The following is a 60,948-nucleotide window of genomic DNA, read 5'->3' as shown; positions in this document are numbered from 1 at the left end:
TGTGTCACTCTCTTCTTTAACACATCACACTGCTGTACACAAGATTGATACCAAAAAGGACAAATCTAGCTTCACAGTTAAGATCAAAGCTTTCATACCAAATGATGAGAACTTATTATCCTTATGGTTCTGGTGTAGGTCTCCCCAATAAATCAGGACATGTTTACTGGAAAAGAGGTGATTGTTGGAGCACGTTTGGCATAGGCTTCAGTGACAGAGACTTTTCAACTTGTTGATGTTTCACGAAGAACAGTGGCTAAGGTGATTTGTTGGCATAGAAGTCTGAGGGAAGGACATCATCAACAAGGGATAACTGTGGTCAAAGTTAAGTTGCCCTTAAATGCTGGACAGGCTGTTTAGTTTATAATGATTAAAATAATTCTTGTATTGTACAGTGAAATACATATGCCATAGGGTGGCGCTATCATCAACCTTTTTAAGTAGGCTAAATTAGATTATGTTTTGTAGTACTTTTTCCACAATATTAAGAATTTATGAAGCTGTTAGGACAATTAGGATATTCCAATGAATCTTGTCTCTGATAATACAAGAATTTTACTGGTTGATGAAAACAAGATTTCTTAAAGAGCCTCAACTATGTATCAATCACATCACAAATATCTTATAAAAATACCTGTGCTAACAAAAACATTTTCATGGGTGCAGCAGTTTGTTATATAGATTTCTATAAGATGTTACCAAAATTATGCATTTGTTGTATGAAGTTGAACCATTTGGGTATGAGAGCAATATAAATTTATACCATTTTGTGCTTAGATTATTGTAAAATTGTACAGTTTTGGATAAGCGTGTACAATGGTACTGTTTTGCAATCAAAATGTGATAATATTGTACATTTTCATGGTCAGAGTGCTGTCCAGTTATGAAGTTGTGTGATGAAGCTGTTGTAAAATTGTACAGTTACATGGCAGCATTATTAAGAAGTAGTGCAGATTTGTGTTTGTTGTACAATGTATAGTTACAATACAGGCCTGTTGTAAAGTTGTGGTGACATTGTAAAGTTGAATAGTTTTGTTGTAAAGTTGGATTTTCCTTCAATTTAATGAAAAAGGGTGTCAGCGTTTTTAAGTGAGCACAGTTAGCATACTCCTCAGCACATGAGACAGGACAGGCTGGTGTTAGTTATCTGGTCAATGTCTTTTGGATGCTCATAAAGAGTAAACAACTCTTGCCCCTTGTCTGTATTGATTACACTCTATCCTCGCTGAAACTCAGACAACTCTGAAACTTTTGCCAATGGATTATTTCAAACATTCAGTCTGTATGTAAGGCATCACTTACGACGTATAAACACACTCTAACGTTTAAACAGTTCCGTTCTTTTCCATTCATAACATCTCCAGGTTACTTCCTACAGTAGATCTTTGACTAATAGATTTTCTTGAATGGACCTGCCACCCCTTGCATTTTGAGCCTACTTTATAATAACAGATGGGTCGTGCATGTTTAACTTGTTCGCTATTCCATACAGGTCTGTCTTTCTGCGTGTCTTGACTGCCTGACTGCAGAGCTTTTTCTCTGCCTGGCAGCACAGAAGCTCTCATAAGATATTTGGAGCGTCAGCAAAACGGCTCAGTTGTAAAACCGGCTAATGTTAACGCCTGCTGACTGAATTTTAAAACGGCACATCCAAATAAACCTACACAGATGATGGTATTATAATCTAACTACATTTGAGCAGACCTCTTGCCTCTCTTTCGTAGAGATGCCTTATTGTCTATGTGATATTGAGTTTACTTGTAAATGTTATTTTGTAAGATGCTATGACCCCCACTTACTGATTATGTTCTGTCTGCGTCCCCATATTTCACGGCACGAAGAGAACACATTGTGTACATTAATGCCGGTACTGTAGCCACCCATACCAAACAGGCGGGCGTCTATTCAGCGCTGGGCACGCCCAGCCTCTGCCGCTTTCTGGATTGGCTGGCTTTCTCTTCCCCGCCGCGTGGTGTTGTCATTGTGCAGACCTTGTCTGGTCTGTGATTTACTGTCATTACCAGCCAACTAACATTACCTGTCCTTGATTGCTGATTGATCCGTGCGCCGGATTCGTATTCAGATTACATTTTTTTAGTTCACAAGACACGCTAGAAAGACAATTATTCCGCTCTACAAGACATGTCTACGAGAGGTGAGTTTCACTCTGATAATGCTGCAGTATGTGTCGCTCTGATAAAAGCGGCTCGTTTGCAGTGTTCTGTACTGCGCTGTCTGAGACCACAGAGTTCTTGTCGTGACCTCTTGTTAGATTAGCATCGTTCAGACTGACCAAGTTGGATTTTTGTCGCAACGTGAAGGCCTTTATTTCTTTGTAGTTTCGTGGTGACATACCTGCCCTTTTCTTGTGGCTTAGCCTTAGTCGCTCACATCACACTAACCGCATTTTATTTCGTCTGTTGTGCACCCCTCTAAAGGACGAACTTATCTTTGAGACCGTTCATGGTTTTGAGGTCCGAATGACAGCCTGGATGTCTTTACGCACACAGGTTATTACAGCTATGACCTATTAGTGCGGGTTATTCTTGTTGGTACTTATTATTTATGGGCTCAGCTGTGGGAAAAATGCGGCTAGGATTTGTGATAGCTGGTGTAGTTCGGCACAGTGCAGTGTTACTAGGAAAGTTTTACTGGATAGCTTTTATAGTGTACTTCACTGTACTCCATGTATCATTTAATATGTCATGATTGCATGAGCTGTATATCTCATATACAGTTAGCAATGGACACATCTGGTAAATTATCATAGATTAATATCCACTGTCGTTAATTTTGGTTGTATTTATTGCGCTCCGTAGTGACAGTTGAGGGGAAACATTCGGAAAACATAATCAGATGGAAGACAAGCAACTGGCAACTGGTGTACAGCGTTAACACAGACATTTTTCCAATTGTATCATAGTTGCTGAAATGATAGCATTTGTTTTAAAAGCACGCCATATTTAGTGAAAAGGAGCGAGTAATCTGTTGTGTTCAGCCATTGACGCTTGTTAAATAAGTAAGGGGGAGTCAGTCACTGTTATTACAAGGTGGTGTGTTGTGTCATTGTTCTGCAGAACTTTATTATGTCCACAAATTTAAATCATGTAAGGCAAGGTGCGGTTCGAAAGAGTGGCTCAGCACTGTGTGAATCCTTAATTAGACAGTATCGCTCACTACTGCTAAATGAGGCTCTGCTGGTCAGTTAGTGTAACTGCAGTGACACTGAAAGTTGCGTGATCTCCGCAGGAGTGTGGGCTCTGGTCGGTCCCATTTTAGTGACTGGTGGTATTTCAAATTTTAATATACAGGTAATCAGTGATGCTGACCTGATCATTACTAGTGATTGTGCCAAGTATGCACAGTTAATACACACGTTTGTTTGATGTGTCAACACTTCATTTTCACAAGCAGACTTTTAAGTTGATAGTTTACTCAATAAAAACATGTAAAGGAAACTTCTTGCATTTTTTTTTTTTTGGGGGGGGGGGGGTTCAAATGACCTTGTGACTGACTTTTGTAAGTGGAAAATGTAACTGAATGAGAAATTAAAGTAAATTAATGTTGTGGCAGTGTGTGTAGATTAATGTTATTAAATGCAGATATGGATGGACTGTGAGTTATGCAGGTGCATATCTCAAGTCAGAATGTCTTTAAATATGAAGTGCGTAAGGGGCATATAACTGAATATGCAGAGAAGACATAAGACAGAGAATGAGAGAGAGAGAGAGAGAGAGAGAGAGAGAGAGAGAGAGAGAGATTTGAGGATTGAAGAAAACATGCTGTCATATTAAAGGAGAAAGGGAAGGGTGGGCAGTCCCAGAGAACTCTGACTCAATGTTCTGAAGACTAGATCTCACACTCCCCTGTCCCCTGAACAGATGGAATATACATTTCTGCAGACAGTTTTAAAAATCTCATGAGTGTGCTTTTGTCTACTGTTTGGCCATCACAAGTGTTAGAAGGGGATGGCACGACTGTTCATATTACCAGCAGGTGATGAAGGCCCTGTAAAGCCCCTTCATTTGGGTATCTCAATCGCAGATGGTCACAGATATTTTAGCTATGGGACTATGTCATTAGAGAGATTACATGTACACTGTGATCAAAAACACACCTGGGATAGAAAACTATTTACATACGTGAAGCATCAGACATCAATACACATTTTCTCCAGTGTTACTAATAATGCTGCTTGTCTGCGGCTGGGATTAATGTTTAATATCTGTTTTCTAGAATTCATCCCAAAATGTGTGAAACTCCCAAAGTATGATACTATCCTGTTCTGCTCTGTCCTTTTATTGAGGAAACCCAAGTTGTCTTTTTTCTTTTCCAAGTTGCACTGTTTCTTCAGCCAGTGATTCAGAATTCACAGTCAGCTGGACATTTCATCTTCACATCTGTCAAAAGGCAGAGAACCAAACTTGATGACTTCCGTGCAAGTTTGTAAAAGTCTATAATTACTGTATGAAAATCCCTGTGGTAGTCATTGCTGGAAAGTGAGTTAAATGTAGACTGAAGGGGAGGAGAAAGGTAGCTACATGTCATTTTTTACACAACTCATGAAGAAGCCTCACTGCTTGGCTGCCAAGGCCTCCACTCCCGATTCCCCATTCAACATTTGGATGAGGACTTAATTGAAGTTCCTGGAGTTTCCTGTCTCTGAATGCAAGTGCAATTACATGAATTATATCCTCAGAGCTGAATGGTCTCCCACATACGTGTGCACCCCTAATAAGATAGGACAGATCTGTGCCAGCCCCCAGCTCCAGGGATATGCTTTTGGCTTGCTGTGTGTGCAGTTTTGGTTGTGTAGATTGTTTACTAAACTCGGCTCAAAGGCAGAGGGTAACCTGGAAGCTGATTTTCTGATGTGTTTTCCCACATACTTAAATTTAAATGTCATCTCGAATTAAGTGGGATGTGACAAATGCATTTATTCTGTCTCATTTTTAAACTGTATGCTTTTCTGGTGAATTTTTCAGAGCCTGAGTATTGCATTGAAGTATAGTACACTGCCAGGTGCAACTTTCTTTACTAAAACTTCATGTGAATTGCATACCAACTGATGAGAGACTTTTACTTGTGAAACTGTTACTTGACCAGTGCCATTGCTCTATTCCTGTTGTATGAAAGAAACGATGAGAGGTGGAAAGAAGAATTGATACGGTTTATATCAGACTTCCTGTGAAGTCGGTTATAGTACCGGACACCAGGTCCTAGATGCTATATTTAGCTGAAAGGCCGCATTGCTTGAGTGGAACTCTGGCCCATGGCCAGTATTATTTTTGGCCTCACATGACAGTGACATTCACACAGGTACTCCATCATGAGGGAGCAGACTGAGAGGGGGCCTTTTCTGGATGGCGTGCCTAAAGAGATGAGACAGCTCTGCCTGTTGTGGGGTTCAAACACAGTGGGCTCACAGTTATTGTCGGCTGATGGCATGCCTGGAATCAAATCCAGGCTGAAGGAGCTCAGCCTTTACTTGGACCTTGTGAAAAGGGTCAGAATTAGAGGATGTAAGCATGGAAGCATAACCAAAGTCCCCAAACCATTGCTTTGATTGGCTCAGTATTAAAAGATGGACTGCTGCTGTTGGCAGTGATTCAGCAACAAACCTGTGAGACCCTCCCTACAGCAGACTGTCCCAGGAGTGTGTTCTGCTTTTGAGTGTGCACACACGCACACAAAGACATACACACGCACGCACGCAGGCACGCACCACACACACACATATACACACACATTCACTCACACATGCAAACAAGGGTTTATGTCATCTTTCTGTGTCCAGGTTGTAGTAACAAGTCTTGAATGATAGTTTCCCTAGGTAAGCAGAGGGACTTTTTTAAAGGGTATTTGGCTCCAGGACAACTTTAATTAAACTGTCATCAGCAGCTTGAGATGAAATCACACACCTCTGTCTGCTCATTCACTCTAATTTATAATGCATTGCCATGTTTTTGAGGATAGAAATCCTCTATTCAGGAGAGAAGGCTTCATCTGAACATTTAAGGGGATGCTGCTGTTACCATTCACATAAATGCTGCATTATATTTTAGTTAGTTTTCCTCTAAACCTATGCCCATGCCTCTGTCTAATGCAGAGGACTGCATTTGCCACACCCACTCTCCTCTATCACTGCTGGTTTATGCAATACTGAGTCTCCAGTGGATGCTGAAATCTTCATTCTAATGTAGAGCAGGTTTATCTAATGTATAAACGGAGCTTACAAGTTGCTTAGCAACCAGAGTCACGTTAGCATTGGCTGAGGTGGAAGCCTTACCTGGGGGAGCAGGTGATTTGGTGTTAACTGTTAACTGTATTTGCTCTGTGTTAACTTAAAGTTTTACTCTATTCACAGGAAGCAGCAGACACCTTGTGTCTGGTTTATTTTCTCAGAGGGACCCGGTCACTACATTTTTTTGATGGGCAACTGCACCTCACCCCCAACACATGCCCTCAAAACCCTGTCACCCCCTTGCTTATCAATCTAGCAAGCTGACCAGCAAGCTAGTAAGTGAACTGCTAGTTGTTCTGTAGCTACCTACCTTATTACTTGGCTAACTACCTAAATCAGAGTGCTTCACATCTTTGTCCCAGAGACATTTTGTTTTATGCTCTGCACTTGTATGGGTGGCTGCTACATAAAGGTATGTACTGAAGAAATTCTTTTAATGATGATACATGTGGCATACACAGTTAGTGTTGGCCCAACAGATATATCTGTTCTCTAAAATAGTTTTGGTCCTAAAACAAAGAGATTATTGTATGTTTAGTTGTCAGTTTAGTGCACTGTTTAACTGTAAATCAGTCTGTAGACTTGTGTGGATACTCCCAAACAACAAATGTTAACATTTAACATTTATAAGAATTAAACGAAGATACTTGAAGGAATTGTTCTATAATTTCCCTTTTTGATGTTCATCAGAGGCAGGAGAAATTAATCTCATCAGGTAGACTTTGTTTTATCTTAACTGGGTTCCTGTGGTATGTCTGCACATTTTATGTAAACAATAACAGCTGTTGACGTAGGTCAGTTTGGGGACACAGCAGATGTTCAATAGGTCTGCTCACCTCTCTGTTTTAGACCCTTGCTTGAAATTGAGTTGTGCTGGAGGAGATGGTATTGTAGGAATGTCTTTGCTGTCTGCAGTGCTCCGATTCTGCTTGGAAATGAACTGAGACCAGATGTTTGATCTCATTGTGTTGTATCATGCAGGAATACTGGATGTTGGCTATACCACACTGTAGAGTCAAGAATGTCGTGTCAGAGAATCAACTAAAAGCACGTGATTGGAGTAAATACTACCAGATGATGTTATCTACAGTAGTAAAATGAAACACAGGTTTAGCTACAAATAAACTAGTCTGATGGCTAATGACTGGTTACTGGTCAGTGTGTCAGCACTTAAGTCTCATATCCTATTAGGATATGATATTCCTCAATAAATTGTTGTGGGTTTGTGAAAATAAACATCACTAGATGAGAGGTTTTTAGATTTAGCTTTTTTTTTAAAAAAAAAAATCATTTTTGCTGTTGCTATCTGCAGTGTTGCACCAAAGAATGCATATGACCACCATAAAGTCTTCCTCAGCTGTCTGCCTTAGGGGATATATGGTGAGTATATGGTTTACTGGTTCTGTTGTCCTCTGCACAGCAGGTATGTTTGAGGATGTAACGAATGGGCTACAGACAGTATTGATCAAGGACCTATGAACCACTTAATATGGACAGAGGTCTTCAGTAATACATGCACGTCAGCACTGCGTTTAATTCCCTGTGTGTGGAAAAACCCTGAATGTTAATGCCTCCTCTGCCTTCAGTCTCTCTGTTCATACAGCATGATCACTCTCCATCCCCAGCTGCAGCTCCTTAAAGCCCACTTACTGAGGCTGCTGTAGAGGTTACTCAGCATAAACATCACAGAAAACCTGCATTCAGGTCTGTGGGAACATTAAAACTGAGATGCATTATAAAAGCTTATCATTTCTGATGAACACCATGATTGTCACAGAACTCACTGTTCATTACATATTTTTCAACATTGCATATATTATAATTCCTGTTGAATCATGTCTCTCTCCCCTCTGCAGTTAGCCTTTTGCATGGTTGTGTGGATTATGTCCAATAGGTGGTGCTCTTGAGTCCTGCAGTGATGACTTAATATCTGCATTGACAGTGTATATACAGTATGTTGACCCCTGTCTATAATACTCACTTAAACCCAAGGCTGATGGCAGACGTGGAGACCAGTAAGATATACAGTAGTAGGATGTTTATGGTATTCACACTGAGTTACATCAGTCTCTGATACTGCATTGCAGCAGTGGAAAGTCAAACTATATAAATGCCACAAATTCAAGAATGATTTTTTTTCGCAGTTTAAAAGGGGTTAGTTTAAAATGTATTATCATTTATTGTCTGCATTCTGGAGAGAAAGCTGCTGAACTGTTGCGCTGTGGTTTGAAACTGGTCCTTGAACTGAAAAGACAAGTTATCATCCATGAGAGAAAGATAAATCATTTTGGGGTTTCCTCCAAAAATAACCACAATGTACCAAAAGTATCCTAAAAAATGTTTACATCTGTACCATGTAACCTCACTTGATTATACAGAATTCATGTGGTTACACATCACACACACTTTTTTCCATATGTTGTTTTTCTGTGTCTTCTTCTTTTCAGAAAGACAACATTGACCTCATCCTCCAAATATTTCCACTAAAGATGCTTCCAATAAGGATGCACATGTAATGTTTTTGATGTAGTAGGATGCATTAAAAATAAAATCAACAACCATCATTACTGTGAATGAGTGCTACTTACAGAGTAGGTAGTCAATAACAGATCTAATAATATTGCTTAAAGTAATAGGAATATAATTGTACTCTAATCATAGCAAGAACAAAAATAAAATTATGTAAAACCTTCCTTATAATTTTAATAGCTTTGTGTTGCATATTAACTTAAAGTAAGCAAGGTTAGTGGACATTGTCTTCGTCAAACCCCTGACCTAGGTTTCTTATTTACAGCTAGTTACAGGTGTACAAATGTATCATCTCAATGACAAGAATGACAAGCTTAGAAGATAGACTGAGCTTCCAGCTAGGTGGTTATCTTGCTAATTTTGTTTTTCAGGCAGCTAAAGATGTTATCCAGATAACTGGCTAATAAGGCTACTAGCAAAGAGCATAATAAAGGTGAAAAATTACAGTGCTTGTGATATAGCTAGTAAGGTTGCCAGTAATGTTGAAAATCCACAGAACTTGCCAGCTACCTGGAGTAATTATCTAGTAAAGTAAAAATAGATAGCTGCCCTGGTAGCTAACTGGCACTTGATTAGGATTGTTTGTTTGCTAGCTTACTGTCTTCTGTCCTGCATTCCTGTATTCAGAGATTCCCCAGTTATAGATAATAAAGGTACCATGACAATGCCCTCATTGACAATCATAGCTATGGTTCTACTCCATTACACTACATGAAATTATATGGATAGCATCATTTTAGCCCATAACTGACAGTAAAAAAAAAGAAACAATATCTCCAAAAAATGGTAAGTTACTCACAAGTCCAAAGCAGATTTTCTAAATAGGTCTGTAGTGAGTAAAACAAGTCAGTAAGTAACAAGTCAATAAGTAAGTAAAGCAATTGAGAAAATAAGGATGTCATTAAAATTACTGATGCCAAATGAAGCCATTTTATCTACATTATCTCACACAAACTTAAAAAAGCGCTACTCCAAAGCCATACTCAGGCGCAGCGCCAGGAGAAAATACCGAGGGGTGTAATTGCAATCTATGGGGTGCACAAAAAGTCATAAATGCTATGTAGATATCAGGACATAAGGTGACAACTGGGGGTGCACTGAGGTCCGTCTGGGGGTGCAATGCACCTCTAAGCACACCCATAGCGCCAGTCCTGACCATACCTCCCAGTGTATACCTAAATTATTTTCTGTAACTTGACCCTTTCCCTCTGCCCATCTGAAGAGAATGTACTCTTTCCAATTTATCTTGCATATCTATGTTACAAATGATGAAAAATTTCTGGATGTAAGACCATGCGACTCTCAAAGAATTAATTAATACAGAAAAAAGTACATTTCACATATGCTTTCAATATGCTTACCTGTAAGCTGATTGTACATTAATGTTACCAACTCTACAACTCATAACATAATACAACCTTAAAGATTTGCTTTTAGAACAATATTTCAGCAGGATTAGGTCACACAAACATATCTGAGCATCTAGGACCACAGTTGTTTCTTACTCATAACAATTATAACATCTTCAATAAATACTTTAGTACACTAATTTGAGCATAATGCAGTATGTGTGTTTTGTAAATGCAGCTTCAAAGCTTTAGGCGGTATATTGATTTACTTTTTCTTCGATTCTATAAACATAACCAGAAGTAATCTCGACAGAAAACAATAGTCTTGCATTATTAAACATGCAGTCTAATGATGCCCTACATTTATTCACAAATTTGTGTCATAAAGGTTCTAAAGAGGTATTTTCATTAAAGGGGCTGGGTTTTTAGGGGGTACCTTATGCGTGAATAGGGGAAAAAACATCCTGTAAACAAGATCTCAGTGCATGATGGGAGGGGATGGTGGGATGGTGCGTGGAATCACACCACTCTCACAGAAGCCACACCCTTCTGCACCAGTGTCTGTGTCTACCTGTTAGATTGCAGCACAATCATTCAGAGCCAACCCAACCTGCAGCATCCCCAGCTCATAACCTGACGCTTGTCTGGTATACCCTATTCAGCACTTTCTGAGTGTGTGTGTGTGCGTGCGTGCGTGTATGTCTGTGCGTATGTGTGTGTCACCGGCTGAATTATTGATGGGGTAGAAGAAAAAGTGTTCTGCTTCAGAGCGTCCAGGCTGGCTCTTTGGAGCATCAGTCGGGATGGGAGAGAGAAATGTGCGGCAGCAGGAGCAGCAGAATGGGGGGATCTGTCAGTACACCCAGAAAATCACCTCTTGCTTTGGGCTGCATGGTAAGAGAGCTGCTGAAACTGCAGTAGTGCATGAAGTGTATCTGCTGTGTTCAAGGCAACATGTCTGATGTGTGTATGTATGTGTGTCTGTATTTGTGTGTATTTTTGTGCCTAAGAGGTTACACCGATACTTGTGTGTCTTTCAGTTAGTACAGAAGTGCATACACGTGTGTGTATGTGTGTGAGTGCGTGTATTTGTGTAGGTATGCCTTGCTGGTGTTGGTTTGGGAGCAGCTAGTTAAAGGGAATAATAGAGAATGAGAGCTGTGCACGAATGGTAGCACTCCATCTTTCCTGTGACTTTTACCACGAGGACAGAGGACAGGGTGACTGGTAGTTCTCACACTGCAGGCTGAATGAGGACAATTCAGTAGGAGACAGAAGCAGAGGAGTAATTGAGAGGGCATGTGAGCTGAGACATGCTGCAGTGCTGTCTGTGGAGAGCACGCCTTTTCATACCTCCCTCTGTGGATAGACGGGAACTCCTCCAATGTTTTCTGCAGAGGGAATATGAGGGCTGTGTGTGTACTTGCTTCTTTATTTGTGTTTTTGTTTGGTGATGATTAGGCAATAAACCATCTCTTTACATGTCTGTAATATGCCTGTAAGGGTGTGGCCGGCGGGAGAGGGAAGCTTTTACATGGACAGGAAATCTGGCTTTCTGGAGACCGAGGGAGGGCATGACTTAAAGGGACAAACACACCTGACGGGGTTGTTGTGCAGTCTGGGGAGATACTGTTTTCCTGTGACAGCACCAAGGGGGCTGGGATGAAGTATGATTCTGCAGGCCTGGTTGTACTCCTGTAGGTCCATATCTACACAAGTAAGGCCTGTTCTGATTCTGCAGGACCCCGTTCTGTTCATACAGGGCTGTTTCTAATTCTGCAGTGGCGGATACTGATTGAAGCGGGTCTGAGTTTGACCACAAAGGATTGTGTTACAGCCAACCAACACATAAGTGAGTTAGAAATGGCTTTTGCAGGCTTAGTGTTTCTACTCTGTGTATGCAAAGCATGTCCAATATGTAGTCGTGTATTAGATATTCAGCACCAGTAGTGAACCAAAGGATTTAGTCTGACAGCAGTGTACTTCCTACGTCTCAGTGGGCAGATTGAGTTTTTAATCCCAGACAGTCAGCTTTGAAATCTTTATCTCCAACAAGTTCTAAGAGTTAACACCTGCAATAATCCATGTTGCATAATTGGTTGTTCCTCAGAGTCTGGAGGTTCGGGATTTAATTGTCAGAAAGGCTTTGATGCAATCACTCTCAGAACCCTAAGGACTGAATGTATTTGGTGAGCAGTGTGAGCTATGATGTCATGGTGGACAGAACCCCTTTTTCACTGGGCTTTCTAATACAATACTTCTGAAATGGTCAAAGTCTAAAAATCTAATATTCCATCTTCTGTATTAATTACATATCACAATAGACAACCATACAACCACAACTTCTGGTTTTTAAAATTTAAACAGCTGCATTTGATTATGAAAATCTTTTACTCACAGAATACCTGGTCACCAAAATTATTGCTTTCTTTTTATTGTTTTATGCTTCAGGATTTAGCAGGATTTGTTTTTGATCACTGCAATGATTCTGAATAAGCTCACTGTAAATACTCTACAGAGAAATGTGTTAACCGAAAATTTATATTAGTGTCCTAGAGATGCAAAAAATACAGATCATATATTCCAAAAGTAAGGAATGTTGAAACAAAGAGATTCTCTCCTTGATCCACCCTGCTTGGTCAGTGAATCGTGTCTAAGTAGCATGGTGCTTTGTCTAAAATAGCATAATCATTTATGAGGGAGACAGGGCTGTAATCTATAATTCATAAGGAGCTTAGAAACACAGACATGTAGTGGGACATCTGTTTTTTTCAGTACTGTTTTTTAACAAATCAAATTCTTTTTGAAATCTACTTGTAAAACATTTTCAGCAAAAATCAAATGGATTGAAGATTTTGGTTATTTAATCCATCCAGCGGGCATTTTCCCTAAATCCTTTGCTTTACCACTGCCAGTCCAAACAAGTTTTTCAAATTCTTTCAGATGTCTCATGCGAACACGCATGTTCTCAAGAAACGGTACATCATTGCATTTCATCACCAATGATGATGACTTTGTCATCCTGAAGTCTCATCATCAAACTATAGCATCATGCTATTGAGAGCAAATGTGCAGCGTGTACCTCAAAGAGCAGATTGAAATGAATGAAAATTGAAATGAAATGGGGAAACAATATACAAAGCACACGATTTGTATGAAATATTTTCTTGATTCCTGTTGTTTAAATCAATCAATTAAATCAAGAATGGATGTGCTGTAGGCATTTCTTGTCATATGAACTAGGGATACAGTTTCTAGAAACATTCATAGAAGAGACATTTGATATGGCCTGTGTGAATAGACATTGTATCGTTGTATGATGTGCAGATCTCCAAGTTATGAAATATAAATGAAGCTGTGTGGAGATATGTCGCTGGCTGAAGCTTTCAGCAAATTTCCACTAGATGACATCACATCAACTCCACTAGGAAAAAAGTACATTCTGTTTCCTTTCCAGAATATCATTTTACCTAAACTATCTGTTGAGATGTCCACTGACTGAAATCAACTTTGTATTAATGTAGATTTAATTTCTCACAAAGCCTATATGATCCAGTCTTCAGGGTCAAAGTGAATGGAGATATTAGAATCACCTCTCTGGCCTCTCAATGCCATCCAATAAAAACAAAGAACCCTCTCTACAGTTACACAGTGGTTGGGGAAACTTTAATAACATAGGTGCACACAGGCTTACCCAAGGCAGAGCAATGAAGCAATTGAGTGTTTTAAACTGTAATAAAATATTAGACTAAAATTAAGGCTTTGTAATCCTCTTAAAGAAGTCCGCTCACTGTAGATTATTATAGGCATGGCTCTTTTTTAATATCACTGCTCCATGACTTGTGTCAGGTGGAGAGACCATCAATCATGACAAACTACCTGAGTCACCTGACTTGTCCACTGAAGATTATTGCCAAAACTACGTCAGCCTTAATCCTCTTTAGCCTGAAGGAGATTGTTGGGCGGGCTTGGCGACAGTATTTCAGGCAGTAAGCTGCTTCTCGCCCCATACCTACACTCCACAGGGTGACCTGGCTGAATGCTCTTTCACTATGCCTGGATGCTTTCACCCCGTATGCCTGGTCATCTGAATCCTGTACCTCCATTCTGGGGTGTGATAAGCTGGGACTCTTTCGCCCTGTCTCTACGTTCTGGGTCGTGACACAGCTGGGAGTTATCGTGCTGTGCCTGCAGTCTGAGGAAGTGACACGGCTGGATGCTCTTGTCATGCCTTCTCTGCCCACACTCAACAGCCTGGGGAAGCTATGCGGGTCGAGCCAGAGCCAGGAGGTGGGCGCGGCGCGGCTCAAATGCAGGAACTCAGTCAAACGCATGTCCATCATCGAGGACGGACATGTGGCAGAGGTGCTGTACCTTATTCCCAAGCATACTGTGATGGAGCAGCTGCCCTACCTCAACCCTGATGACTACTATGTCAGCGAGCGGCTGGAGCCGGGGCCAGGTAGGAGCTCCAGGGCAGTTAGGAGAGCCAGAGCAGGTAGGAGCTTCAGGGCAGGCCAGAGAGCCAGAGCAGGTAGGAGCTTCAGGGCAGGTAGGAGAGCCAGGGCAGGTAGGAACTCCAGGCCAGGTATAAGAGTGTACTGTGTTTATATTGCCTTGAGAGCTAACACTCAGCAATTGAAGCATTGTCTGTTTCATGTGGAAATAGGTGTTTTTTTCCCTTTTCTTTTTTAAATAGTAGTAGTAGTTAGCATAGTAATGTGTGGATGCTAGTTTTTAATGACTTCATATCATGTGCTTATTTCATGTAATTAATCACTGCTGAGGATTTCTGTGACAGTTTTCAATTTCATTAGTTGCTGTTTTCTTTCTTTGATATATGTTTTTCCATGATGTGAACAAAATCCATTCATTTCAGTTGTAATATTTTTCCTCCGTACCCAAACTGTGGCGAGCACCTTTGTAGTTGGGTTTATGTCATCCATCAGCATAACTGTTCTCAGATGGAAGTATCAGGTTATTGACAAAAGTGTCTGAAATACCTGACACTGTCCATCATAGTAAAGTCTTACCTCACCAAATTTGTGGCCCAAGGTGTTTATCGCTATATTCATTCTGTTACAGGTTACCATCCAAAGTCTTCTGAGCCTTTTTCAGTTATCCAGTGGAATTCACCATAATGTAGAAATGCAGGATAACTCACTTTTAGAAAGAGGCCTGCTCCAAATAAATGGTAAAATTTAATTGATAAAATGGTGCAGGCAGATGAACTCTCCTCAAGTGGCTTCAGTAATTGATAAGCTCTGGGCTCTATCACCTTCCCCTGGAATAGCCTGAGGCTGTGTTTGTTACATAATCACACTTCATTGACTCCTGAACAGGGTTTTATGCAGTATTGGCGCTTTCTCAAACTTATGTAACACTTAGCTTCACTGGGTAAAGAACAGCAAAAATTCATTAGGATTAGTGAAAGCTTACGTTAAATGCAGAATGTTTGAGCATGAATATATCCATGTATTAAAAAACAAAGTCAAGTACTAATGATCTGTTGAAGATCTGTTGAACTGGTGAAAGTGAGCATTTGGATCACGTCACCATGTCACGGCCTCAGCAGTAGCAACATTTAGTACAGGAGTCATGAAAAACTAGTTTGGAAGATAATGTAAGGTAATGTAACATCGTCTGATGTTGTGTGTGAAAAATCTTTTCGTAACACAGACAACTATTTTGCTTGCTGTTAAACTCAGATTACATTAGCTATCTGAGGTATGCCAAAAGACAGGTGCATTTTAGAATTCTTTGTAGCATGCATTTTGGGAAACTGTAGTTATTTATTGTTAAATGCTGGCATCTCATGGCTAGTTTTGTATTAATCCTTTTTTAACATATGGGAATATTAGTCTCTACGGGGTGTGTACGTATCAAAAGCAAGGCTCTCCTCAGTTACTCCTTAGTTGAGGTAACTATCAAGCAGATTGACTATGACTAGCTGTGTGCCACAATTAAATAGGCATCAGACAAATAAGTATTCCACACATTAGCTTTCCTTATATCCACAACCAAAAACAGAAGTAGTTATTCAGGTAAGAAGTTGAACTCCTCCCTCCTCTAATCAGGAACAGTTAGGATATCGACTTCAGATAGATATTTTGTAAACTCACTTGAATCTGAGTTTAACTCAACAGACATGACAGGCACTATAACAGACAAAGAAGACAGTGTTCCTTGGTAATTATGGGAAATCCTACTGGAACCCCCTATTATCGTATTCCCAGAAACGCAATCACAGCAGGATCTGTATTTTCTTTTGTTTTAGCAGTATTGTCCATACACTGAACATGCCGTGGTGCTTGTCACTTTGCATGCAGTACACAGTTTCAGAATCATAATTTTAGGGATATCTATTTTAGCATTATGATTGACTGCTCATGGTAAAGGTGATTAGAGAAGTATTCAGACTTCTAGTATAAGACTAGACTTGTATAAGTGTCGACAGAACCAGAATTGGATTTGTCTGGGGAGGTGTGGTCATGGATGTGTACATGTGTTAGTCTGCCAATATGGTCTCTAAAGACCTACCTGTGTTTCACTGTAACTGTACCTCTGCCGCATAAACAAGTATAGCATCCACAGAACCAGAAACCTTGAACCCACCTGTCTTAATGGGTGGAGCTAATACAGGTGGAGCTGGATTGTGGAGTGGTTCAGACATATGAGACATTACATTAATTCTAGACTGAAATGATCGGGCATAAACTGACATTTGTATAGTGCTTTAAATATCATTAACTGCTAAACATTGAATACTTCATTGTGAAAAAATAAAAATGAACTGTGTTAATATGTACTATCATACAATTAACTGAATGCAGCATTTTATTTTGGAGGGGAATCTAAACCATGTTTGTGAGTGGAGCCCCTGCTGAGCAGGAGGCTGTGGAGGGAGTCGGGGATGCAGTGTAGCATGGGTTTGTCTCTGTGTTTCCTTTGCTTCCCTCCTACAGCAAGTCTGCAGATCTGAGCTCATGTGCTCACTGCTGACTGATGCCATGAGTACAGAGCTGCGTATGGCCTTCAGTTACTCCCATAAATCATACTGTTACCCCAACATCAGATTCAGTACGCCAGACTCCCTCTTAGATATGTCCACACCCCAATGAAATCTGCACCCCCTTCAGAGTGTGGCTGCAAATCCTCTTTTCGCTGTGTTTCGGGCCTGTGCTTCTCAGTCTGTGATAGTGGAGATAAGAGTTTCTCTGGATAATTAATTAACTTGCTGGAACTCTCCCTCACAAAAGATTCAGGAGTATACCAGCCACATGAGAGATGACCTGCTTGCTAGAAGCATGAAAAGGTAGAATAAAGATAGGATTCTCTGCACACAATCTCTGTAACCTTTTCCCACAGACCACTTGGATACACCAAATCTTTCTCATTCAAAACTTGATTGTGGCTCCTCAAATCTTATCAATGATTTCAATTTAATGCAAATAATTACATATGATAGTCTACACAAGACATCAGGCATGGGTTGACAGTTATTCAGTACTTCATATTACTAAATCCTGATGGGACCTTAAACCACGTAATAGAAAATGCTGGTAATTTGAATGTTGAGAACCCTGAGTTGTTTTATTTTTCTACATAGCAGATTTCATACGAAGGGAAAAACTACTTTGAATTTATCATTTCAATCTTGAGTTTGTTTCTTGTTTTCTTGTGATTATGTTTTTTCATCTTCTTCTTAATCCTCTGATTCTGTTCTGTTCTGCAAACTCATTCTCTCTGTCTTCTGTTCAAATCATGTCCAAGATGCCAAGAAAGAAACTGGGGTGCCCCTGGGGGTTAAAGCTTATCACGCAAACATGCAAACACACAAACATGGGTGGCTAGATGTCGCTACAGGATGACAGCCAACTGATTTACTCCCCTCTTCATCCAATCAGAACTTTACCTCAGCGATCATGGCTAAGACTGCCTTCCTGAGAAGTCAATATGCTGTCATGTGTGCCTGAGAGTGGGTGAGCTTGGAGTTAAGAGATGCCACATCAGTTGGTTCCAGTTAGTTACACTGCAGTGCTCAGGGGGCTATTAATTTGAAGCTCATATTGACAGGCATCGTAGTGTATCGTCAAAAAATATGTTAATAATTGATAAGTGATTGATGAAATGATCATTGACGGCTGACTGGGCTTGTTATAATTGTGAATGATGCAATCAGAAAAAATAACATGGCTGATTTTAGATGTGTTAACAGAAGAGGTTCAGTGCTTGACTTTCAGGAAATGCTTTTTGGCAATAGGGAATTCTTGGAATTCATTTTTACAAAACATTAAAATGGTTGGTTAGAATGGCATGGTTAAGTGTTGGATGTTTATATCTGAAATGTTGCTACCACCTTAACAAATTGCTGTTGAATAGCTGTATTTTGAAAATGTATAATTTTTGATTTCATTGTTAGACCAAATTTATTGGTTAGGTTTGATGAATGACCATTTAAGTCATTTATCAGAGTGCCGAGCAGCCCCATGAAAGCCAGTCTTAGCAGATATATCTTGTGTGGACCCAGAAGGTCTACCCTATAGAGCTTGATAGAATCTTTCTCAGACCTGTTTAAATACAACCATAGAACCCATACATATTCAACATGCCACGTGAACTAACTTAAGGAAGCCTAAACTGATTAATAAAGATTAGTTATACTTCTTAAGTGATAGATAACTAGGCTCATTTAAGTCAACATATTAATTGTCCTCTCCTGCTTTTATTGATTTTTGGTGTCAGACATGAAAGCCATTTTCCCGTGATACTCCTAACAGGATCCTATAGGATTTATCACAAGGATATTAACATGTGTATTTAAAGCAGGTCATAGCAGCTTTCTCACAAGCCTGTTAAACATTTACGTCTGAAAGTCAGATATATCCATTATGTTGTGAAAATATACACAGGCAGTAACATCTTATGCCAAACGTATTGTAAGTTTTATATTTGTCGGGATAGATTTGAAATCCCTCAGATCAATTGCCATCTTTATCTGGTACGGAAAATAACCTCTCACCCAATTACAAGAGACATCTATAGAAAGAGATTTCCTCTGCTTTATGACTCCTCCCTTTGTGTCTGAGGTTTAGTTCTTTCTCTTATATCTTTGTGCCTCTACAAAAGGGACGGAATGAAAAAAAAAATGTGTGAAAAATCATGAATGAAATGTGTATGTGCAGTTGGTAGCTGCCTCTAACAGAGCCTGTATATTACTGGGGGATCCTTGGGTCTTCACAATCATGGTGAAAGATGAGGGCATGTTTGTGCGTCTAGCCTTTACTGAGCAGGGGGCTATGAAGGGAATGGCGGGGGTATATGGTAGCAGGGACATGCCGCTGCATTCCCTGTACCTCCCTCCTACAGCAGGCCTGCAGATCTGACGCCATGTGTTCTGACAGAGGACTGCTTATGGGTTTTGGTTACCCCCTTTAAATCACCCCATTGCCCCACCATCTGCTTCTGAACTCCAGACTCCCTGTAAAATATACCGACACCCAAATGAAATCTGCACCCCCTCCAGAGTGTGGCTGCTGATCCTCTTTGTACTTTGTGTATCAGGCCTGTGTTTCTCAATCAGTGAGAGATAAGACTCTCTTTGGTTAATTAATTAATTTATGTGCCCATTTATGTGATGAGGTAGATTGCTAATTCTGAGGAAAGCCTCATTCTGTCACCCGCAGTGGGACAGTGTGGGATGGCTTATGCTCTAACTGCTTTAACCAGTTCTCCCCTTAGCAGTAAACACCTAATCCTAACACTGAACAAGACTGAACTCTTTCTAAACTGTCATCACCCTTCTAAAACCTCCCAATCTACAGTCTTTATATAATTTCTTCACACAGGAGTGTAGTTGTTCATTTTGACATACTGTATTTGAAAGTTGAGTGAAGGTGTTGGAAACAACCTGCAGACGGATGCATGGCGCTTTTCTCTGCATCTGTATTTAGTACTTCAGCATTATTCAGGTGATTACTAAAAACAGCCACTCATAACCCCTGCATACTGTGGAACTGAATGCATTAGTGTGACAGCCTGTAGGTCACAGTAATGACACTGCAGAAGACAGACATGTTGGAGGTTATCTCAATATTCCATTAGAGTGTCTGAATTTATTCCTTCTATATATATTTTTTTTGTATTTGGGAGGGGCTATTTGTTTAGTTGTTTAGTTGTGGGGTGTCAGTTCAGGAGGGACCATAGCAGTTTGAGGTCCTGTGGTAAATGATTCAGACGACAATGCAGAACTCAGCTCTGTAACACAGAGCCACTGCGCAATGCCAGTGCTGCAGGAGCTATTGTCCCTGTTAGAGTGAGGACAACCAACAACAGCATGTGCATAAGACACAGAGAGAGACCAAGAGATTAAAAAAAGGTACAGAAAGGGAGACAAAGAGACAGAGAAAGGGAGACAGAAAGGCAGAAACAGAGAAAGGGACGCAGAAATGGAGGGAGAAAGATAAAGAGAACCAGACAGAAAGAGGGAGAAAGCGATGGAGAGTTCTGTGACAGTACCTTGGTGGTATCTGTTGGACCAGACAGATATATCTGTGTGTCTTTTTTGGTGTGTCTTTGTATCCGACAAATCTGCATTTGTCACACAGCAGCTGCACCCCTGTGACTACAGGGAGGGGGCAAAGTCCACCAGGGGGCCACAGGGGTGGGGGAGGGGAGGGAGAAAGAAGCAAGCAGGCAGAACACATACGCTAGGTCGCCTGGTGCATTTGGGAAGAGGAATTGTCTCTCAGGGTCTCCCCCTCGTCTACATTGCAGTTTCACAACAGAACCCAGCTTGTCATTACCTGTCACGCCCCCCACAACAACATCAGCTAACTCTGACTGTCATCACAGACCTAAGGACATGGTCAAAGAGAAAGGTAACCTGTGTGTCTGTGCGTGTATGTGTGTCTGAGTTTGTCTGTCTGTATATGTGTGTGCATGTATACATCAGGGTCTGTCTGGTTTATTCTTTCTGCTCACTCATTCACATATTCAGCATGTGTGGGATACAACGATACAAAGAAAGAAGTGAGAGGATGGGACAATGTCACCCTATTCAGGTCCTGTCCAACCTGGGGCAGTGGGAGAAATACTCTCTTTGTCTCTCTCCTCTGTTTTAGCTTTGCTGCTGTCATTGTAATGTAAAGATTTTTTTTTTTCTGGAAGCTCGCGGCTTGGTATACAGCATTGTTTACAATTGTTTAGTCAGTAGAAGGGTTTGAAGGGGATAGAGAAGCTCTGTAATTTGGCAGATTTAAGCAATGCTAACAAATCTTTTCAGGCATTTGGCAGGAATTGAGAATGAAATGTACACCTCTTTAAAGTGTAAAAACATTTTGTTTCTTCTGTTTCGAATTGAGACAAGAATTATTTTGGAATTTGGACTATAGAAAATATTATCGATGACTAATCCCTTTTTCACTGTGTAACTCTAATTCTTGCTGTGTAATTTTTAAATGCATAGCAACAATCTCAAAATACCTTTAGAATGTCATGAGTGTGAAGGATAGCAGTATGATTTGTTATAGCTAATTTAACAGGATTTGTGTTCACACAGCAACTGCAGCACTGTGGTGCACATAGCCCAGGAAAGCTCCCTTCAGCCTCAGCTGTTACCGTGGTAACCTAGTAAATGGTGTAGTCCATTGTCGTCTGTTGCCAAATCTATGAGTCTTTGTCTAACAGTTAATTGCTCTGCCCTGACTATGGGAAAACACAAGCACATGTTTAGTCCTTGTCAGCATGTATTCAGCATTTGAAAAGTAATCTGTATTCTTTTTTTCTGTTGTGAAAGCTTATAGATAGTTGATAAATAAGCAAAGTAAGTTATATAGTGCCTTAAGTTGATCAGTGTACATAGAGAGTGAATATATGATCATTAGTATCCCAAGATTATGTCACTTCTGAAGTGATGACGTATTCTCAGAAACATCTCAGCAATGCTGTTACTGAGTAACAATCTCAGTAACATGGCAACACTCACAATCACATTGTCATACAAGGAGCGTTAAAGGATCTGTGGCTGCAGGATGAGGGTGGCATGGTAATTACTGAGTGATCAATACACCCTGCATAGGAATGATTCTCCTCTCCTTTTAGCAGGTATTACAGACTGTGACCTTTTCATGCCATCTCATTAGCAACGCACCATTCAGTCTGCCAAATACAGGTCGTCTAAATAGGTGATATTAACAGGGGACTGCAGACCCTTTTATTCAGTCTCAAGCTGTTGTGATAAAATTGGTACTGTGCCCCTGTTATGTAGGCCAAAAGATAGATAGACATGGATGCACCAAGCCAAATGCAACACTCTTTTAGTAAAGGCAGTTAAAATGAACATCACTATAACAGTTCAGTACTTATTTAAGAAGGTGTCTGAAATCGACAAGACTGAAGTGAAGGATTAAAAGTGGGATATTGGACCTGATCATGAAACCTAAATGATTTCAGAAGTGAAAATGGAATCTTCCCATTTCTGGCTATGCCTCAAAGGTCCTTAAAATAGGCACTTTTGATACATTTAAGAGAGATGTGGATGCCAGGTTCAGAGATTACTGAACATACTGCAGTGACACAGACATTGTACTGATTACATGCCCTGTGGGAGACTCAGAGGGCATACCTGTGGAGCTGCACAAGCAAAGATTCACACCTCTAAAAAGATTTAAAAAAGCAGAACTGTCATTCAGCACTAAAAAAAATTGGAAAATGCCCTTAAGAATGGATTCTTCTGGCCATGAGGTCTCCAGCTGTTTGGTGTCAGTTTCAGAATGGCCTGGGTAGTGAGTCACAGAGGACAGAAATGGCTGATATTCGAGTAAATAGTCACTGAAAGCTGGAAATTAGTAGGTTGTTTCTCGTTCATACAGTCAATACATTGTACTGATAAAAAATAAGCACAGAAAAGATTAAAAACAGACATTTTCCTCATTGTTCAGGTATGAAAGGGGGGTATTATCATCATTGTTTTGTACGTAGTATTTCTATGTGTTCTTGCTGTAGGGATCTTCTTCAGCTGCTCTGATCTGCAGAGGTGTAGAAGTAGGTCCAAAGCAGGCCAACTGCGTCCTCAGGTGAACATGTATTCAGTGACAGCCAGGTGTCCTAGGTAGGGCCTCTGTCTTCCCCTTTAAATAAAGCAGGGGGTGGTATTTATAGGAGAGCTACAGTGCTGTCCGCTGGCTTACAGTGTCACACAGAGGAACTCTGGCTAGCTGAGCTTTTAATAAAGGCTCTGCCATGTGTCTACCATGCGGTGCTGGTTGGCTATATATGTTCACACTGATGGCTCAGTTTTTATAGGCACTGTTCCTCCACAGAAAACTATACTCAGAAACCAATACTCTGTTTTGGACAATGCCCGCAGTGTGAAAGCCCATTACTAATGTCTTTACATGACCACAGCATTGTGCCAAAAAGATGAATCACTACATAGACCATTCAAAAATGGTTCAAAAATGGAAAAAAGGGCTGCTTCTGCTGTGTAGTAGGAGCATGGCGCTCAAGTTAGGAGTGCTGTGCTAAGGGTGGAAGTGGAATGGGACTGCAAGGGGCATGTCAGTGTGGTGAAGCAATCTGTGTATGTGTTGCTGCAACTATACTGTGGTGTTTCAGCTGCACTCCCCTGTGAATTCAATAGCAACTGCTATTACTGGTGCACTGATGCTATACCGTGGAAGCCGTCATTGTCCGTATCTTTAAACATGTATTTTTTTTTCTTCAAAAAATTCAGTATTAATCACCGTAGGTACTGAACCAGTGCTAGGTTTTGATTTATGCTCGATGCTTGAGTCCCAGGCTAAGCTCCATTTTTGGAGACATGAGTTTTATTCTGTGGACAGGAGCTGTTCCTTGGGGATGTTTAGGGTAAAATGGAGCCATACATATTCATCACCGGGGCTTTGAAGATCCTATTAGACCATCCTATGATGACTGGCTGATGAATAATGAATGCCCTAGCCCCCCGTCTCCAGGGTTCTTTTTCCTGGTCGATCTGTCAGGATTAGGTCTTTTTCTTGGAACTCATTGTCCCAGATGATTGAGGACTGAAACTGAGGCACATAAATACATGTCAGGGATGTATCATAGACATGTGGGAGTGGCAGAATGAGAGCATTGCCCCTGTGCAGAAAGAGGAGTGCACAGAGGCAGGCTAGGTGTGTCACTGCCTGATACGCTCACAGACTACGCAATTATACAGTGAACTTTAAACCTCCAGTTATTTCTGCTTCATGGCACTGAGTGCTCCATAGCTAACAGCCAGAGGTTGTACTACAGTAAGTGCTCAGCCTGCTCAGATCTGCTCATAGCTGCATGATAATAATAATGCTACTACCATTACTACTACTAATAATGAAGATGTTGAAATCCAGTCCTTCTGTCTTATCCCCAAAATGAGCCCTTTTGTCTGACCCAGGCAGCTCTGTTACCGGGAGATACAGCACACCTTGTTCCAAGTACAGACAAGCCTTTTTCATGCAGGATTACTGCCCCCCCAGGCTAAAAACTCCATCTCCAGTGAATGTCATTGTCACAGGAGGCCCCTGTACATACCACTGTTTCAGTCTATTCACTGTATCCATCTGATGTGTGGCCTCACAGGGGTTCATAGTTTATGTTAATGTTTTGTATACATAACCTCATTATGCCATGGTATGTACAAGACAGCTTTCATAATATTACACCATATTTTCTTTCTCCAAATAAGGTAAAATATTAATGTTTGGATTTTTGGTTGCATGGATCAATGATACATGCAGTGTCTCTGTGTGCTATGGTTGTCTTTTTTGTGCCTGATTAAAGACTCTGCAAAGGACACACTGGGGAAATGTAGCTGGTCATGAGGCACTGCATTCTGGTTCTTGTAGTAATTGAGGCTCAAGGGATGAACGGTTCTCTCTGTACTGTCTGTTCAATAGTTCTCAGAAACTAGGCACCATCTCCACATTTTAAGGCTGTCTTCCATGAGTAGAAGGTGTATGTGTGTGAAGGTGAGCGATGTGAGCCCATCATGTTTTTGCCCGGACAAAGCAAACTCAGTTTCCATATCTCAGATAACTTGTTACACTAATGGACTTATTTCCTCCGGGCAGGCTTAACTACTCGTACTGTCTCTGTGCCTCTCTGTGAATGAAAGAGGTATGATTGTGATGCTATATATAAGCACACCACTTCAGAACAGGTGAGAGGCAGTGAGCTGCACATACCCCCCCCCCCTCTTATATGCTGTCTGTCTATGGATTTGTTGCTTGTTCAACATCATCTGAGAGCCGTGTAGATCCCGGCCCACACAAATCACCGTAGACATTAACCCTCTGTTCTCCAGTTAGTAGGTGCTTCTTTCCCTGTTTGTCTCACCAGCTGAAGTACATTGCAGGCTAATCTGTGTGGGTTTTCCTGAGACGACCAGTGGTCCAGCTCTCGAGTGTAATTAGCAAGGCAGTCGCTCTTTGAAGACTTTCAGGAGTCAGACTGATGGGAACAAATCCATCTTTGATAGGTTTTCACATTACTGACAAAATGAACCTGATTTTGTGTAAAAATGCTCAAACTTTCTGTCTCACTCTAATTCTAATCTTCTCTCAGTATAATGTCTGTCAGGGCAGCTTGGTTTCTTCATTGCAGCCATGAGAATAGTGCCCAATATAGAAATAGCTCCCTGAATGAGAACTCACTTCATCTGTAGAGGTCAGGGCTGCAGACAAGGTCATCAATAATGTAAAACTGTCTCCTCTATGGTCCATTGATTGGTCATGATGCTATTCTTGTTCCCCCTGTAATACTTGGTTCCTGCATTCCAGACTAATGATCTTATCGCACATAGACACAGGGCTTCTCTCTCTCCCTCTCTACATTTTTCTCTCGCTTTCTCTCTCTCTGTCTGTATGTATATGCGTGTATGAGATTCTGCCATAAACATTTGTGTTATATATAGCCATTCACATTGCTGTTGCATGGTAGGGTCTGGCATGGGCATAACATTGTTATGTTAACATCAAGAAATGGTTATTGTTTTGATGGGAGACCTCCTAGGATAATCAGATTGCTGCTAAAAGTGATATCAGACCTCTGGATCTGAGAGAGCTCCTGGCTTTTTGGTTTTTGATGGTTTAGATTGTGTTTGTATGAGTGCTGGATTAATGACATCATTTTTGACAATGTTGTTCAGTTGGAGAGTATTCTTCACTTTGTGCCTCTTGGTGTTTTTGTCTTTATGAAGAACAGACGTGGGAAGAGAATGGTTGTGTCTGCTTAATCTTAATTTTGATCCCCAGAATGTGCAGATGCCATTTTTTGGTAAGAATGGCTTGTACAAGGTTAGTTAACCTTTAAACACATTAGGGTAGATAGTGCTATTGAGGTGTGCAACACTCTGGGGTGAGCTCAGCCTGTGTTTTTCCTGGAAGCCTGTCACCACAGAGCTGCTATCTGAAGCAGAGCCCATTTGAGATAAATCAGCCATTCCCTCTTCAGGACAGAGACTCAAGGTCTCTCAGGGGCGAGGAGAACTTTTACAGACTGTCTGCTCTTGTCTCGAAAAGAGCCCTTGCCAAATTCTGATCACGGTGGCAGGGGGTGGGTTTTTGTGCTTTGGCCAAGAGGAGAATGCACTGGGGACAAAAATTCTTTCCAGTCATGATCTCCTGTCTTTAAGTGCTTTGAGATTAGATTGTGGAGGCATACTTCTCTTATCACGTACAGATATGCGTCGAGAAGACAACGGACAAGGGCAGAAATGGTCTGTTCAGTCTTAATGGCCCACAGGACAGACTGTGGGGAGGAGGGTGGAGGAATGCCAGGATGGAGGAAGAAAAGGGTAGAATTAGGCCTTTTTCTCTCACAGCAAAGATGATCATCTCTTCCTGCTCAGCAGGGAGGTGGCCAGTGAAATAGAGGGACAGACATCTTAATGGAAAGGACAAACAGGTGTCCCAGCAAGAGAGACAGACTTCCTGGTGAGAAAGGCAGACGTTTCAGTAGGAGGGACAGACCTCCCGGATTCTTCTGAGTGATTAGACACCCTTCGGTCCTGGCAGCTGTATTTTAAATGAACATGAGGGCGCAAGTGTCACTCTGTAACACGGTTTGTCTTTTCTTGTGATGAGATCCTGTATGTGCTGCCTTGCAGTGAGATCTCGCATGTGTGTATGTTCTCTTGCAGTGGCCCATGCTCAGGACACGCACCACCCATCAGAGAAGCCGGTGATCCTCTGTAGTAAGTGCGGGGAGCCATGCAAGGGTGAGGTGCTGCGTGTGCAGTCGAGGCACTTCCACATCAAGTGCTTCACCTGCAAAGGTGAGTAAAGAACCACACACCCGCCTTGCTGCCCCAACCGCCTCCTACCACAGCAGAGCTTCTTCACAGTGTCTGCATGACCATTCAGTCCCAGTGCTCATGGCCCGCAGTGTCTGTAGGGCCACTCAACTCCAATCCTGAAGCACCACAGTATCTGCAGGGCTAGTCAACAGCATTCTATTGCTTTCACCTCAGCCACACATTTTATTAAATTAGATTCGACCAGCTTTCTTCCTCTGAGAGTGTGAGAGGTTTAGGTCATCATTCTCTGTAGCATGTTTGAACAACAACCATCATTTGCTTCAGAGTGGGGAAAACTGTCTTAACCTCCCACCCTCACCTGCTTCTCATGTTTGCGAAGGATTGTGGGCCTATGTTTGTGAGAGAATTTATGCCATTCAAATTTGCTTGATTTCTTTACACTGTCAACAGACTGCACAGAGCATGTACATAACCTTACATTTTCTTTAACATCAATACATCAATAGCAGTTGCTACAATGAAATTAAACTTTGGGTGTTTTGTGTGCAAGAATCATTCAAAGGTAAAAATCATTAATTAAATTAAAATAATTAAATGCAACTTTGACCTGTATAAATGAACATGCCCTTCTCCTTCTCAGATGAAAACCAAAATCAGACAGCAAATGGTCCCATTGTTTGGATTAGTTTCACTTTAGACATGAGACTGCCAGATTTGGTGTCAGTTTATTATTTCCATTAATTTAACTAATTTACTTTATTTCCCATATATATTTTAGCAAATGAATTCCCATTCTTGATTCTTGAATTCCAAATTCTTCAATTCCATTCTCTTTCAGTTTCACTAATTCAGCTCTAATTCTGCATCATTTCAATTAACTTCATGTTCTCCAGATCAATCTTCTACATCCAGCCTATCCCAATTCCAAATCAAATTAATTTTTTTTTTTTAAAAATCATTCTAGTCAATTCCATTGCCACAAATGAATAGATTTAGTCTCCTCTCAGATGTCATTCCAAGTGTCTTGTTTGAAAATACAAAATGACTTGTAAACCACCATCAGAATAGATACCTATCACTGAAACTAATTGGTATTACTGAATCATTTCATATATAATTTTCATATGAATGTCTTATCAACACTGAGTAATAAAAACAATTTAAATAGGAACATGTTATATTAGTCTTGCATCACTTATATTTATAGCCAGATCTTCTTCAGCAGCAGGGCCTTCTTTATAGAATAAAATTTAATCATTTAGAACAAGCTTTTTCCCTGTACTGCTGTTACGTAATGTCATTGCATGCATCATCCATTGCCTGGGGAAGAGTAGCATTATCTTGGTTATTATAGACCTCAGGTCTCAAGGCAAAGATGGGGGAGAGAGTGTACTACAGTTGTAGTTCTGGAAGCTGCTGAGGTACAAGCAGAGTAGTCTTGCACCATTACTATATGATGTGGTAAAAGGCAGACCTTGATATCATATAGAGCCAATTTTATTTCAGATCAACATTACGTTAACTTGTGAGACAGTGCTACCAGTTGCATGAACTTTTGCAAATTGCATTCATTATTATTGCATTTATTTCATTGGAATTATGAATTGCATGAACAATGGCATGAAGAATGAACTTTTTCCTGTATTTCTCTTATGTAATGTCACAGTAACTCTGTTGTTGAGTATTTTGACCAATATTTAGAAAGTCTGTGATATAATCTGTCTGATATAGTGCTAAAAGGGAATGCCAATAATTCAAGTATAATTCTAAATCTCAATTTATCTCAGTTTTCAGTTCAATTCCCATTCCAAAGCGTTGTGTTTCTCAATTACAATGAATTTCAGACTTTAATCCAAATGAATTAGAGCTAACTTCTGAATTCCAGTTCAGTTCACCTGAAGCCTCAGAATGAAAAGCTTCACTTTTCAGGAACTATTGGCCTCTTGTAGCCTGTGTTTATAATAGGTATTAATACAAGCAAAAATTCCACTGGCCTATTTTTTTACCTGAAATAGCAGTGTGATTGAATTGTTCTTGGACTTACTAGAGTATTAGATCAGTGAAGTTGTGTGGGGGTGGGTACTCTTCAGTGCAAGGCTAAGTACAAAATAGAAGGAAATAAATTACAATGGAGGACATTTATAAACACAGTTGGTACTTATTAGCAGGAAACGGAGCAAGGTCACTTTCTGTCTGTAAACCAGTGTTGAGTGAAGTGAAAACAATGAACAATATTCTGCATGTCTCCATAGAAGGCCATTATAACCCTCCTTTTGTGGGGCAGTTGATTTGGGTCGAGCTCTTGAGTGAGCACCAGCCCCCTCCATCAGACCCCCCCACCATTGATTCTCAGTTGTGCACTCCTGTTGAACCCTGTGGCAGGAGGAGTGATGGCATTCTTCTTGCCTGCATTACTCTTAGATCCATGTACTCCTTCTGAATCTTCACCAAATCTGACATCTGACGTGATTTCAGCTCTGATGTACCTCTTTTAATTGCCTTTCCAAGTCCGCCATGATTCTTGGAGCAATGTGATGTATAGACGCTATATCCATAGCCATGCCTAATTGTATGTAAAGCTACTCACCTTCCCTGTGGGTATGATGGTGGATTGGGCTTCTGAACAAACAAGACTACTGTTGTAGAGTTGTCAGTGGCCTTATGCCCTGATCTCCTCTGAATGGTAATTATACTGATAAACTTAATCATAGATTTTATAATGGATGCTGTTTCTTGTTGTTGTTCAAAACACCTGTCAGTCAACTCCTCCTGTTTGTCAAAAGATAATGTTTTTTGCACCTCCGATTTCCAAATGGTATCAACGACCTGTGTGGTGTACGCACTAACAGAATTTTTCTGAACTAGTGTTACCGCCTGTTTCTGCTTGTTTCTCACTAGGAAAACACAATATTTTGACACAGATGTAGCTGTATTTTGCATTAGAAAGTATAGTTTTTGCAGGAGAGGGAGATTTGTATTGGTTGACATGAGAAAATGAATGAGGTCTCATTGAGCTGTCAAATGAACACATATCTATATTTGTCATCACTTACCAAGTATGTACTTTTGATATGCTGTTACAGATATTATTTGTTACAAGCTTGTTCTGAGAAGATATGGGTCATGTTGCTTCTGTAAGTTATTTCTGTTCATTTGTACACCGTAAATAAATACATTGCTCATACAAGCTCAGCCATAGAACCTGGGTTCAATCCCAGCTGTGTCATCAGCCTGCATGTAACTGTGCGTAACCAAGCAATGCAATGTACACTAAATTGTGATTTTTTGATGATTGTGATGGTTTTGTAATTATCATACTATGAAACCTCGTACAGTTTCACCGTAATGTATACTCTTTGTTCTTAACACAACTTGTAGAAGATATACTATGTTGGGGAAATGCAGATTTCAAAAACAAAACGTACAGAGATGAGCACAGAGAGCTGGGCAGAAGTGGTGGTGAATTAGAGATTCTGCAGGCAGAAGAGGGGGCTGTGAATAGCTGAAAGGTACTGCAGTGTGGTTACATAATTAAGGTGTGAAGAGCTGCTTCACTATTAGAAGTCAGAGGAGGCTTGTATGGATTTCTGTGTACTGATGAGAGGAGAATGGGCTGTGATTTTTTTACATGGTGATAATGGCTATATATTAAAGAGATGTGAACATATTGTAAACAATGTGGACAGATTTTAGTGGGGTGAATACATTTAATTCGGAAGGAGCGGCAGTGTAGCATAGTGGTTAAGGAGCAGGACTTGTAACCGAAAGGTTGCTGGTTCGAGCCCTGCTAGGACACTGCTGTTGTACCCTTGGGCAAGGTACTTAACCTGCAATTGCCTCAGTAAATGTCCAGCTGTATAAATGGATAACCTATGTAAGTCGCTTTGGATAAAAGCGTCTGCTAAATGAATAAATGTAATTAAGATGAACACATTTTATAAAAGGCACCACTCCCAAGCATCGCTTTCTTGACTGCATGTAAATCAAAACCCTTGCTTTTGATTTTCCTGGTAGTCTCCAGCGACTTCAGTTCTTTGTCTTCCGTGGGCTTCCTTGACTTGATTAGCTTGTTAAAGGATAATGTGTCGGACATCAATTAATTGATGCTTGTTTGTCTCCCCTCACAGTGTGCGGCTGCGATCTGGCCCAGGGCGGGTTTTTCATGAAGAATGATGACTACCTGTGTGCCCTGGACTACCAGCGTATGCATGGGACCCGCTGTAATGGCTGTGGGGACTTTGTGGAGGGAGAGGTGGTCACTGCGCTAGGGAAGACCTACCATCCCAACTGCTTCATCTGCTCCCTCTGCAAGTGAGAGTCGGGACAGATGGGAAGCTTCAACTTCAGCATGAGTCAAGGGCTCCACAGCTCCACTCTGTTCTTGCAAACAAAAATGGACTCAACCATCACTAAACAAATAGTTGCAAATATTTCTGATGGTTAGGAGAAATTTCTGAATCCGGTGAAATATGTTTGAGTCTCAGAGAAGAGGTAGGGCGGTCTCGCTTTGGATGGAATGCTGCACTCACAGCTTCTGTGCATCTTTGTCCTGTCATTTCCTTTATTTTTTGAAAGAAAAAAAACACAGCAAATACCGCATTATCCTTAAAAGTTTTTTTTTTGCTTTAGAAGTGTGGCTTCAGTGGACTGACAGGTGAGCTGTACCTTTCTGTGTTTTGATCCTGAGTCCCTCCCTGCATTTCTCTTTTAGACGACCGTTCCCTGCTGGAGATCGGGTCACATTCAATGGAAAACACTGTCTTTGTCAGCACTGTGCTGAGCCCATGTCACCCACGCCCAAAGACATCAGCGCCTCCAGCAGTGAGTAAATGTGTACACAGACCAAAATCAGTCTACTGGTCCCTGACTTCCTGTAAGCCTGAGAGATAGCACTGCTGGAAAAGACCTCCATTAGCCAGAAATGAGTGATGCTGGACAGATTGGTATCAGTGTTTCTGAATTTGTATTTGTGTGAAACACAGTTAACACCAGTGTTTGACAGCTCTGTGGTTTAGACTCCGTATTTTTTAGTGTTCACTCCCCACTAGCACCAGAGAGGCAAAAAGATGAAGAACCGCAAACACATCCTGGATTTACACAGAGTCTGATCAGAAGCAATTTTTCAGTTCCTATGGTGACACCGTAGCATCCAGGTTCTACTATGGTGACTCAGCATTGCTGTATTCAAGTCTCTTTATTCCACACTGACCTCTTTATTTCAGAGCTCCTACAGCACCACCTACTGTACACACCGATGCCATCCACATAAAATGTACCATTCATAGCCATTACCTAAACACACAAGTATACACACCTGTTTGTTAACATGGACAGAAGTACCTTTGCCATCTTGGTTTGCTTAGCTTAGCTTGCCATCTTTTCTTCTCTATGCAGTGTTATATAGGGTGACAAGTGCTGATGTCCAGGTAGTGCTCAGTGTTTCTGAATTTTTAAAGCTTTTCCAACCATTTCTCTAATTACTCCACACTGACAGAAATTAATGTGAACTTGTGTGTATGTGTGTGTTTCAGACTGTGCGGGGTGTGGCAGAGACATTAAAAATGGTCAGGCCCTCCTTGCCCTGGAGAGACAGTGGCACCTTGGCTGCTTCAAGTGTAAAGCCTGCGGGAAGGTGCTGACTGGGGAGTACATCAGCAAGTGAGTAACCAGACCATTGATTGTGCACCATACACACTGTATATACTCCATACATGCTAAGCACGCTGTATGTACTTTATACATGCTACTCACATTGTATATACTCCATACATACTACACACACACAGTGCATGCTGTGTATGCCCCATCCATTCTACACACACTATATATTTTCCACACATCCTACACAGGCTGTGTATAGTGTATACATACTATATATGTACAAATAATATACTCCATGCATACTATACCCATACACAGGCTGAATACATACCACACACACACATAGAGTGTACTCTACATGCATTTTTACTATATTATGTCTATACACATTAGTAGTAACATGTTAGTTCATTGTGTTTGCAAAGCAATCATAAAGATCTCTTTTTCTCTTTCTGTGACTTTTTCTATGCCTCCTCTCTCCTCTCCCCTTCAGGGATGGAGCTCCATACTGTGAGGCAGATTATCAGGTGCACTTTGGAGTGCAGTGTGAGTCCTGTCAGCAGTACATTACAGGGAAAGTGCTTGAGGTAAGCTCACCTGCCTTTCTGCCCATCACTGGCCTGCTGTATCCATACACACAGTCTCTCTCTCTCTCACACACACACACACTAACTGACCCAACCAACAAAAAACCAACACTGGGCTGTGATAACATTGAATGAAGTATGCACTGAAGATTCTAAATAGAGAAAACAAGACTGGACACACATAGTTGTGAGGGTTCAGAAGTCACCTGCAGCCTGATTACTCCCAGTCCAAATGTAGGGCTCCACCTACCTGCCCATGCAGTCATATGATTGGCTGCTGCATTAGACATGGGAGATTTTAATACTCCTTGACATATGATGTGGCAATGCAGGGAGTCTAAACTTTGCTGGAATGTGACGTGGGGAGGTCTCTGGGGGCAGAGATCGTGGAGTCTTTTGAAGCATCACTAAAATTGTGGGAAGGATGGGAAAGCTGGTGTGCTCTGGATCACTGGGATTGTGTACTTAAACAAAGCCTTCAGGAGGTAAGATGTCTTTCCCCTGTATCACATTCCCATATCAGTCAGCTAACTGCTTTTGAATTTCAGAGCCACATTTCAGAGACACTGTTTGATCAAGTGTGTCTTTACACCAGCAGTGTATGCAACAGTCTATACAATGTAAGAAATGTTTATGTACTACTTTATGCACTAGGACATAGATATCTATTCACATCACATGAGGTCTGATTTATGTTCTGTGTCCCAGCATGCTCTGGGACTGTCAGCTCTTCTGTCTGAGTGATTCTATACTAGTACTAAACAAAAGGGTAACATGTGTCTGTTACTATGGCTGTAGAGAGATCCATGTGGTATTGCATTCAGTTATTGCATGTCTGCTATTGTACCTTGAAGATTATAATATATCTGTTAATGTATATGTAGTGGTGTACTATATGCTCTTTTGCTACTGTATCTGTTATAGTGTAGAGTATTGTATACATCTTCCTGCTCTGTGTGTTGCTAGCTACAGCAGAGCTGTTTGGGACTGTGCTTCTGTCATCTTAATGATAATGAGGCCCAAATATCAGTTCCACATATAAATGTGCATGTGTCAGTAAACATACAGGGGTGTAGGACTAATCAAGCTGATAAGCTGAGCCAAATATGCCTGCAATATTTTGTAATTCATTCTGTTGTGACAAGTGGCATATGACATACAGTTGAACTGAGGGATTTGCTGGTTGATTGATTGATTGATTGACCAGTTCATGGTTATGCTTGTCCATCTTTGCTTCACCATTTCCTATGGAGAACACATTAACAGCAAGAATACATCTGATTTAGTGTTTAGAGAGAGGAGCACGTTTTTGTTGTGAGTAAGGCTTTGTAGCTGGTGAGCTTATCATTAACATAGCTAGCCAGCCTATTTTGAAAGTTGTAAGTTTTATGCATGTATTAAAGGTTTGTGTACAAAAACCCACCCAAAATACACATGCAGGACACCCAGAGTTTTAAAGTCACACAGCAATGGAGATAGAATAACATTTAAAATGCAAATATATAACAGAATTGCCCCATATCTTTGAATGGTCACTTATCAGCTGGAGGGAAACAGAATGTTGAGTGTTTCAAAGCTGTTTTTGCATTTTCATTTGGTTTTTTATCTGATGTGCCAAAACTCCCTTTGTGCTCTGCATGCAAACCATTTCATTTCTAAAGTGTTCCAGTGTCTACCAGTGTCTATCACACCATTAAAATATTCTGCAGCATTCCAGCGTCATTTTATCGGCAGGGTATTCTACAGTGTAGGAGTACATTCCTATCCTGTTATACCAAATATAATTCAGTTGTGTAAAACACACATATAAACACAAGCAAGAACATTCTGTCTTTCTCACCCAACACACCCTCTCTCCCTCTCAGCCCCTGGAGATTTAGATATATTGACTATGAGGCTTTAAGGCTATGGCTTGTTCTGACCAGACAGCCTTGAGACTGTCCAGTCCAGACTGCATAGTCATAGGGCTGTTTTCTGAGGCAATGAGCCCATGAGGCTATGCCCTGTTTAAACTGCTGCAGCTGTGAGACTATGGCCTGTTTAAACTGTGCAGCTATGAGGCTGTGCCCAATTTAACCTGTGCAGCTGTGAGACTGTAGCCTGTTTAGACAGTGCAGCTGTGAAGCTGTGGCCTGTTTAAACTGTGCAGCTATGAGTCTATGGCCAGTCTGTCCTGTGACAGCCAGCTTTATATGACTAATCTTGTTTACCGGAACACTTGGAATGGAGAAGGTTGCCACATCAAGACAGGGTGGAGATTGGGTCACATTGGTATGGGATCACTGTGGAGGCAAGCCATTCTGTAGTAACAGTAATGGAGAGGTGGTCAAAAGCAACACATTCTTGACGCCCTTTCAAGTCATGTGACAGATTTATTGTCCCAGCTAAGAATCTGTTGGAGAAAAGTGTTTTGTTAAGTTGTGTTTGTTTAAATCAGACTGTGCTGGTAAAGCTCCTATGACCTTGATCAAAATCTCACATCTTTATTTACCTCTTAGCTAGGTAGCAACCTAGCTATCTATGAGAAATAAGATTTGTTTTATCCTAGTATGTCCAAAAATGATTCTCAGAAATAAGATTCCCCATTTTAATTTGATAATTTTTTGTTATTACAGAATTGATATTTATGGGGTGTATAGTTTTAACATCCATAATTACACACTATTGTTATGTACAATGGTCTCAGTTGTGTATTGTATATTGGTCTCAGCTGGGGTTTAGGGATGACAAATGTCATCAACAAGTTCACTTGCAACTGATTTATCTCTAGTGCACTGTCAAATGACCTTTTTTTCAATTATTAGTCCCTTTGTTTAGGACAATGACAAATGCAATCAAAGTTGGGTTCATTTCAAATGATTTCAGTTTTTTTTTGTTAAGTCCACTTGCTGCTATGTGCAGATCAGAATTCTGGTGGGTTCACACAACTTCTCAGTTATGTTCAGGCTGTTTACTAGTAGCAGAGATTCTCTGGAGAATGTACAGGTATGATGGAGAATACAGATACCCTATGTGCTGCACTCTTGCCTTTCCTGTATGTTAGTTGGTGTTTTCACCAATGGACTGCAGTACAAACTGAACATAGTGAAAAAGTAGCACATCTATGAAACATACTGAAAGGCACTTTTATACTGGAAAGCAGGCACCCAAAGCATGGTCAGAAAGATCACTTCAGGAGACCACACTTTAAAGGCCTTTTTGTTTCCAGCTGAACCTGAATGCGTTTGCTTTCATACTATGCACACGTCTTGTGGACCAAAATCCCACACCCACTAAGTTCAGTTACAAACGGCTGAAGACTCTGTGTTTATGCTTGCTCTGTAGGCAGGGGACAAACACTACCACCCCAGCTGTGCACGATGCAGCAGGTGCAATCAGATGTTCACAGAAGGAGAGGAAATGTATTTGCAAGGTAAGAGCATGGCAAATGGGCCATTTGGGGGGCACTGAGTAGAATCTAACAAGCCATGAACTGTGGGATATGTTCTACTGTGACTCTTCTAAGTGTCCTGTAGCGATGTCTCTCAGCCCTGCTCCCCAGGATCCATCATGAAGGCCTGTTTTCATTCCAGCTCAGATCTCAGTTAATCAGGTCTAATGAATGTGCTGTTTATTTCACATCTCAACATTTATGCACTCTAAATTCTTTGTAAAATAAATATGCTGTCAGAGTTGACTAATATGAAGAAAAATTTGTGAATATCTGTCTCTTGAGCACATTTGGAGAAGCATACTCAATTAAGCATTATTAAATGTTATTACTTCTTCTAGACCCCATAAAGTAACTAATTAGTACTTTTTTGTGCTGTATAATTTGTTAAGGGACTCTAAGGAATTTATAACACCTTGTGTATCCTTCTGTTGGAACAAGCATATTTCCAAAGACCCATGTCTACAACAAAGAATTAATAGCAAATATGTTAGTGAAGGTAAATTGAAGTGAAAACTGAAATAATAGCTCAATCAAATCTATTTAACTGAGAGCTCAGCTGGAACAGCATATAGTACGTGTTGCATCCCCAGGACCAGAGCTAAGAAACATTATTTAAGGGTACATTAATTAGCCGGACCTTATGTACACTACAGGGGAGCTCCGTGAGCCATTGGATTTTGTAGCACGGCCCTTTACCTGTAACTGTCCTGTAGATGATGCTGGTTTTAAGCAGATGAAGTTTCTAGTTCATGCTAAGTCGTTTATCTCCTTTTCACAGGATCCACCATTTGGCATCCAGGCTGTAAGAACTCCAGCCGAACCGAGGAGAAACATAGGGTAAGAGTCTGTCCCTGAGTACATGTACTCTGTACCTATGTCAGCCTGTATCTGCCTCAGTCTGTACCTGGGTTTGTCTGTTCCTACCTCAGCCTTTACCTGAGTCAGTCTGTTCTTTCTCAGAGTAAGGCATTCTGAGAAAAGAGGTCTCGGGTTTGAGATAGTAGGGCAGAGTGAGGCACTCTGGGAAATGAGGTCTCAGGCTCAAGGCTGACCCCCTTGTGACTCCCCCTGTTCCTTCCTCTCCCCTCCAGCTTTTACCACGGTCAGTAATGCACCTGCACAAGTCCAAAAGGCAGGTACCTTAGTCACTATTGGCTGTGCAATGGCATCACTCCGTTCTCTTTTGTGCACAGGAGGCTCCATTCTGTCCCCTGGCAGAGTCAGTCTGCACTGCAGCTTCCTGTTTTTCTCATTTCAGATCATGAATGGCTTCCACTCAAACTCCAGACATGACTGCTTTGTTTGAAATCTTCCGTTATCAGATTGAACTCACAGGGTCATAGTGACCTCCACGGGTGTGTGGTAGTGTGTGATTCTCACAGCTGTAGCTGTGTTTTTAAGGGCTAATGGGAGACCTGGAGCTCTGTACTGCTAAGCTTCAGACTCTGCACCGAGTCTGAAATTCCCACATGTGTCACATTGAATATGTTCCATTGCTGATGGCAGACCCACAACCATTGGTGCGTCAGACTGAGTGACAAATATCTATTTTTTTCATGACTTGGCTTCAGAGTCACTCCAGGCAATCCTGCTTTTACAGCTGTGAAAATGCACTCACTCATGTCAAAGATCACATTCACATATGATTTCAGAAACATTTAGAAATATATCATTGGAAGCCTGTGTGTTCTCATTAGAAAGCATTTAGCTTTTTAAAATTTACTATTTGAGAGCATGAAGTCATATATGAATTCTTTCATATCATGTATGATGCCGCTGTGAAACAGTTGTGTTTGATGTAAGCGGAGAACTTCTGTTCATTGGCATTATGGGTATAAAAAGAGCTTTGAAAGGAAAGTTTATTTGTACTTTCTTTTCCTTCATTGGTTTGGGTTATTTGTGATATGCTATACTCTTCTTTCTCCATCTGACATGAAATAATAGAAGTTTAGGTGAATGGCTTCCTAGATGTGTGTGTGCATGTGTGTGATTAGAATGAATTCACAACAGCGAAAATGACAACACCTTCATTCTGGTCAGATTCTCGCTGTTGGAGACCCAAAGTCCTGCTTTATTGTTGTCTCCAAGGTTACTAAACTTGGTCCCTTTCCCTGCAGCCTACAAGGTCCTCGTCCGAGAGTATCTCTTCCAGACCTGGTTCAAGCATACCTGGCTCACCGGGTCACACCATCTATGTAAGTTACGTTTGTTCTCGGTGGCACACAGTTATTTAGCCAGTCAATCACATCATCAATAAATGGATCAGGCATCTATGTAATAACTATTCACCTCTACCAATTACCAAACATCCAATAAATCAAGTAATTTGATAAATCAGTCATATACAGTATTTTTATAAGTATTTTGATTTATCTCCATGATTACACAATCAGAAAATCAACTCTACCTTCAACAGAGATTTCAACATGAATGTCACAAAATTTTGAAAACGTGTGTAAGTTCTGTTTGTGCCTTGCCTCACACATGGGCAAACAACTTTTATTTAGGTTTTACCAATACTGATAGAATTACATGTGTGAGTGCAGTATAATGATGACAGGGTGCTCTGTGATACAGAACATGGATGGATACAGATGGAGGTAGACACCACTAACCCTGCAGTGACCACGTAAATGAGTAGCAGCGTGGTCTTAAAGTGACAGGGAAAAGTGAGAGCAACAGGATGGTCTTCCAGTAACAGGGCAAAGTGAGAGTAGTAGGGTAGTCTTACAGCGACCATACAATCTTCTCAGAGACCAAAAAGTCCCCTCTCCATCCCCACTCCTCTCCAAATCTTCTACTCTAGTGCCCCTGTACCCCGGCTCCCCTTTAGGATTTCCCTTACCATGTGTCATATGGTATTTTGTATGATAGTAGAGCAGAAGGTATGGGCAAATAAACATGAGGTTTGGGTGTGGCCAGGAAGATAGGGGTATGGGCTGTGGCTTTGGGGCTTCAGTTGATCATGTACCCCTGTCGATTTAAGGCCTCAGTCTGCTCCTCGAGGAGAAGGTCTTTCTTTGTGCTGTAGTGATAAGACTTCCTCCATTCTGCACTGATCAGCGTTCATGAGGGTTCAACAGTGCTGGACACCATGACCCAGACAGTCAACAATGAAACATCCTGAGTCATAGTGAAACATCTCAAAATCATAGAACATTTTTACTCCACAATTTCTTTAAAAGGTCACTATTAACTGAATGGGGACTCTGCTAGTTCATAACAGTTGACGTCACTACTCCCCAGAATGAGAGAAAATTATCCATTGATAAACACACTGTTTTGGTGCCTCATGAACAGCTGCAATATCTATCTGCAGATACACTATGTTGTTCCTCCATGTGTAACTTCCTCTCTCTCTTGTCTGTATGTTTGTCTGTTTCCCTAGGCAAAAGTAGACAATGAGATCCTTGATTACAGGGACTTAGCTGCCATCCCCAAAGTCAAGGCCATTTATGACATTGAGCGCCCCGATTTGATAACCTATGAGCCCTCTTACAGCGCCCCGCTGGAGGAGAGGCAGAGTGTGGGAGAGGTAATTCACCCGCTGCCAGCCTCCTCTCTCACAGAGCCTCCTAACACTGCATGTCTAGCTGCTGCATAAAAGTATGCATCTGAACTATAAATTCATTTAGTATTACTAATTTGAGGTTGTTTTGGAGGCGAATGGCTTTCGGAGGGTAAGTACAAGGGAGTATGAAGCAGCGGTGTGTGGTTGTTACAAAATAAATAATGACGTATGTTTACCTCTCAGACAGAAACAGACCTTGTGCTGAGTGATGACTCCTGACAAAGTGCTTTGCTCGCATTGTGAGTGAGTGAGGTGTATCTAGCAAAGGTTTTTGTCATCCTTGTGAACGAACAAGGAATTCATTCATCCTTGTGAATGTAACACAGACATTTAAATAGACAAATAAAACAATTCACAAAAACTGTGTTTAAACTGTATTTCCTCTGACTTTCCACTGACTGACTATTTATTATATGGTTTTACTGTATACATCTATACTTGCAAATGACTGCTGTTATCTTGTGCACTGACTGGAGGACTCACTCATTGGCATTTGAAGATGGTTGTTATTCTGGTCAGTGCTGACTTTCCTCTCTGTTGACAGCCTTAGACTCCTACATGAGAACTGTACCCCTTTCTGGTTGAGGAAAGAAGTGTGTGCAGTCCCTGATATTTTCTAACACTAAAGACTCTCTACTACTCATACACTCCACTACACACCGTCTAGTACTCTAGTACTAATACATGCTTGGTTATACAAGCAATGTCCTCTCTAATATACAGATAGTACTTTCACTGCTTTAGTACCTTTACTAATACAAATGCACTTACACAACTGAAGAAATACACACTCTAATGCGAATACACACTGTAATCCAAACCTGATACTCTATAATACCAATAATCTCTCTGATACACAAATAATACTCTCTGATATACATTCTGTCATACCTATACATTCTCTTATACCACACTTTCTAACACTCTCTAACAGGATTCACCTCTTCACACATAGCTGTATTTTGAGCTGCATCTAAACTTCATACATCTTTACTATCCATTGAGCTGTATTTTTAAATACAACGTCAGGCTGCATTGATTCAATTTTGTGCACAGATATATTAAGAACATTTGCAGTGGCACATGATAAATGTACCAAGGAACCCACTCTCATTTGCTCTACACATTCCATCACATTAATTCTTTCATATTGGTTTTCAGCACTGCAGTAACATCTCCATGTATTCTCATCTTCTCAGAGCTCATTGTCTTTGGAAGTTGGAGGTAAAGCAATACTGATCATGTCATTCTCTTTCAGTCTCCCAGGACCCGGTCTCCCACACCCTCTACTGATGTGAGTGGAGATTAAAGAAATTACTGGAAGAAAATCCACTATTCATCAAGTATCCATGAGATACTGTTAAAATATATATTATCCATTTATTTCTCATTGGCAAAGTATTATGATTAATATTTGTATAATTGCTTTCACAGGTTTATGACATGCGGGACCGCATCATTTACAGATCTACCAGCCAAGGCTCCATTGGCTCGCCCATCTACAGTCGCCATAGTTACACACCCACACTGTCACGGTCACCTCAGCACTTCCACAGACCAGGTGAATTCTGTGTGACCTCTGGCCTCTGTCCTCATGAATTAGAGCTGGGTCAGTGTGTATCTGTGTGTATGCATGTCATTAGTAAAGGTGATAACCACACCTGACCATAGTGACACAGTGTTTTTGGTCAGAGTATGTCTACATACTGTTATGGTCAAAGTATATCCAGACACCCTCAACTTATGATACTACTGTAAAACATTTGAAAGCAATGAAGGATCAGGCCATTCCTCATTAATTTAGTATTTTTTAGGATTATTGATCAGTGATACCTCTGCATGGGGAGGCATTGTCATTTATTGTCAGTTATTTGAGATTTTTTTACTGTGAGTCATGCGTTATCCGATGGACACTCTAAGTTGTGACCCAGTCCTCCTTTTCTTTTTTTCAGACCAAGGAGTGAACATATACAGGAGACCTCCTATCTATAAGCAGCAGGGTAAACAAACACGTTAGCCTCCCTCTCTCTTTGCTTTTGCAATGATCTACAGACATTCTGATAGGATACTGTGTAATACAGTGATGGTAAAAAGGCAAAAATAATGTATGATTTTTGATGCAACTAATAAACAAGGACAATAATATGGATTAATTTTCTGATGATGTGATGTCTGATTCATTACTGACACCTTCATACCTCTGTCTCTCATGGTAGACAGACACTGCAATATCAAAACCACTGCAACTTTATCAGAGCTGCAGTCCACTGTTAATTATTGTCTAGGGTGTTATTCTGTGTTTGCTCTTAGAAGAATTGATGTGCTTTGCAGTCTGCTTAACAGTTCAGACATCATTAAATAAAGTAAATAAAGAGTTAAATGTTATTCTGATGCCCATAGCCATTTACTAAAGGATTACATGTGCAGTGTGTAAAAATATGTAAAGGAAGGTCATAAAGGATGGTGTTAAGAACTGCTCTGTGCCTTTGCCCTCTACAAATGAGGTTGCTCACATGTATATCTATAAATGAGACGAATGGGCTAAAACTGGGATGGTAATTAGCAAATGTGATCAAGTAAGTATTCTGCTGAATTTAATTAAGGCCAGATCTATTCACAACCATGATGTTTGATTAGATCTTTTAGAACTTGTGGAAAAGCAGTTGTCAAAGCTTGGGGACATGTTTGCATAAACTGAGCACCCCAAAGGACTTTAACTTCATAGGTGTAAATAATAATAAATAATTAATAATAAGCTAAATAATAGGTGTATTGCCATTGTAGGAATGAAAATATGTGACATGATGCATTTTCTTACTTGTTCAGTCCATCATACATGACCTACTACTGCCAATTAATTTTTAATATCTATTGTATTTGGTCAGTATATGGATTTGTAGTTAAGATATATGTCTCTGACTACTTGATCATTTTCAAGGCTTGAGCTGTTCATTTTGCAGTGTAGAGCAGCTTTATTTTATGCATGATGAGGAATTAAGTCCTACTGTAATATTTCACATCAGGTAATATCTAAGTACCCTTGGAAAACTTTAATGCTCACATATACTCTAATGGTGTAAACTTGTTTGATTTTGTCTTGTAATCTGATTGTTTCTACCTGCAACAGCAAGGTGTTTCTTTAGAATGACTACAAGTTTACTTGCTTTCCATACCTATTGTTTGAACATTGGTCATTAACATCATTCTTCATGCTGCTTTGAACCTGCATGTGTTTGCATGGCTTCTGTCACCTATGCCTGGCCTAATCTCTTTTGCAGTTAGAATGCTGTTGGAGATATCTTAATGGATGCCCATACTTTAGTGGCTTCTGCTGTCTGGTGGTTTGCCAGAGTGCAAGGAATATCAGTGATCAATCACGTTCTGCTGTCTGTGGATTTGTTATGATCTTATCTCTAATTTGGGAGTACATGATCTTCATAGGGTAATGTAAGATCTCCAGAATAAGAGAATGAGATTTTGCCCCACACAATTTATATGTGTTTCCAGGCACGCTCCACTGATTTCACTGAGCTGCAGGCCAGAACAGTTTGACAGCATTTTTGTAATACTTTCTGCTGGATGTTATATTACTGTGGCGATGTTTACTGTCTGTTGTGTGAAGGTGTGCTTTTTGTGTGCTGTTAACTGTTGTTTTTTGTTTTTTTCCTCTCTGCTCATTAACATCCCATTCTATGTCATGTGACCACTTGTAAGTATGTTGTGACCTCATACTCTTTAATGTCACTTGATAATGACACACTGAAATTGAACACTGTGCACTGATCTCTGAATCCTGAAAGCTGATGTTTGATTTTCAATATAAAATATTGCACTTTTAATTACAGTGAAAATTAGTAAGTAACTTAAAATTAATGTAAAAAAATCAAGAGAGTTTCAGAAACTTTATATAATTATAATAATAATAATAATAATAACACATATATTTTTTTTTATTTTCTGTCACAAGTTAGGAACTTATCATTAGTGTGATGAAACAGAGGCACTAACAGGCAGTTCCTCTCTTGTATATTTATAGTGACATTTATAATATAGGTAAATAAGCTTGCCAAAAAATATCTCCATTCCCTGATGGAAGCAATGATCCAAAGCATTTGAATTCTGCTTACATTGTTAAGAGAAAAGTCTTGTATGGATCTTTTATGAATGTAGTTTGTTTTTCGGTATCTTCTGATTTTGAATGTGATAGCCATATTTTCACATTAAGCATTTAATAAGAGACATGCAAAGCCAAGCGGCTTTCACATTCCTCTTGAAATGTGCAGTGGTTACTGTGACCACTGCGTGGCTCCCTGATGTCCTGTCACTAATAGGACTTCAGAGCTTGAGCAAATCCTCAGCATGCGCACTGTTTAATGCTCTGGGAAATCCTGCTACCATGTCAGAATAACACAGGGCCGTCCAAACTGAACCCAGTCTGCATGTTGTGTAAACCCTAATCCTTTGCACTGCACAATCCCCTTTCCTAAATAACTTGACTGGCTCCTCCCTCGGGTGCCACATTGTGTAATAGCCCTTTTACTCCGGCGCCCTTTGCACGCAGCCCCATCATATATCACACAATCGTCAGAGGAAGCCTGTCAGCCTGTCAAATTCCACTGCATGCCTTCGTGGGGGGACTGTTGATGGGATTCAGCTTTTGCCCCTTCCCCATGGAACAGGTCCCCCTGAACACGAAATGAGCAGTCCTAACCGTGAAAAATGGTAGCATTATTTATTTATATATAATATATATAAGAAAGAGTGGGATCAATCTGGGTTCACTCGTCTGGGTGACAGAGTGAGGCTGAAGGATAAATGGTGGCGGGACCGGACCTCAGGGGAATGGCAAGTTGGTTTCTCTTTGATTGAAAGCTCCCCTGATTGTCAATCTAGACTCAGCTGCCCTCGCAGCCCAAAGCAAGTCTGCCGATGACATCATCAAGTCTGCCAAGTTCCCTGCAGCCCACGCCCCCAGCCCGGACCAAATGCCAAAGATTGAGACAGACTACTGGCCCTGTCCACCCTCCCTCGCCGCATTAGGTAGGCTAAACCAGCTCCCCATAGGACAAGCAGCTGACCAGATCAAGTCATAACTAGCCAGTGGTCCAATTGGGCTTTCATGCCCTCAATTTATAGTTGTAGGTTTTTCTTTGTTTTAAATTTAATTTGACTAAGTTCAACAAAATATTTTGCAGATAGTTTCAGATACTTTTTATATTTGTTTATGTAAGTCTGTTAGTTGCACTTTGTTTTTATGCTCATGGTGATTAAAGACGAGCTGATCTCACAACTATATCTAGATTGCTGTGAAAATAGTTCTGTACTACAACATGTAGTCACAGCTGTCAATATCAATATATTCTTTTTAAAATGTATCTGAACAGATGCAGTATAATTAGGAAATGTCAGAACAGAAATCTATCCCAGTCACAAGAGACACCTTCAACCCCATATGTTCCTAACAGTAAAACATAAAACACATATAACTTGTAATTGGATCAATCAAATGTTACTTTTTGTAGCATTCTCAAAAGAGGAATTGGTAGAGTGATTCACCTTTACATAGAAACAGTGCAAGTTATTATGAGGTGATGGAAAGTAAAATGCGACTTACTCAGCGTGATAGTATTAGAAGCAACGAGATGTGCTCAAACTGTTTTTTTCTGATGAAATAGTTACTAATAGTAAAGTATCGTTTACATCTTACATTATGATTTACACTTGAGGGGTTGAATAGCCTACAAAACTGATTCATAAGTGAGGAATAAAGATGCAGCTTTGCCCTTTGTCACCTGGTGGAAACCAAAGAGCTTTAAGAGCAAATCTGCTTTGTGTTTTTGGCAGGTTATTGAATTTAGCTGATCCAAAAAGAGAGCAAGCTGTAGCAGATGTACACAAGTTACAGTTCAACTGATATTAAGAGTATTATCATTAAGATAGGAGAAAACAGCAACAGGTTTGGGATTTAGAACAGGAATTGTTCACTGATCGGGGGTCCAGAGTAAAGGAGGTGCTGCAGTATATGTGGAATTTTTATTCCATGCATAATGAGATAAGGTATTCCATACTTTAGGGGCCCCATAGCCAAAAAATGTGCCACCGATGATACTACACATCTGATACTGTAAAATTTCAGCAGGATTATATGGATTATACTTAACAGTAGACTCACTCAGATATGATGGTGCTGACCAATATAATTGCTTTGGACATAAAGAGCAGAAGAAGTCAGCTATGTTTGTGAAAGGGAGTTCAGTGAAGAGACACTACAACAAGTGATGTGTGATCTTTTTTTTCTGTTAAAATCATGGCAGCAGCGTTGTAGACAAACTGTTGAGTGGAAGAATACAGTTTGGACAGCCAGTCAATAAGACATTTAATAGTTAAGCCTTAAGGAGATGAAGGCATTGATAAGTATTTATTTAATTTATTTATTTATTTACTATATGTAAGAAACGTCTTATTAGTGCAGAAGACCAGTCTGAATATGTTTTCACATAAGATTCCAGAGATGCTTGGTCTAATAATACACCAAATCCTCTAACATCTGCTTTCAGAGTACAAGAAAAGCCATTTAGCATGAATCATGACGCCCCATCACAGAACTGCCTTGTATCAGGAAGCATCATTTCTCTTTTGTCAGAATTTAGTAATGAAAAATTTGCAATTACCCAGTTTCTAATTTCACTAAGGTATATTATTAGTTCATCCACTTGCAGAGCTTCCTCTGATTTTATTGAGACGTGGAGTTGCATATCATGTGCCATAGTAATGACAAAATTAACATTATGTTTCTCCATATACTTTTTAAGCGTTGGCATGCATCAGAGCGGAGCTCCAAAACCAGAGCCTTGGGGGTCTCCGTAGTTTGCATGAAAGAGATCAGAGGAAACCTCTTTAATCTACACAAACCAAAATGATAGAATAGAATAGAATAGAATAGACTTTATTGTCATTGCACGGTGGGGGTGCAACGAAATTGTGGTGTGACTGAACTACAGAAGTGCCAAAATAAAGGCAATGCAAAGATGATCACAGGGATGTCTGTTTGCATGTCTGCCTACCTGTCAGTCTGCCTGCCTTTGTAGCTGTCTCTCAGTCTCTCTGTCTGTGTTCCCAGTCATTCGCCAAGCAAATAAACATCACAGAAAAGAGTGGAGGCAAACTTTGATTTCATACTCCTTTTGAACCCAAGAAACATTTCAATAATATTGATGCGAAGATATTGTAGTTTTATCTGATTGATCTCTTTCAGGGTCAGACGGGCGCCGTCGATCCCAAGAGGAAGAGGAAGAGGAGCTAGTGAAACGACGACAGCTTCAGGAAGAACATCTTAATAAAGTTAGAGTTTACCCTCACTCTTTCTGTTCCACTTACTCTGTATCCTCAGTACTCCACACCCAATCATTCTACAACCTCTCAACTCCACATTCCTACTCTACACCCACTGAGTGTCCTGGTATTGTGTATACATTACCAGTAACAAGTCTGGCCACACCTGGTTAAGATAATGGGAAACATGCTTGCAAACACATCTTGATCTAAAGACTTATGCTTAAAAGTCTGAAATTTGTTTCTTAGACAAAATATAAATATTGAAGTTGACTCCTACATATGGATTTATTTCCATAAAAAATTAATTTTAAAAATATTTTTGGCTACTTTGAAGAATCTAAAATATAGTTTTGATTTGTTTAACACTTTTTTGGTCACTGTGTAATTCATTTTGTGTTATTTTATAGCTTATTCCAAAATGTGGAAAATAGTAAAAATAAAGAAAAACCCTTGAGTGATTGTGTCCAAACTCTTGACTGGTACTGTATGTCTGACCCATGTGCTTCCCCCATGGTTTGCCCAGATCCAGTCAGGTTTGGGTAAGCTGATCTTGAAGGAGGAGATGGAGAAGGAGCGGTACAGTCGCAGCCTGTCTGCTCCACGGTGTAGCTCCCAGAAGGCCAACTGCACTGCAGGTACTGACCCTCTTATGGAGAACAGAAAAGGCATGTTATGATACTATCTGATGCTAGCATGTGTGGTGGGAACATGTATGTAGTGATATGCGAGGTTGTAGTATGTGTGTTAATAATATGTGTGATTTATTTTGACTGTATATCTCCTTATGTTTTCATTTTTTCACTTTGAAATTCTTCTTTGTTAAAAATTGAACTGATATTGTGTATTATACTATATTATACTGTATATAGATCCAGCTTCTTCAACATCCAGAACATCTTCCCTACCTGGCTACGGGCGGAACGGCCTTCACAGAGTAAGAAAGCTGGAGCTGATGACCTTTGACCCTCTGATACTCATTATGATGACCCCTTACAACATATTTTATGGGTTTTATATAGTTTTTATAAGTCCCTTAAGTCAAATAATAGTTTTATTTAGGGTTAGGCTTTTATTTAACACTGTCCAATTACAAGGCCGTGAAAACTGAAAAGGCAGTGGAAGTTGAGATGTGTCTACGGAATAGTTTAAGGAACAGAGAGTGTATTGGCCTTCAGATACATTAATATACTGTTTCTGTGACTATCACCATCTGCTCACTGTGAACACCTGTATTCCACCTATGGGGCAAGTGTTTGTTTTGACCATATGTCTACTCCTACAGGCTTCATTTACAGCTGTAGTCACTATTAAAACTGGGTGTCTCTGCTCTTGAAGGTTTCAGTTACAGCTGTGGGCTCTAGTAATGTTGTGTGTCACTGCTCATTACATTACATTACATTCAGACATCTTATCCAGAGTGACATCCAGCACAATAGAACACAAGTGTATCCATTCAAGTTGAATATGTGTCTACAGAGTGAACACTCTCCACCGATATGGTCACTACCAATGCTATGTGTCTCTGTTCCTGAATACTTCATTGACAGTTGTGGTGTGTCTCCTCTCCTGCAGTCCTTCACTTTGGACAGCCACAGTAGCTATTAATTCTGTGCATTGCTAAAGAGCCTCTATTAATCCTATGTCTTTATTGCTGCAGCCTCAGTCTACAGACTTCACACAGTACAGCTACGGAGACGTGTATCGGGATGCCAGAGGTGAGAATCCTGTGCATAATGCTGCCATCATGTTTATTGTTTCTAGAGATACATAATAAAATGTGCTCTTACATACTACTAAACTGACTGGATGGAACCCATACTGTGGACTGTGAATACAAAACGTATGGATATTGTGGTGAATCCATTCAGTGAACATCACACACAAAGAGGTTTTGTAAAGAAAAAAAAAATCATTGCATTACTATGTTTATTAATTTCTGTTTTTGGTTCTTTTCTGTCTTGCAGAGTTCCAGGTGTGTATTTCATGCATGAAGATGTCATTTCATCAGCATGCATGCACATGAACATGGATGTTTATATTGATGCGGAGGCTTGTTGCATTGTTGGGTGAAACGTGCTGCACATTTTTTTGCTACTATTAAATGTGTAACAATTGTCCAATCAGGACATTTGTAGTTTAACTGACATTGGAAACGGCTGTAGCCATTTTGCATTTCTTTTTTAGTGACAGTGGTGTCAGCATCATTAAGAAGTTTGGACATGCACCCACACACATACATGCATACACACACACACACACAGACACACACACACACACACACACACACACACACACAATGACTGGTGATAACCTGATTGATTGAATGAATGGTGGAAGATTTAGGTTTGAGTGAGTGTGTAAGGTATTCCTGAGGAGTGCTGTTGCACTGTTTTATCACCTTTATGTTTATTTGCTCTGTTATGTAGCCTGCCAGAGATGGTCATGTTTCCGGAGCAAGAATGGACAGGGGAGTATCCATGCCAAATATGTTAGAACCAAAAGTAAGTGCACGTGTAACGTCTGTTTATAGTTTTGGAATTGCCTTTCATTTGATTTTCAATTTAATGTCAGCTGTCATGCATCATTTATGAAGGTCGGTGTTATGTCAGATATCTCTCTTTCTGTGATCTGTAGTTCCAAATAATTGACATCCATGCTCAGTCCAATTATTTGTCTTGCCAAAAAGTCAGGAAATTACTTGTGGAATTAAAAAATTGCTTGTGGCTTTATCTGCTGCAAAAGCAGATAAAAAGGGAAAAGATTAAATTAAATTAAAACTTAAATCAAAAGTTTCAGCATAGTGTTAGCTAAGATAATTTCTCAAGTGTAGTTTTGTATAGTAACCGTAACATTATGCTACAGCGATGTCAAAAAGGGACATTAATAATGACTTAATAATTTCTTTATTTACCCTTTCGTAACTGGGACAATGACAATTTCAACAGGAGCACTTGGAAGCTATAAATTCAGTTCTGTTGTCTTTCTCAGCAACTTATTACCTCTCATACAGGATGTAGTCCATGTGTAGACCTAAATGTTGGTAAGACACTGGGCTCAGATGACCACAACATAATCACATTTTATGTGTATTAAAACCACTGCAACTCAAAACAGCTTCCTCATATTTTAATATAGTGAGAGATTATACATTATTAAGCATCATAGACTCACAATTTCTAGATTGGGGACTTGTGAATGAGGAACAGTACAGTATATATTCATTCCAAAATGAAAGAAGGATAGGCTGAGTGAGTCTACTGTGGATAAACAAATCCTTAGGGAAGTCTCTATGATAGACAATGAGATTTTGGAAAGTCGAAAAGACAATTCAGATATGAAAAAGTTAACATATTGTGAAAAGCATGCCGTTTCAGTTAAAAACAAGAAGTAATTGTAAAGTAAAGCAAAATTGTTGAAGTGTCATCTTTTATCATTGTAGTATGTATTAGACAAATCAGGACTTAAGTAATTTGGCAGATCCAGGTGTGAGTAATAGCACAAATCATGTTATTAGTTACAGCACAAGTCAGGATGTTGATAGCAGAGATCTAGGTATTGGTAATAACACAAATCAGGGCAAACTTGTCTCTCTCTAAATTGTGTAATATATTGTACAGTACAGTATTGTGTACTTTAACCAATTAAAACTTCCTTTTAAAGGTTTATCCTTATGAAATGCTCATGACCACCAGCAGAGGGCGCACTAAACTACCTAGAGATGTGGACAGAACAAGACTGGAGGTAGTCTATGAAGTGTAGACTTAAAGTATTTGCCTTACTCACAATACACTTTGTGCCTGCAACAGCTGGCTGACTCTCCATCTGTCTGTCTGTTGGTCTCTCTGTCTCTCCATTTGCTCTGGATCTCCCAATCTCTCCCCAGCGTCATCTGTCCCCGGAGGCGTTCTTTGACATCTTTGGGATGGAGATCCATGAATTTGACCGGCTGCCACTCTGGAAACGAAATGACATGAAGAAGAGGGCCAAGCTCTTCTAATGAGCAAACCCTGCATGTTTCATTTACCATTTAAGTGATGCAATATTCATACGAGGACTTTATTTCTTTGCTTCTTTTTTCATACATGTTGAAGGACAGAAAACTTAAACAAGCCTAACCATTTTCCATTTTTATCCTTGGGGCTTCCAACAGTGGGATACTTTTAATCAAGCAGCTAGAAATAGATATGAACGTGTGTGCAGAGGTGAAAGTACAGTAATTTTTTTCAAATGAGAGAGAAAATGATGATAATGAGCTGATTGTCTTTTTGTGTAGCTTGGTATGGCTCTGATTGAAGCCTCCTCCCATCTCTCTTTTCTTGGCTCCTCATGTTTGCTTCTTTTACTGGTAGAACCTTGAGGCCCAGCAGAGTTCCTAAAATGAACAGACAGACACTGTAAACAGTGACATGGGAAAACGGGTATACTTGCATTTGGCTCTAATTAAGGCCTTGATTTGCAAACCTTCACTTAGAGGGGGGTAAATGGCTCTCAGTGTGATCAGGGGAAATCAAAGGCTTCACTTTGTCACAAGTAATTTGCTCATGCGTACACTTATTGCTGCTGATATTTACAGTAGATTCTGACAGCACCCCTGAGTTTTACCACTAGGGGTCAGGCGTCTGCCATGTCTGTTCTTGTGAGACAAAAATCTCCTTGCTTTGCTCTTGGATGTATTCCCAATGATGAACTTGATGATTTATTTTTCATTGTATCTACAGTCCATTTCAGTCTTTTAACATATACACTGTGCATTATTTAAATAAATATTACTGTCATCAAAGAACTATATTTAATATATGACTGTTCCATATATGAATTCTTACTGCCATTACGTTGTTTCTAAAACAATGCTTTAGATCACTGTGGAGGAAATGTAACTACACTTGAACCTCACCAGCTTGCTGTGCATTTTTAGATACCTTTCCCTCCCTTCATACCAAAAGAACTGGATGTCTGGTTGTCATTCTTTTATGACAGAACTGTGCTCTGTAATCTGGAGCTTTGCAACTCATTCTCTGGGACCAATTGCACAGTGGTTACCAAGGCAAACAAGAACGTGGGTCTGTATTCCAGTAGCCTTCATTCTGTTGTAAATAAATACCAGAAAATCACCAGGTGTTTATCCCCTTTCAGCCTAATCTTGTTATTATTTTGTGATACTTCAGTAGTAAATAAAATACAGGTATACATCAGGGTTTCCGTTATCCGATAATTACCGGTTTTTGCCTGGAAAAAAATATTTAAAAAAAAGGATAAATTACAAACTTGCCGGTAAAATAAATTATTTCCAGACACCGGACCGGCAAGAAAAAATCCTAGCGGAAACCCTGGTATACATATTTGAAAATAAACTTTGAAATACAAGGTTCCACTGGTAAAGGACTTTTCATCGAGAAAACATCAACATGGGGAAATTGAGCTTTGATATACACATCTACAGTACATCTTTTTTTTCCTTTTGGAAAAGAAAATGATAACAGTTCTGCTGAATAATAAAATACAGCCGTTAACACTAATGAAGTTCTTCTTTCTAAGAGTGTGGTTTGTGGAAGTACTGATAGCATTGATTTGCCTTTGGGGTTTTGTATTTACTTGAGGGATATGTGTGATAAAGGAACATGCATATGTGTGAGTGTTTGACAGGGAGTGAAAGTTAGTGTTTCTTTGAATGTGTTCGAAAACAAGTATTTGTGCAACAGGACAGGAGCTATGAAAAGTGATAGAAATCTTGTTGAGTCACTTGCAAAATACAAGCCCTGAGAAATGTTTGGCAGACCGACAGTGCTGAATGAACTGAAGAAAGGCAAGATGAGTGTGTGAACAGTATATTAATGGGTGAACAGAGGAACAGTAAGTGTGGCAGGCAAAACAGAAGCTCTGTGATTGAACATAAACTCAGAAGGTGAAACAAAAGGTCAGTAATGAAACATGATCAGAGGGTGAAAAGAGGTAGGCAAACACAAGAGCAGTCAAAACATGACACCCCCTCATTTAACCTCTGTTTCCTTTACATTCTGGCGTAAGACCTGGGATTAATTTGAAAACTAAACCTTTGTTGTGAAATACACCATTTGAAAGTATTGGTTTACCTGTAGAGTCAGCTCACACATTCACAAAGGTCAGCCTTGGGGGTAGGCATGTAAAGCCTCATGAGAAATGAACATGAAAATGTGATAAGTCAATTTGGTCAGCTATTAAGAGAAATAGGATAAGAATAGGAATTAAGAATAATAGATATATAATGCTAAACTCTACGGCTGCCAAATCACTTACACACAAATATCTGTTGTGTTAGTCAATAACAAGAGAAAGTGTATAACTAGACAATTGTGATTTTTATTAATCAAAGTTGGAGTACAGTCATTTGGAAAAATGGTGGTTTTGATTGATTAAGTAATTGATTGACAGGATTCACTGATAAATAATTTACAGACGAAACACATGTATTGTATATTGCAGAACTCGGGGTACAATACAAGAACTGCACGGCAAAAATCACCTGAGTGCTGCAGTGCTCTACATCCCTTAAGTGTTTTCACATGCTCCAGTGCCTCCCACAGTCACTTCATTCACACTCTCCGGCTGGCCTGTTTGAGAGTGCAAGAGAGGCTTATTTCCAGGAATCTTTTTTTTTTTAATAAATAAAACAATGTAAATGCGTACAATAAAACAGAAGCCACAAGTCATAATGCGAAATAACATTGTACAATTCTACTGCCACTCAAAGACAATTCCGTTTCAGTTGTTTCACTTCTCACAGCACTGCCTACAGGTGTAGGATGTAATACTTTTTCGTGGTAATGCGTAATTATGTATCGAGTCCTTAACGGCTCCGGTTTTGAGAGCGGTAGCTACGTTTTTTTTACATGTTAAGCGATCTAAAGTTCTCGTCGTGCGACTGAAAGGAGCGATTGGAATGTTGCTTCTGCTGTTGAGGAGATGACTTTGCGTGAAGGAAGCGCTCGACTGCTAAATTGGTGAGCATATACCCATGCACTACACTCTAGATTGCAGGGAAGCAACCTCCAGTCCCCTACAGGTACTCTGACAAACTGAGGAGGGAGAACTGGGATTGGTTTGAAAGTCGAAACGGAAGAAGTGCTCTTTACAAGCCGATTCCACGCGACGCATGACACATGGAGAGGAACAAAGGTACAGTCGTTTTCAGCTTCATTTATGGAGAGGCTTCAGTAAATACAAAACATGAAGTGTTGTAGCCCGATGTTTGTGTGTTTGTTGTTGCATGTTTGCTTCTTGACTCTTGCTTAGCACAGGTGGCTAATGAGTATTCACTAGAAACTTAAAGTTCACTGTATCTGTGAGTTCACTGTGCCTGAACCTTCCCGGTTTGCCTGTTAAACATTCTCTAACATATTTACAGTACTAGCGCAATTGCATGAGTATAAGTTCGGCAAATGGGGCATTCATACGGGTTTGGTAGTCCAGTTAATAGTTAAACAAGAATTCATATATAAATAAGTGCCTTATGGGGTAGTTTTTCCAATAATCGATTATAGAGTTCATGTCTGTATTACAGGTATTCATCTGTTCTTTATGTTTCGAATGATTCCTATTGTAAGTAATTTTAAACATCATAGCCATATGAGTTTCATAGAGTCTAAAACGTACTTAAAGTTGGTATTCTATAGCCCTGTTCTGAAACTATTCCATAGGCTATAGCCTTGTTCAGATGGAGGGGTAAGGAGCAGAGCTACTGATTGTAAGGTTCCTGCTTTGATTCCCCGCTGGGCATTGCTGTTGTACCCTTGGGCAAGGTACTTAACCTACAACTGCCTCAGTAAATATCCAGCTGTATAAATGGATAAAGGTATAACATATGTAAGTTGCTCTGGATAAGAGCTCCTGCTAAATGACAATACTGTCAGGTGTGTACTCAATATTCAATGTGTATCACAGAGATAGACGGAGAGCAGTGAGGTGGGCTAACAGGCCTGGGGTTTTCCCATATGCTGCAGTACAAAAGTGCCAGACATAGTAAAACTGTCTGCTTGCCATAATGAATGCTTGAATTGAAGCTTTCCCTGCTCATAGAGGTAAATCCTACAGAGTTTGTAGTCTGCTGCTTAGAATGACAATGTTCAATTAGCGAAGAAATGAGAAGCAAAACTTTAAGAGCTCATTAGTGCTGCAAAAAAGAACCGGGGGTATGCACTTTGAGAATAATGAGAAGATGAGCTGATCACTGATTCTTCTCACTTCTTGTGCAAAGGGCAGCAATGACAATAATATACTTGATAGTCATGGTATTGAATGCCATGCAGAAGCACAGAGAATCCGAAAGCTTTTTTTCAAGGGAGTAGAGGGTGTAGGTCAAATATTGTGGTAACTGTGTGATTGAAGTGAGGAAATTGGAGAGTTTGACATGTCTTTAATAACACTCAGTGCAATCAAGCTGTAGTAATAATTTGCTGATAACGGGTATGGGTAATAAGAAAAACGCTGGGCAAAACTTTAGAGTTCAAAGCAGAGACATTTCCTTATTGTGGAAAGTCACATTCCATTGAAACTGTATTTACTGCACAGTTCCTCAAAACCCAGATTCCACTCATTACTGTCTTTGTGGCCCAGACTGATCTTTCATAAAACCAGGAAGTGTGTCAACTCATAATGACAGTGAGAAATCCCCACTCTGCTGCATATAGGTGAGGCAGCAGGTGGAGTTAGTCATACATAGGCCATTTGATAGTATCTCCTTCTGCAGTCAAACAGAGCTTTTTAACTATGGCTTTCTGTTGCTAACGCCACAGCTTCATACAGACACAAGCTCACTGAGAGCTTCCTCACATTAATGAACCATGGAAGATGGACAAGTGATCAGAAAGGTGTAGGTTTGTGTGTGTAAATGGACTGTGTTGCTGCACCCCTGAGAAGGGTACTGTATGTAGCCTGCCTTGCTGTGTGATGGGCAGTGACCATGGCACAGAGTGGCTGTGATCAACTGAGGTTAAGGTTCTGTGACCAAGGAATCTCTTTCTGTCCAGAGAAATTTGTGTAAATATTTGCCATTAGTAAGTTTAGTTCGGTGTTTCACAACAGTAAGTTTGGTGAGACCAGCTGAGCAAGGGTATCTGGTAAGTGATTTGCATAATGAATGACTTCAGGGAGCTGAAACAATTGAAAGGTTGGTGAACAAAATGTTGTCAGGCCTCTGTAATACAAACAACATTTGTTCAAGTTGAGCACTGAATTATTGGCAGGTGATAGTTCAGTTTCCTCCTGGAAGGTTTACTCCATTGACTCTGCAATATAGCTGATTCCTTTTTCAAAATCAAGTAGTTGCATGGTGCTGAGTGTGCGTGTGTGTGTGTGTGTGTGTGTGAGAGAGAGAGAGAGAGAGAGAGAGAGAGAGAGAGAGAGAGAGAGAATGCCTGTAGTAGTGTCTGTGTTAATCTGTCTATATCTCAGTGCCTATGTGGTCTTGTCTTCCCTCTCAGCGCTGGACCAGCTCTTGGGAGAGCTGCAGGCCTTCCTTGTGATGCTGGATGTGGAGAATCTCAGCAGCAAGGCCATTATACAAAAAGGCCTTCTATCAGACCTGCTGCACACCTACACCTCAAAGGGTTAGTTGAGCTTTATGCCTCCTTCCATGTATACTGAGTAGTTTTAAAAACAATAAGAGTCAGTTTTTACTAAGTGAAGGGTTTTCCCAGATCACTGAACATTTTTTAACATTACAATGTGTAAGCAATGTGCATTGATATCAGAATTGTGGAAAAGAATGGAAAAAGCTACTGAAATTATAGGAAACTCTGTCCATGGTTTTGATGAGTTCCTCTCTGGTGCCCAGACGTCCTCTTTTGACTGCACTGTTTCATTAAGCCACATGTAATCTTATGGAAACTCACTTCTTATTTGATTCATGGGGTATAAATAGGACCCTCAGTTTTTCCTCAAGAATGTGACCAATGGGGCTTTACAACTGTGTTTCAATCATTGTCATCCAGAAGGTGTTGTAGGCAAGTAAGTGTATGAAATCTGCACAGTCATCTGACTAATTGTAAAATCAGTGGCTAATTCTTCTTAAAAAAATAATGACTTGGCTAAGAATGAGGAGGAAAGGAGCCCAAGGAATGTCTAAAATGTCTGAAACAAAGAGCATATGTTTTACATTAACTGACAATTGCTCCTCAATTTTTTTTCATAGTTGATGGAAAATGTTTAATCCTATTTGTCCTTTTTGACAAACAAAAACCTTAGCTTGATTTATAGGGAATGCTATCCCCGTGCTTTCTTATTTGTCCTCCACAGCAGCCATCTAGTCACAGCAACAGCACTTGCTGCTAGCAACACCTCAAAGCCTGTCTGAAACCAAAAGCTATGTATGTACTTTAACAGTGTCTATCCTTATTTAAACAGTCCACAACACTGACCAACAGGATATGAAAACTGTGCAAGGGTGTGGAGGAGAATGACTTTGTCAACTCACAACAGCCTTGTGGGATTCTGTGTTTGATTCATAGAATGAATTTTGTTAGTTAAAGAGCTACAATAAATGTGTTGTTAAATTGTTTTTGAATTATTGTTTTATGCATTTCGGAGCAATACTGGGGTATCAGTTGCAGAATTCATTGTGAAGTTCAATGAATGTTACGGCCGTAGCCTGACTGAAATATTTATTAGTCAGGCTATAAAATATTCTCTCCATTTCCTCTTGTGTTATTTCAAATTAGATTGCGTTTATAGGAATGACCGGTGTTTAAGCTTTGTCCTAGCAGTAAGTCATTTTCACTCATCATGTCTCTGTTTGGAGAAAGTTAATGAAGGGCACACTGGCGATTACTGGAAGTGGTGTTGGGCGGTCATGGGCAGAGTATTGCTGTGTGTAGTGTCAAGCATGGTGAAGAGTGGAGGCAGATGCCCTACTGAGTACTTTGCAGTGTTTAGTGGTGTTGATCATAGTATTTAATTCAGTGTTCAACACTGTTGAATGTAGTGTTGAGCAGCTTTGATTGTGGTGTTGAGTGCTGTAGTGAGCAATGTTAAATGATGTATGCTGTTAAGTACAGTACTGACTGTGCATGGTACTGAATGGATTTGAGAGTGGATTGGAGAGTGTTGACTGTGTCTATGATTATGTTGATCATGTTGAAACATGACTGAATGTGGTGTTGGGCATTGTGTTGCGCTGTGTTGAGAGCACAATGTTCACCTCATTGGATGGCACTAAGCACAATTGTTAGCACTGCACCTGTGTGAAGGTGGGCAGACTCAGCATGGCCTCAGTTGTAAAGAGACCCTCCTTCCCTCTGCTGTGGTCAGACTATAATGAAGAATACATTAACATGAACAAGGTTATTTTCAGTAGACTGAACCAAGCGCATGTCTGAAGTAGGTAAGTCAGTCTGAAGCATTCCTTAAGTGTTGGATTAAATATATGATGTTAAAAGAAGAGGACACTAGTGTTTCTGGTGTGACCTTGGAGCTAGCAACCTCAGGTTCTGTTTGGCTGTATCAGTGTCTCCATGCATTAAGCATAGCCTTTTAAATACAGTATAAACAGTACATATTGCTCCTATTACACTTAGAGTTCTAAAAACAGTTTCAGTGATAAACGTCTGTCTCCCTACATCAGTCTTTCTCACTTTCTTTCACTCTTTTTCTCTAAAATTGCCCTCTTCTCAGCAGATCAGCAGCTTGATGTCTTATATATGGGAGAAGAGGAGACACACATTCCTACACCTCAGAATGGACTCCCTGATCACCCCCAGACCTTGGTGAATGTATATTAAGTTCACATCAACAACATATATTACCCCGTTACCATAACATTTAAGTCTTCATGCTGTACATACTTACATTCTTTAAAAGTATTGACCTGAGCTGTAAATTAAAAACTGAAATACAGAACTGAATGACACTTTGAATTATGGACCAAAGAGCACATACACAATTAGTCTGACACAGAGGCAATAGTCAGGTAATGGCCAGACCAAGGCCAATGATCTGAAGTTCTGGTCGAACATTGTAGCCTACTGTCTGTGACTATGATGTAATGTTTTTTCCCCGTCCTCAGTATATGGAGAGTGGGCTGGAGTCACCAGAGAGTTACTATGAGTCTTATGAACCCACCCCCAACGGTAAGGTCTGGGGAGGACAAATCCCTAGTGAATTTCAAAAAGCCTTGTACTGTACCATTTCCAGTGAAGACTCAGGTGGAGACATCTATATGTCTCCACCTGAGTCTCCACTCAGACATCTGCAGTTATAGTGACAATACATTGAAATGCTTATTTAGGGGGAGAAAAAAGTGCACAACATGAATGTGCACATAAAATAACAATAAAATAACAATGTAGGGCCCTAGACCGTGCTTACAGAGATGTTAGTTCGCAGCTAAAAATGCAACATAAAACTATACAACAAAACACAAAATGTGACTGCATGCACAGATTACCATTTATAGTATCTAGTGTTGTCTTTACATTGAGGAGTTGACTGTTACAAAATGACATTGAGACCCATATCTCTAAAATTATTTATTTAAATTTATACATGTTAATATATATTTTTAATATTTATTTATTTAAAATAAAACTAATTTAGTGCTTTCAGTGTCATATATATATATATATATATACACAACAGTGCAGTATAGTATAGTGGCCTACTTACAAGCTACATGAAATCAGAACACCCAGTAGTTTTTAAACAGCCAAGATTGAAATTTGAAATGTGAGCTTTGGCAGATCATTAAAAACATGAAAAACAGGCTTTGAGAGCCCAATTTGCAAACATGGGAGTTATTTATCTGCTTATGTGTGTGTGTGTGTGTCTGTATGTGTGCATGTGTGTGTCTGCCCAATTGTGAAATAGCAGTAGGCTGCAGTCAGAATACAGTAGCCTATTCAGGATGACAATGTTCCAGAGAAATCCACAGTCATCTCTCACCACGTCCTCACCCACAATGTAACCAAACTAACATCAATAGATCCACTAGCCAGGCTATTGCTCTGTAACGGTGATAGCCTTTAAACCTTTGTAGCCACCTGCTGCTATC

At 40.2% G+C, this 60,948-nt stretch overlaps 2 protein-coding genes across 6 annotated transcripts in view; both read left to right on the top strand.

Annotated features, from left to right (window-relative positions):
• Positions 1-1,994: 1,994 nt before the first annotated feature.
• Positions 1,995-53,057, top strand: LOC118789833 (actin-binding LIM protein 1-like). Of its 4 annotated transcripts, none has more exons than XM_036546502.1 (22): positions 1,995-2,155; positions 27,287-27,421; positions 31,531-31,714; positions 32,115-32,224; positions 32,935-33,061; positions 33,498-33,591; positions 36,916-37,003; positions 37,803-37,861; positions 39,142-39,219; positions 40,413-40,559; positions 41,854-41,889; positions 42,030-42,156; positions 42,548-42,595; positions 45,489-45,635; positions 47,851-47,936; positions 48,454-48,565; positions 48,800-48,864; positions 49,588-49,645; positions 49,895-49,902; positions 50,357-50,431; positions 51,591-51,671; positions 51,814-53,057. In XM_036546502.1, exons 1-22 carry the CDS (start codon positions 2,143-2,145, stop codon positions 51,925-51,927), a joined length of 1,992 nt encoding a protein of 663 aa, XP_036402395.1. In that variant the 5' UTR covers positions 1,995-2,142; the 3' UTR covers positions 51,928-53,057. The 4 variants fall into 4 exon arrangements, with proteins under 4 accessions (XP_036402395.1, XP_036402394.1, XP_036402393.1 ...); XM_036546501.1 differs by lacking the exon at positions 1,995-2,155 and adding an exon at positions 10,751-11,016 and having other exon boundaries at positions 45,495-45,635; XM_036546500.1 differs by lacking the exon at positions 1,995-2,155 and adding an exon at positions 10,751-11,016.
• A 1,944-nt stretch (positions 53,058-55,001) lies between these two features.
• Positions 55,002-60,948, top strand: part of LOC118789913 (actin filament-associated protein 1-like 2) — a 14,286-nt gene continuing 8,339 nt past the window's right edge. The window contains exons 1-4 of one of the 2 annotated variants that reach the window (XM_036546650.1): positions 55,002-55,082; positions 57,386-57,511; positions 59,574-59,665; positions 59,965-60,028. In XM_036546650.1, the coding sequence (XP_036402543.1) occupies positions 55,067-55,082; positions 57,386-57,511; positions 59,574-59,665; positions 59,965-60,028 (298 nt within the window). In that variant the 5' untranslated portion in view covers positions 55,002-55,066. The remainder of the gene's footprint in view (positions 55,083-57,385; positions 57,512-59,573; positions 59,666-59,964; positions 60,029-60,948) is intronic. The other variant, XM_036546651.1, reaches the window with a different exon arrangement.

This window comes from Megalops cyprinoides, chromosome 15 (assembly GCF_013368585.1).
Source record: "Megalops cyprinoides isolate fMegCyp1 chromosome 15, fMegCyp1.pri, whole genome shotgun sequence".
Taxonomy (NCBI): Eukaryota; Metazoa; Chordata; class Actinopteri; order Elopiformes; family Megalopidae; genus Megalops; species Megalops cyprinoides.
The sequence above is the reverse complement of the archived record's forward strand: the minus strand, read 5'-3'. Positions and strand labels throughout refer to the sequence as shown.

Bases quoted from the DNA above. Each gene is read 5' to 3' on its own strand.
- LOC118789833 (XM_036546500.1), top strand. From the start codon at position 10,926: ATGGGAGAGAGAAATGTGCGGCAGCAGGAGCAGCAGAATGGGGGGATC. The intron at 31,715-32,114 runs GTGAGAGTCGGG...TTTCTCTTTTAG, and splicing joins TTCATCTGCTCCCTCTGCAA to ACGACCGTTCCCTGCTGGAG. The intron at 47,937-48,453 runs GTTAGAGTTTAC...TGGTTTGCCCAG, and splicing joins AGGAAGAACATCTTAATAAA to ATCCAGTCAGGTTTGGGTAA.